General features: G+C 41.5%; 1 protein-coding gene across 1 annotated transcript; it reads left to right on the top strand.

Moving 5' to 3' along the window:
- Window positions 1-32100: 32100 nt before the first annotated feature.
- On the top strand, window positions 32101-71775 carry LOC106588220 (low density lipoprotein receptor-related protein 12). The gene is made up of 10 exons (XM_014176997.3): window positions 32101-33552; window positions 43375-43431; window positions 50593-50728; window positions 58589-58791; window positions 62602-62780; window positions 66366-66596; window positions 66812-67033; window positions 67950-68419; window positions 68769-68901; window positions 69764-71775. Exons 1-10 carry the CDS (start codon window positions 33474-33476, stop codon window positions 70709-70711), a joined length of 2658 nt encoding a protein of 885 aa, XP_014032472.1. The 5' UTR covers window positions 32101-33473; the 3' UTR covers window positions 70712-71775.
- Window positions 71776-72089: the final 314 nt, after the last annotated feature.

Below are 72089 nucleotides of genomic sequence, written 5' to 3'. Positions count from 1 at the left end.
CGTAAAAAAATACCCTAAAGGATTGATTGTAAACATCGTTTGACGTGTTTCTACAAACGGTAATGGAACTTTGAACATTTCGTCTATGGATTTGCGTCCACGCCACATGGCATTGTAAAGTGTTCTGGATGGGTCAACAAAACGGACGTATTTGGACATAAATGATGGACTTTGCAGAACAAATGAACATTTCTTGTGGAAGTGGGTGCCCATCCGAGTGCATTCCGCCGAAGATCAGCAAAGGTAAGTAAATATTTCAAACATATTTTTGAGATTTGTCGACGCTGTGGTTGTAGGCTAACTGTATAGCTTAGCATTGAAGGCTAAGTTCTGTACTCAGAATATTGAACAATGTGCTTTTTCCGTAAAGTTATTTTGAAATCTGACAAAGTGGTTGCATAAAGGAGTAGATTATCTCTAATTCTTTAAATAATTGTTCTACATTTTGTCAACGTTTATGAGTTCTTCTGTAAATTAAATGTGCCTATTCACCGGCGGTTATGGGGAGAAAACATTTTCTGAACGTCACGCGCCAATGTAAAAATTGGGTTATTGGATATAAATATAAACTTGATCGAACAAAAAAATGCATTTATTGTCTAACATGATGTCCTAGGAGTGTCATCTGATGAAGATTGTCAAAGGTTAGTGCTTAATTTTAGCTGTATATCTGGTTTTGTGATGGCTTTCCGTGCTTGGAAAATTGCTTTTTTTTTGCTAAGGTGCTATGCTAAAATAATCTAATGTTTTGCTTTCACCGTAAAGCCTTTTTGAAATCGGACAATGTGATTGGATTAATGAGTAGAGTATCTTTAAAATGCCGTGTAATACTTGAATTTTAATTTAGAGATTATGTTGTTTTGAATTTCGCACCGTGCCATCTCACTGGTTGTTGTCCAACCAATCCCTTTAGCAGGATTTTATCCTCTAGAGGATAACCAGCGCACTTCTGTGTGTTGTAAAAGCGTTACATGGTCGCTGCCCATATCATTGTATCGTGCAGGAAATACGCGAGAGTTCAGGGGCCTTGCTTTAATAACAAAGTTAACCATTTTTCACTGTAGTGTCCAAAACGTCTTTCAAGCTGTCAGGCATTCCCTTGGCAATAAGAGCCCCTCGGTGGATGCTGCACTGTACCCAAGTGGCGTCGGGAGCAACTGCTTGTACACGCGTTACCACTCCACTATGTCTCCCTGTCATGGCTTTTGCGCCATCTGTCCAGATACAGATACCAACATCTTAACCACCAAAGTCCGTTTGATGTCACAAAGCTGTCCAGTACTGAAAAAATATCCTCTCATGTTATCCTGGTTTCCAGAAGAGGGTGGCTTCCTTAATTGACCCCCATAAATGTAATGGACATATACCATATACCATGGACATATACCAACAGATCCGCCACGTCTGTTGACTCATCCAGCTGTAACACATAGAATTTACTGGCTTGTATGCAAAGCAGTAATTGTTTGAAAATATCTCCTGCCATGTCACTGATGTGTCGTAAAACAGTGCAGGTGTAGTACTGCTGGTTGTAGCAGTACTACCAGTAGAGCTGGTATGTGTCTCTATGGACGCGGGCCTTACTTTTTTTTGAACAATTTATACATTTTCTAGCAAATGGAATGACCAGCAGCTATTTTTGGCTACATATGGACCATTAGTGATATTCCCATGAGAGAGTAACAGTTAATGTGATTGGATGTTAATTATTTGACTAGGCTACCTATATTTGACATTGTGTTGTTATTTCACTGAACACTACATGGTTTAATAACATTTTTGACAGGAAAACGAGGCTACTCAGGCGAGAGAAAAAAGCTCACCCAAATGTATAGCCCCATTGGAAAATCTAAATGCACTGTTTGAAAATATGAATCACATTTTTATTTGGCGTACCCCTGACGGCAAGTTTGGGAATAGCCGTCCTGGAGGATGATCCGCAATGATCCGCTTGGTGCTGGAATATGGGAGCATGGCATTTGGATCGGCGGCAGCTACAACCCTGTGGATGTTGGATTTGGTACAGGCATGGGCGCTGAGGTTGTGTTGTGGGGCATTTCGAACTACCCCTATCCCTGTGTTGTTGGTTGTAATGGGGGAGGTTCCGTTGAGGCTGAGACGAGCTAATCTGGCCATTCGCTATGGTATGAAAGTATGGGGAATGACTCAACTCCCCTCACAAAGTGTCTGCTGGGAGAATGGGGAGGTGAGGGAAATGGAGTGAGAAGAGGTAGGCCAAGCTATGTGACCCAAGTGCAGGAATGGTGGGAGGAGTTAAGAATGGGAGGTCTGGAAGTGGGGGTCCCTGTCTGCTGGCCATAAGTTCCTCAGTGGCTGTTTGATGAAGGTTCAGTCTTCTCTGCTGAAATGCTAGCACTAGTGTGGGCGTTGGGATGGGTGGAAGAAATGGGTCCTAAAGGGATTTGTTTTCAGACTTTGCTGCTAGACTGGTCGAAGGGAAGTCAAAGGCATGACCAGACCTGATAAGGTGGGTCAGAAAGGGTGTAAGGTAGCTTTCTGTGGATCCCAACTCATGTTGTGGTAGGGGAAATGAGGCAGCAGATAAGGTAGCGAAGGAAGCTCTGAAGAGGGAGGACGTAGATGTGGTGGTCCCATTAGGGGGGGATGGAATTTCGGAGCATCATAGTAGAGGGGTTGACCCAGGAGTGGTAACATAAGTGAGAGAGAGAGAGGAGCGGTGAAGGCAGTTTCTCTCTATCCAGAATTCTGTGAGGAAGGTCAGTAGGAATCAGGGGCTCGTTTATAAACGTTGCGTACGCACAAAATATGCATGTGCCAGTTTTCACACAAAATTGGGAAATTATAAGAAATGTATTTGACCTGAGAATGTGCTTATCCTCCCGCTGTAATGACGGTCGTCAGGAATGGACCAAGGCGCAGCGGGTTGAGTGCTCATAATTAACTTTTTAATGAAAACACTTATACCAAACAAAACAAAACGATGGACGATGAATACAGACTTAAAGGCAAACAACAGCAATTCAAGTGACAACCTCCCACAAATTACAAACACAAACACACCCTAATATATAGGACTCTCAATCAAAGGCAACTAGACAACACCTGCCTTCAATTGAGAGTCCACACCCCAATTAACTAAACATAGAAAACAGACTAACTAGAAAGAACATAGACTAACAGAGCTGTGACCAAAAACCCCGGAATACATAAATCAACTACCCTCTACATAATACACACACCCTGAACCACATAAACCAAATACCCTCTGCCACGTCCTGACCAGCCTACACTAACAAAATAACCCTCATACTGGTCAGAACGTGACACCCGCAAACTTTAGATCATGCATATGCACAGTGTTTGAAGTATTGCATTGCAAGAGGCAAAAGTAGGCCGTCATTGTAAATAAGAATTTGTTCTTAATAACTGACTTGCCTAGTTAAATAAAATGTCAAAATAAAATAAAAGTAGCCTATTTAGTAGCCTTGTGCAGGAACATTCACATAGCTTAACCTCTCTAGGGTCGGCTCGACGAAATCGTCCCACCTACGTAACAGCCAGTGGGATCCTGTGGCGCGTTATTCAAATACCTTAGAAATGCTATTACTTCAATTTCTCAAACATATGACTATTTTACACCATTTTAAAGACAAGACTCTCGTTAATCTAACCACACCGTCCGATTTCAAAAAGGCTTTACAACGAAAACAAAACATTAGATTATGTCAGCAGAGTACCCAGCCAGAAATAATCAGACACCCATTTTTCAAGCTAGCATAGAATGTCACATAAACCAAAATCACAGCTAAATACAGCACTAACCTTTGATGATCTTCATCAGATGACACACCTAGGACATTATGTTATACAATACATGCATGTTTTGTTCAATCAAGTTCATATTTATATCAAAAAACAGCTTTTTACATTAGCATGTGACGTTCAGAACTAGCATACCCCCCGCAAACTTCCGAGGAATTCGCTAACAATTTACTAAATTACTCACGATAAACGTTCACAAAAAGCATAACAATTATTTTAAGAATTATAGATACAGACCTCCTCTATGCACTCGATATGTCCGATTTTAAAATAGCTTTTTGGTGAAAGCACATTTTGCAATATTCTAAGTACATAGCCCAGGCATCACGGGCTAGCTATTTAGACACCCGGCAAGTTTAGCACTCACCATAATCAGATTTACTATTATAAAAGTTTGATTACCTTTTGTTGTCTTCGTCAGAATGCACTCCCAGGACTGCTACTTCAATAACAAATGTTGGTTTGGTCCAAAATAATCCATCGTTATATCCGAATAGCGGAGTTTTGTTCGTGCGTCCCAGACACTATCTGAAATGGTAAATCAGGGTCGTGCGCATGGTGCAATTCGTGACCAAAAAAATCTAAATATTCCATTACCGTACTTCGAAGCATGTCAACCGCTGTTTAGAATCCATTTTTATGCCATTTTTCTCGTAAAAAAGCGATAATATTCCGACCGGGAATGTCCATTTAGCTAAACAGAGGAAAGAAAACACAGCTTTCGGTCGACGCGGGCACGAGCCTGAGTCTCACAGTACTGTAACCAGCCACTAACCAAACGCGCTACTTTTTTCAGCCAGAGCCTGCAAAGCCACGATTCTGCATTTTGCTGCCTTCTGAGAGCCTATGGCAGCCGTAGGAAGTGTCACGGGGCAGCTAAGATCCTCACTCTTCAATAAACAGAGACAAGAAGAACGACACCTTGTCAGACAGGCCACTTCCTGCATGAAACCTTCTCAGATTTTTGCCTGCCAAATGAGTTCTGTTATACTCACAGACACCATTCAAACAGTTTTAGAAACTTTAGGGTGTTTTCTATCCATATGTAATAAGTATATGCATATTCTAGTTACTGGGTAGGAGTGGTAACCAGATTAAATCGGGTACGTTTTTTATCCGGCGGTGTAAATACTGCCCCCTAGCCCTAACAGGTTAAAATCAATTTTTATGCAATTTTTCTCGTAAAAAAGCGATAATATTCCGACCGGGAATCTGTGTTTAGGTTCAGAGATGAACGAAAATAAAAACATGGGGTCGACTCGTGCACGCGCCTCAGCCCTTTGTCCTCTGATAGAGCACTTGCCAAAAGCGCTAATGTGTTTCAGCCTGGGGCTGGAATTACATCATTCAGCTTTTTCCCGCCTTCTGAGAGCCTATGGGAGCCGTAGGAAGTGTCACGTTACAGCAAAGATCCTCAGTCTTCAATAAACAGAGTCAAGAAGCTCAAGGAATGGTCAGACAGGCCACTTCCTGTAAGGCATCTTCTCAGGTTTTTGCCTGCCATATGAGTTCTGTTATACTCACAGACACCATTCAAACAGTTTTAGAAACTTTAGGGTGTTTTCTATCCAAAGCCCATAATTATATGCATATTCTAGTTTCTGGGCAGGAGTAATAATCAGATTAAATTGGGTACGTTTTTTATCTGGCCGTGAAAATACTGCCCCCTAGCCATAACAGGTTAACTTCTCTAGGGCCAGTGGTACGATTTCGTCCCACCTACGTAACAGCCAGTGGAATCCCGTGGTGCGTTATTCAAATACCTTAGAAATGCTATTACTTCAATTTCTCAAACATATGACTATTTTACACCATTTTAAAGACAAGACTCTCGTTAATCTAACCACACTGTCCGATTTCAAAAAGGCTTTACAACGAAAGCAAAACATTAGATTATGTCAGCAGAGTACCCAGCCAGAAATAATCAGACACCCATTTTTCAAGCTAGCATAGAATGTCACATAAACCCAAATCACAGCTAAATGCAGCACTGACCTTTGATGATCTTCATCAGATGACACACCTAGGATATTATGTTATACAATACATGCATGTTTTGTTCAATCAAGTTCATATTTATATCAAAAACCAGCTTTTTACATTAGCATATGACGTTCAGAACTAGCATACCCACCGCAAACTTCCGGCGAATTCACTAAACATTTACTAAATTACTCATGATAAACGTTCACAAAAAACATAATTCTTTTAAGAATTATAGATACATAACTCCTCTATGCAATCGCAGTGCCCGATTTTCAAACAGTTTTAGAAACTTTAGAGTGTTTTCTATCCAAATCAAACAATTATATGCATATTCTAGTTACTGGGCAGGAGTAGTAACCAGATTAAATCGGGTACATTTTTTATCCGGCCGTGCAAATACTGCCCCCTATCCCCAACAGGTTAATATAATAGCAAGATGCAATCATTTGCTGTTAGTGAGAAGAGTGCATTCTAAAATAATTAGAAATAGGCATCTATTTCCTATTATTTATTTAATTTCCATGATCCTTGCAGAGTAAATGGCTCACCTTTTCAAACTGTGATGGTTTCATATTTGCAAAATAGCCTATAACAAGTTAGGATAGGCTACTATTCGTCCAAGGGAGTCATTTAATTGGACCTACTTCACTGCAGTAAATAGATACCCACACAGACAGTGTGGTGAAGAAGGCACAACAGCACCTCTTCAACCTCAGGAGACTGAAGAAATTTGGCTTGGCCCCTAAGACCCTCACAAACTTTTACAGATGTACAACTCAGAGCATCCTGTCTGGCTGTATCACTGCCTGGTACGGCAACTGTACCGTCCGCAACTGCATTGCTCTCCAGAGGGTTGTGTGGTCTGCACAACATATCACCGGTGGCACACTGTCTACCCTCCAGGACACCTACAGCCCCCGATGTCACAGGAAGGCCAAAAAGATAATCAAGGACATCAACCACCTGAGCCACAGCCTGTTCACCCCGCTATCATCCAGAAGGCAAGGTCAGTAAAGGACCATCAAACCTGTAACAGAAGCTGTTTTTCAACCTCAAGGCCATCAGACTGTTGGATGTAGTCTATTACAGTGCCATCCGTTCTGTCACCAAAGCCCCATTTTTTACCCACCACTGCGACCTCTATTCTCTCGTTGGCTGGACCTCGCTTCATATTCGTCGCCAAACCCACTGGCTCCAGGTCATCTATAAGTCTTTGCTAGGTAATGCTCCGCCTTATCACAGCTCACTGGTAACCATAGCAACACCCACCCGTGGCACGCGGTCCAGCAGGTATATTTCACTGGTCATCCCCAAAGCCAACACCTCTTTGGTCACCTTTCCTTCCAGTTCTCTGCTGCCAATGACTGGAACGAATTGCAAAAATCACTGAAGCTGGAGACTTACCTATATCTCCCTCACTAACTTTAAGTATCAGCTGCCAGAGCAGCTTACTGATCACTGCACCTGTACACAGCCCATCTGTAAATAGCCCACCCAACTACCTGTGTCGTGGAAAATTGCAAGATTATGTTATAATGCTTCTATTGTATTATAATGGTTGTTTTATTCGACAGAATAGAGTATTCTGTTAACTATTGTGTGTGTGTTTTACTGAGGATGGGCCTCTATGAGATAGCACTGACAGAGGAGATTTACAATGTCTTTGGGTGATAAAACCTAAAGAGCATTCCAGAATAACATGAGGTAATGTTTTTGTGCTATGAACTACCAGGAACGAGATTAGAACCTCGTCTTAGGGAACAAACTGAACAATAATTTATAGCGAATGCTATCTGCCTATGGGATACTCCTCTCTCAAGTAGAAGTCTTTCTTTGTGAACTGTTCCTAAGATCTGTGGTTCGTCATGTAGGTTGAGAGGGATGTATCTTGGCTATAAAAGATCTTTGTACTTTTGTGTTGTCACTTTCAATGGTTCATTAGGAATGGCGCATCATTGAAAGTCAGTGCTAATGCAAAGCTCTTATTATTAAAGATGTAGTTTAAGTATAGCTCTGACTGGTGTGTGAAGTTTGTAACTCTCCTCATTTGGTAATGCAGAAATTAGCTACCACATTTGGCGACGGGGATGTGAATCTTTACTTGGTTACCGCTCCCAACGAGCAAATCGTGCACGAGGGATCCCTCAAACTTGGGATCTCAGGGAAACCACACTTCGAGAACTAAGCAGATGGACCCACCTTTGATCTGAGGCAGTGAGCTGAGTGGATACCACATCTCGAACTTAGTTTTTTAAAAGAAAGAGGTGAGCAAACCACACTTGAAGTCGAGTTTTTAGAAAAACCTCTGTTACGTAGGCTCTGAGTGTGTATTCCTTTGTGAGGGGGGCACCTTGGAGGCGTAAGCAGGGCTGAGTCAGAGGAGAGTAATCTGAGAGTTTGCGGACTCAAAGATACTCTGCCACTGGTCGGTTGCGGGCGACCTAGAGCCGTCCTGACACTGAATTGATCACAGTGGGGATTGGTGCGGTCTGTGGGGGTGAGGGGCCAAGGTGACTGTGTTCTGTGTGAAACACGGTACTTGGTAAGCCCTATTGGAAGAAGGACCTCATTCTGAAAGTGTCTATGTGACTGTCTAAGTGACCCTCAGAGGTGGTGAATTCCAATTATTTTAAATGTGCTAGCCAGGTATGCCCTTGGTTACTCTGTGTGAGTATTTTGTTTTGGGACCACTAGGTAATCTTTGTAGGAGCGTTCCGTGTGAGCGGGGTAGGTTGACTCTGTGTGGGTAACCTTTCAATTATGTTCTGATGTTCTGTGTGGACATCTGACCAGTTTTGTGTGAGCATCTGACAAATCCTGTGTGGGTGATTCTTAATGTTCTGTGTGAGTACCTAAGAATTTCTAACGTTTTATATGGATTCTGTGAATATATGAAAATATGATACATTTTATGTGTGTATAAACAATTACTAGAGATTTGATAAAGTAATGCTGAGAATATAATTAGATACAATTTAAACCACCCATTCGTAGAAGTACGTAGGTTTTGAGTTGGTATCTTTAATGGATAATTTGATAAAGATGAGGTTTTAAGCACTATTAAACTGTCTAAAAAAAAATCTGGGCAATTGTGCTCTAGAAACTGATTGGAGTGTGTCCACTTTTGGTTATCTTACCCTAACGATGTAACTATAAATGCTTATTGGATTACCTCCTTCTGGGTACAACAGTTGAAATCAAACTGCCCTTAAGGTCTGAAACTGTTTTATTTTTTCTTCCCAGTATGAGAGGAGTTGCTGGATTTATTGAATAAACCATTTTCCATGAAATTAGAGAGAATTAAGATGGAATCTCAACGTAATTTATAATGTCGTACAAAGCCTAGGGTATCCATCAAACTAATTATCATTGCGTGGTTAATGTGATGTAGTAAAGTAATTGAAATACGTTGCATGAGAAAACATAATCTACTTTTATTAAAAGTCGCAAGATCTGTTTCCTAGTCAATGAATGTCGATTTTACTCTTTGACTGCTAATCTATTCATTTGGCATGTGAGAATTATCACCGGAGTAACGCTTGGACCTTTACATTATGGCTATTTTCTGGGAATTGTCTCAGTAGTACGTGCCTGATTTTACGACTACAGACAATTGTAAATTGGTTTATTTGCGGGGAGTTTTAGTCACTTAAATAGCATTGGTGGTTCAGTGGTAGAATTCTCCCTGCCACGCGGGAGGCCCGGGTTTGTTTCCCGGCCAATGCACTAATTGACTAAAGTCTGGTTTTCTGATTGTAATTCAACTATTGATCTGTTTTGCCTGGAAAGATACGGTCACTAGTGTTTGTTTAAGATAAACTGAACGTTTTAATAGCTTGTCGGGTTCAAATTGAAAGACGAATTCATTCAACTTAAATAGCGAGGTGATTTCGATGTAATACGTTGTCTGTTGCCTAAATGGTCTGCTGGAATAACATTTTGAGAATTGAGGTCGTATTTAAATAACTGAATCAAAGAAGAGACAGTTACCTAAATCTAATGAATTATAATAATAAGCGGATAGGTAATTGCGATAGAGTTGTGCCCACCGAAATGTGTTTCTTTTTCTAAAGGGTTGACTGATGTATTTTATAAATGTCACGGTTGCCGTAGGTTAAAGCGGACCAAGACGCAGCGGGGAAATGTGCACTCATCTTCTTTTTATTTAAACGGACAAGAAGGTGAACCAAAACAAATACGTACATAACAAAAACACAACGACTAATAACAGGCCGGTAAGGCAACAAAGCTATACCTAGCACAATCTCCCACAAAATACTAATACAAACACATACCTATATATAGGACCCTCAATCAGAGGCAACTAGAAAACACCTGCCTCCAATTGAGAGTCCAATCCCCAATTAACTAAACATAGAAATACAAAGATCTAGACTAAACATAGAAATACATTAACATAGACCAGTGCCCAAAACCCGGAATACTAAATCAAACACCCTACTAAACACACAACCACCCCGAACCACATAAAACAAATACCCTCTGCCACGTCCTGACCAAACTATAATAACAAATAACCCCTATTACTGGTCAGGACGTGACAATAAATTTGGCACTTTATATGTTATTTTTAAAGTTTTGGACATTTCATAAGTGTGAAGCCGAAAGAGAAGAGAAAGTTGTAAAGTTTGTTTTTAATCTTACGATAGAGGTAAGGCAGAATGTTGTTTGAGTAGGGGTTATATATTTTCGCCTACTGGTAAGAATAAGTTTCTGATGATTGTTTCTTGGTGAATTTGAGCAGGAAGTTTAATGTATTCTATCATTATAATCTGTTTCCATTATGTGGAACAATGTCCGGTTATTACTGAGTGGAGGGGGAGCCTGGACATTTAGGATCTTGAATACAAGACAGGCGTCAGTGTATTGCACAAGATTTTTTTCCAACGCTGGAGCTTATGCTTTCTATAGCTATTGGGCTTCCTATCAAGCACTTTGAGAGCCTGTTTGCAGACAGACTGAATGGGTTTTAATGTTGTACAGCAAGCTTGGGCCAAACTAGTAAAGTAGTATGTTAAGTGGGGGAGTATCATAGATTTGAAGTATAGTTTTGTTACCTCTGTAGTCAAACAATTTCATATGTTTTGGAAATTAGCTAGGTTGAATTTGGTTATTTAAGTTATCTTTTTCATTTGCTTTTTAAAAGAGAGGTTGGAATCAAGTATGATGCCGTGGTACTTAAAATCAGATACCACCTGGAGCTTTTCCCCTGATACATAGACATCTGTCTCAGGGGCATCAGTTGTTTTCTTTGTGAGGATCATGCAGACTGAGTTCATTTTTTATTTTTATTGAGATGCAAACATGAGTCCCTGAGCAACTTTGTCATCTGAATCATAACAGTAGTGAGTTCTTGTGTAGCTTGTTGTTTGTTTTTTGCATGCATTTATCACTGTATCATCTGCATACATTGGAACTTCAGACCCTGTACAGATAGAAGGAAGATCATTAATGTACGAGCTGTACGGGGTTATGGGTTTGTTTATTGTTTACTGTTTAGTGTTTATTTTGGGTGTTGATTTCACTTAATTAAACATTGTATTATCTGATGTGTTTGAGTAGGATTCTTTCTTTCGGGATGGATGGAAGTCACCTAAAGTATGTATGTTTAAGGAGACATAGAAGAACACGTCTAAATTTTTATTAAATGCCTGGGATTAAATATTGCTGATACCTTACACTGAGAAATTTACTACATTTGCGATAGAGGATAATTGTGTCTAAGGGTAGCGCATGCTAAATTAAGTACATATAAATATTGAGGAAGTTTAAAACTAATGATTAATAATTTGAGGGAGTACAGTGGAATTATCATTATTATTAGATTTTGTTTGTAGTTAACTTTTGGGTTTCTGAATCGGTATAGTATAATGAACGCTAATGAAGTGTTTGTGTTTTTTTCTGGGAAAATTAGTGTTTCATTGTCTCTCTTTGGAATGTTTCCTGGGACTATAATCTTGGGGAGAGTGAGTGAGATTGAGGCCGTAAACTACCAAAATTGAAAAGGCCTGGCAATTTTTTGTTTGTTTTTACATTAGGGTTTGCAAATACACACAACATATTTGTTATAACTATTTGTTGGTGTTTTTAAAATACTATGTTTGATTTGTTTTTCTATTTCCTTTGGGTTTGGTGAGTTTTCCATTTGACTTAGAGCTAAGATATCGTAAAGGGGCATCCACACACATGGAATTTTTATACGTTTTTATTTTCTGAGTTTTAATTAAACACGTGAATTCTTCTGATAAAGAAATGTTCTGGGAACCTGGGATACAACATGTAGGAAATGTTTGACGGTTTTTCTTTAATTTGTCTAATATAGTAAGAAACACCTCTTTGAAGGGGTGGTATGACTTTTGACCTTTGTCAGGGCTTTCCTTTGTGGTCTGATCAGCCTCATTGGAAAGCCATTTGGATAATGAATTTAAGGTAATTTGTTATAGTGATTTCAAGGTAATTCATGAAATTGATAACTATGATGGAGTTTATAGTTCTTAGACATATTTGTAATTTGGACCAATGTGAAGAAGGAGAGGGCATTGCCTTTAACTTAGGGTAGGCTGCTTTAAGTCTATTTTCCTATGACCATATGGGTACAATAATTTTTCTTTGTGGAGTTTTTCAGAGTAGTGATTTTAATTTGATTATGCTATTTGAAATTTTGTTTTATCTTTTGACCAGTAGTAGTGTTGTTTCATACATTACTCTCATGGAGGGTTATGTGTTTAAAAATGGGGGGAGGATTCAGTCCTTTGAGGTTTTGGATTCAGTTCTTTGAGGTTTTGGATTGAAGTTTACACACCTTGAGTGATATGTGAAGGAGTGTATTGTTGTGTTGTTTGTTCTGTTCTATTCCCGATAGGCCTATAGGCCTAACTTCCTGATCTTTTGGCTCTGCGATGGAGTTGACAGTGTGATGGGGAGTATAAGCCAATTTGAAAGAATAGTTTCAATAGAATGTGTTGTTATTCTCTTTAACATATGTTTAGACATTTGTATTAAGAATAATTGGTAAAAGTAATAATTTATCATATAGTTAATGAACTGAACTAAACTGTTGTTCTGATCTGTTCTTTCGAGGTTATCATGAAAAGTGACATCAGACGGTATCTTAATGCATGGAAGAGATAATTGGACCGAACAGTGTGTGTACCTCAAAACCCCCTCTAACTGGCTGAAGAAGAAGACAAAGGCGTTGAATACGGCCCTGTCCGAACCACTTCTACCGAGAGAAAAGAGCCGAGCCAGAAATCGGGGGAGTATCCGATCTAAGCTATCAACTGCTTTTCTCTCATGTTTTTCTCAGGAGTGTGAGAGGAGTCCATGTGGAGTGAGCATGGGGAAAGGTGCTGTTCTAAACTTCCCTTATGTTGCTGGTATACTGGTTGACGAATGGACAAGAAATAATGGGTGGTAAAGGTGATGGTGTCTAAGGTGAAACATTGAAATTGGGACATTATCATGGGAAATCCACTTTGAACTGTAAAGCTATCTAAGGTGAAACATTGAAATTGGGACATTATCATGGGAAATCCACTTTGAACTGTAAAGCTATCTGAAGAAGAACGAAAAGGATGCCAGAAGAATCAGTGCCTGAAGGAGGGGGGGTTGGTCAACTGTGCCCAAAAAATTGTGTTAGACTTTTGGGGTATCAGGTTGATTGTAGAGGTCTACACCAGATAAAATTATAGTAATTTAGATTAAGAATGCATTGAGATACTGATCTGTATTATAATCGTGATAAAAAAGTTAATAGTAGAATTATGGGATAATTATACTGGATGTTAATATAAATGTACATTCTGCCAATGTCGATGTGTGTTAAATTGAGTTTTTTACTTTGAGTGATAGGACCAATTTGAATCACTGAGCAATGTCATTCTAAATTTTGGTTGGATAATTAGTCACACCTGGATTTGTCCAACAAGATATGCTAATTTTAGTTTCTGGGATGGAAATAGTCATTTCCAACATACTATGCTGATCCATTGGAGTGTGATAGATAACTAAAGCTTATTTTATTAAACTCCATTGTTGCATGCACTGCATTATGCATTAAACATGTGCTTTTCACTGTCTATGGAAATTATAGCTTTGAATCTCATAAACTGTATGCATTTTTCGTTTTTCTTCGTGGTTTCGTGCAGGTGACTGTGTATCATAGCCTTCCCAGACAAATTGCTAGAGTGCTTAGAAAATGTGTTGGGGATTGAAATAAGAGACAGTGCTGAGTTTCTTGGGATGAGGCTGAGTTAGTGTTGTGGAAGCTGGTCATGTGCAGGAACCCCATGCAATGAGTTATTGTTTTGTGATTTTTGGTTTATGGAGAATATATGTATTTTCTATGTGAATGAATGTTCTTAAATCTTGTAACTTTCTTTTAAGTTGAAGATTCTCAAAATGGGGGCGATGTCGTGGAAAATTGCAAGATTATGTTATAATGCTTGTATTGTAATGGTTGTTTTATTCGACAGAATAGAGTATTCTGTTAACTATTGTGTGTGTGTTTTACTGAGGATGGGCCTCTATGAGATAGCACTGACAGAGGAGATTTACGATGTCTTTGGGTGATAAAACTTAAAGAGCATTCCAGAATAACATGAGGTAATGTTTTTGTGCTATGAAGTACCAGGAACGAGATTAGAACCTCGTTTTAGGGACCAAACTGAACGATCATTTCTAGCGAATGCTATCTGGCTATGGGATGCTCCTCTCTCAAGTAAAAGTATTTCTTTGTGAACTGTTCCTAAGATCTGTGGTTCGTCATGTAGGTTGAGAGGGGTGTATCTTGGCTATAAAAGATCTTTGTACTTAATGCTAAATTGTAATTATTTCACCTCTATGGCCTATTTATTGCCTTACCTCCCTAATCTTACTACATTTACACACACTGTATATAGATTTTTCTATTGTGTTATTGACTGTACGTTTGTTTATCCCATGTGTAACTCTGTGTTGTTGTTTTTGTCGCACTGCTTTGCTTTATCTTGGCCAGGTTGCAGTTGTAAATGAGAACTTGTTTTCAAATGGCCTACCTGGTTAAATAAAGTTGAAATACATTTTTTTAATAAAAAAAATAGCAAATCAATAGCTGGCTACCACCCGGTTATTCAACCCTGCACCTTAGAGGCTGCTGCCCTATGTACACAGACATGGAATCCCTCGTCACTTTATTAAATGGAACACTTGTCACGCCTGCTCCCGCTTTCCCTCCCTGGCACTCAAGGGCGCCAAGCTGCCCTGCATTACACACTACTGCCACCATCATTACACAGACCTGCTCCCCTCGTGACACGCATCAGCGATTCATTACACTCACCTGGACTCACTCACCTGTGTTTATTTCCTCCCCTATATCTGTCTGTTCCCGAGGTTGTCCCCCACTTCAGCATTGATTGTCATATGTCTATCTCTTACCAGGTTCTGACGCTGTTCCTGGCTCATGTCTGTGTAAATTAAATGTTCACTCTCCGTAACTGCTTCTCATCATCAGCGTCGGTTCTTACAGAATGCTGAAGCCATCAAACGAAGCATTGGGGAGTGCTGACGTTTCGGTTGGTGGTGACGTCGGGTCCGGTGTCCGCCTCCGATGGAACCGGGGGTGCCTTAGCTGGCTCGTCGGGCTTCCACGCCCTAGCCAGCTCGAGAGGTTTCCTTGCCCTGGTTGACTCGGCAGGCGCCCATCCCACGTCAGGCCTCAGCCGGATCGTCAGGTTTTTACGCCTCAGCCGGATCATTAGGCTCTCACGTCTCAGCTGGCTCATCTGGCTCCAATGTCCCAGCGGGATCATCAGGCTGTCACGCCTAGACCGGATCGTCAGGCTCCTACGCCTTTGCCGGTTCGCCAGGCTCCTACGCATCTGCCGGTTCGTCGGGCCTCTACGCCCCCGCCGGCTGGTCCAACGCCCATGCTTCGGTTGGCCCGTCAGGCTCGTCCAGGTGGGACGACAGGTGGGGCCCCTAGAGGGGGGGTATTGTCACACCTGCTCCCGCTCTACCTCCCTGGCGCTTAAGGGGGCAAGGCTGCCCTGCATTACGCACTCATGCCACCATCATTACGCACACCTGCTCCCCTCGTCATGCACATCTGCGATTCATTATACTCACCTGGACTCACTCCCCTGTGTTTATTTCCTCCCCTATATCTGTTTGTTCCTGAGGTTTTCCCCCCGCTTCAGCATTGATTGTTGTATGTCTTTGTCTTAACCTGTTAGGGCTAGGGGGCAGCATTTGCACGTCTGGATAAAAAAAATGTACCCGATTTAATCTGGTTACTAATCCTACCCAGTAACTAGAATATGCATATACTTATTATATATGGATAGAAAACACTCTAAAGTTTCTAAAACTGTTTGAATGGTGTCTGTGAGTATAACAGAACTCATTTGGCAGGCAAAACCCTGAGACATTTTCTGACAGGAAGTGGATACCTGATGTGTTGTATTGACTTTAAACCTATCCCATTGAAAAACACAGGGGCTGAGGAATATTTTGGCACTTCCTATTGCTTCCACTAGATGTCACCAGCCTTTACAAAGTGTTTTGAGTCTTCTGGAGGGAGATCTGACCGAACAAGAGCCATGGAACGATGATGTCCCATTAGACACCTGGCGCGCGAGTTCATGTTGGGTACCCTCGTTCCAATACGTTATAAAAGAGTATGCATTCGTCCACCTTGAATATTATTCATGTTCTGGTTAAAAAAGGCCCTAATGATTTATGCTATACAACGTTTGACATGTTTGAACGAACGTAAATATATTTTTTCCCCTCGTTCATGACGAGAAGTCCGGCTGGCTTAGATCATGTGCTAACAAGACGGAGATTTTTGGACATAAATGATGAGCTTTTTTGAACAAAACTACATTCGTTATGGACCTGTGATACCTGGAAGTGACATCTGATGAAGAGAATCAAAGGTAATGGATTATTTACATAGTATTTTCGATTTTAGATCTCCCCAACATGACGTCTAGTCTGTATCGCAACGCGTATTTTTCTGGGCGCAGTGCTCAGATTATTGCAAAGTGTGATTTCCCAGTAAGGTTATTTTTAAATCTGGCAAGTTGATTGCGTTCAAGAGATGTAAATCTATAATTCTTTAAATGACAATATAATATTTTACCAATGTTTTCTAATTTTAATTATTTAATTTGTGACGCTGACTTGACTGCCGGTTATTGGAGGGAAACGATTTCCTCAACATCAATGCCATAGTAAAACGCTGTTTTTGGATATAAATATGAACTTGATAGAACTAAAAATGCATGCATTGTCTAACATAATGTCCTAGGAGTGTCATCTGATGGAGATTGTAAAAGGTTAGTGCATCATTTTAGCTGGTTTTATGGTTTTGGTGACCCTGTCTTTGACTTGACAAAACATTACACACAACTCTTGTAAATGTACTGTCCTAACATACTCTAAATTTATGCTTTCGCCGTAAAACCTTTTTGAAATCGTAAAACGTGGTTAGATTAAGGAGATGTTTATCTTTCAAATGGTGTAAAATAGTTGTATTTTTGAAAAATTTGAATTTTGACATTTATTTGGATTCAAATTTGCCGCTCTTGAAATGCACCTGCTGTTGATGGAGTGCACCACGGGTGGCACGCTAGCGTCCCACCTAGCCCATAGAGGTTAACCGGTTCTGACGCTGTTCCTGTCCTGTCCTGTCCCTGTCTGTGTAAATTAAATGTTCACTCTCCGTACCTGCTTCTCATCATCAGCGTCGGTTCTTACAACACTAGTCACTTTAATAATGTTTACATACTGTTTTACTCATTTCATATGTATATACTGTATTCTACTGTATTTTAGTCAATGCGACTCAGACGTCACTCATCCTAATATTTATATATTCTTAATTCCATTCTTCTACTGTCACGTTTGCTCCTGCTCCTCCCCTCCGGCGTACGACGTCGCCAGAGTACTAACCACCGGTCCTGGGATTCATCATTACGCACACCTGGCACTCATCATTACGTGCACCTGGTAATCATTATAATTCACACCAGGACTTCATTACCTTAATCATCTACTTTTATATGTCACTCTCCCATGTTCACTCACCAGTTGGTATTATTCTTGTGTATCGGCGTTCTGCCTTATGTTAGTGTCGTGTTCTTGGTTTTGTTGTTTTATTAAAACGTTTCACCTGTTTCCGACTCACCGCCCCATCATTACAGAATACCTACTCAATATGGAAGCAGCAGGACAACCGGACATCTCCCAGACAATCGATGAACAAGGTTAACTTCTTCGTCAACACCATGATCAGCTGGCTCAACTGGGGACGGCCATGAAAGATGTTCTCCGCAGTCTACAATGTCTCAACAGCGGAGGATATTCTAGAGCCCGTCTACCCAATGAGTCAGCACACCAGCCCATCCAGCAAACCGCTCAGGTCAGCGATACCCGTCTACACCTCCCGGAGAAATATGACGGGACACCATCCAAATGTCATGGCTTCCTCATTCAGGGCTCCCTCTATTTCGCACATCAGATGGGAGCCCCCACCACTGACAGGTCTAAGGTTGCCACGGTTATTTCTTTGCCGACTGGGCGGACATTGGAATGGGCTACGGCCATCTGGGAAAGAGGAGAGGAGGAGCTCGAGTCTTATGAGGGGTTCATGGCTCTGTTTAAATGTATTTCCGATCATCCTGCGGAGGGCAGAGAGGGAGGTGAGCATCTGCTTCAGCTCCAGCAGGGGAATCAGACAGATGTTGAGTATACTCTTACCTTCCTGACAGTAGCAGCTTCCAGTGGATGGAATAAGCCGGCGCTCAGCATGTTATTTAGAAGAGGTCTGCGTGTGGAGGTCCTCTGCGTGAGGAGGCCCTGGACGCACTCATTGCGATGGCCATCCATCTGAATATCCTCCTCCGGGAGATTCGGCATCTTCATCGCTTCTCTCCCTCCTTCGGCAAGTGTTCGGGATCAGAGCCTGAACCCATGGAGGTACGGGTCACACACCTCCCCACGGCGGAACGACGCAGATGGATACAGCTGGGGCTCTGTCTGTACTATGGCCAGGGAGGGCAAAAAAGCTAGCGGTGTCCGTTACTTCAGAATCCGGGATCCACTAGAGATGAGAGACGGTACGTGATGTTACATCCCCTGGACAAGGAGTGAGTATTCCATCTACTGCTCTTCCTGTTAGACTCTTTGTCGTACCCATCACTCTGGCTGACTGTCCCTCATGCCCTGTCTACAGCTTTAGTGGATTCCGGCGCCGCGGGGAACTTTATGGATCAAATCAAATCAAATTTATTTTTATATAGCCCTTCGTACATCAGCTGATATCTCAAAGTGCTGTACAGAAACCCAGCCTAAAACCCCAAACAGCAAACAAAGCATGTGAAAGAAGCACGGTGGCTAGGAAAAACTCCCTAGGAAAAACTCCCTAGAAAGGCCAAAAACCTAGGAAGAAACCTAGAGAGGAACCAGGCTATGAGGGGTGGCCAGTCCTCTTCTGGCTGTGCAGGGTGGATATTATAACAGAACATGGTCAAGATGTTAAAATGTTAAAATGTTCATAAATGACCAGCATGGTCAAATAATAATAATCATAGTAGTTGTCGAGGGTGCAACAAGCACGTCCGGTGAACAGGTCAGGGTTCCATAGCCGCAGGCAGAACAGTTGAAACTGGAGCAGCAGCACGGCCAGGTGGACTGGGGACAGCAAGGAGTCATCATACCAGGTAGTCCTGAGGCATGGTCCTAGGGCTCAGGTCCTCCGAGAGAAAGACAGAAAGAGAGAAAGAGAGAATTAGAGAGAGCATATTTAAATTCACACAGGACACCGGATAAGACAGGAGAAATACTCCAGATGTAACAGACTGACCCTAGCCCCCCGACACATAAACTACTGCAGCATAAATACTGGAGGCTGAGACAGGAGGGATCAGAAGACACTGTGGCCCCATCCGATGATACCCCCGGACAGGGCCAAACAGGCAGGATATAACCCCACCCACTTTGCCGAAGCACAGCCCCCACACCACTAGAGGGATGTCTCCAACCACCAACTTACCGTCCTAAGACAAGGCCGAGTATCAGATCCTTGCCTCCTCTCTCAATATTACTACCTACCCACTCTCCTTTTCCGGTGCAAGTTCTTGGCTGTCGGCCTCTAGGATCCGGAACCATCACACACATCACCCAACCACTCACCCTCACTGTGGAGCCTAATCACCAGGAAAACATCCCTTTCTTCATCACCACTACACCAGCTCACAAAATCATCCTCGGCCTACCTTGGCTTCAGCGCCATAACCATACCATCTCATGGTAGAGGATGAGAATCCCTGGCTAGTCACATGAATGCCGGAGGACATGCTTCCCTGTCCCCTGTGGTTCCACGTCGGTTGAGAGTCCCATGGTTTCCCTCCAGCCCAATATCCCGGAGGAATATCAGGATCTAAGGGAGGTATTCTCCAAGACCCGTCTTACCTGTCTCCCTCTTCATCGCCCCTGGGACTGTGCCATTGACCTGTTTTCCGGTGCTACACCTCCGCGCAGATGCAGCTAGTGGCCAACCGACAGAGGGTAGATGGACTACATTCAAGATGCCCTCCAACAGGGTTTCATCCGCAGGTCCACATCCCGTGTTGGCTGGTTTCTTCTTCATGGCCAAGAAGGAGGTAGGATTAAGCCCTTGTTTCGATCAACGTGGAATCAATGACATCAACACAAAGTATCTGTACCCTCTCCTGCTGGTGCCATCAGCCATCGAGCAGCTCCACCGGGCCCGGTTCTTTACCAAACTGGCCCTGCAGAGTGCCTACAATCTCATTCGCATCTGGGAGGGGGATCAAATCAAACTTTATTTGCCACATGTGTCGAATACAACAAGTGTAGACTACAGTGAAATGCTTACTTACAAGGCCTTAACCAACAGTGCAGTTCAAGAAGAAGAAAATATTTACCAAGTAGGCTAAAATAAAAAGTAACACAATTAGAATAACAATAACTAGGCTATATACAGGGGTCACCGGTATCGAGTCAGTGTGCAAGGGTACAGGCTACTTGAGGTAATCTGTACATGTACGTGGGGGTAAAGTGACTATGCATAGGTTACAAACAAACAGCCAATAGCAGCAGTGTACAAGGGAGGAGGGGGGGGGGTCAATGTAACTTGTCCGGTGGCGATTTTTATTAATTGTTCAACATTCTTATGGCTTGGGGATAGAAGCTGTTGAGGAGGCTTTTGGTCCTAGATTTGGCTCTCCAGTACCGCTTGCCATGCGGTAGCAGAGAAAACAATCTATAACTTGTGTCAGGGATTTCTTCGTCGTCAGACGATATGGCGAAATCATCGTCGGAAAATGAGGACCAATATGCAGCAGAGTTGAGATAGTTCATTTTTGAACATTTAATGAACTCAAAAATGAACATACAAAATAACAAAAACGAACTCACGATTTCTAGACAGTCCTGTTAGGCTCACTCACGCTGAACAAGAAACAGATTACCTAGACTAAACATAGAATTACATAAACAAGGAACAGTGCCCAAAAACCCCGGAATACATAAATCAAATGCCCTTTTTAGAAAAACCACCACCCCGAACCACATAAACCAAATACCCTCTGCCACGTCCTGACCAAACTACAATAACAATTAACCTTTATACTGGCCGGGACGTGACAACTTGGGTGACTGGAATCTCTGACAATTTGATTTGCCTTTCCTCTGACACCGCATATTATATACATCTGAAGTCGGAAGTTTACATACACTTATGTTGGAGTCATTAAAACTTGTTTTTCAACCCCTTCCACAAATTTATTTTTAACAAACTATAGTTTTGGAAAGTCGGTTAGGACATCTACTTTGTGTATGACACAAGTCATTTTTCAAACAATTGTTTACAGACAGATTATATTACTTATCATTCACTGTATCACAATTCCAGTGGGTCAGAAGTTTACATACAGTTAGTTGACTGTGCCATTAAACAGCAAGAATTGAACCCTGTGGCACCCCCATAGAGACCGGACAACAGGCCCTCCGATTTGACACACTGAACTCTATCAGAGAAGTAGTTGGTGAACCAGGTGAGGCAATCATTTGAGAAACCAAGACTATTGAGTCTGCCGATGAGGATGTGGTGATTGACAGAGTCGAAAGCCTTGGCCAGGTCAATGAATACGGCTGCACAGTATTGTTTCTTTTCGATGGCGGTTAAGATATCGTTTAGTACCTTGAGCGTGGCTGAGGTGCACACATGACCAGCTCTGAAACCAGATTGCATAGCGGAGAAGTGCGGTGGGATTCGAAATGGTCGGTAATCTGTTTGTTGACTTGGCTTTCGAAGACCTTAGAAAGGCAAGGTAGGATAGATATAGGTCTGTAGCAGTTTGGGTCAAGAGTGTCCCCCGCTTTGAAGAGGGGGATGACTGCAGCTGCTTTCCAATCTTTGGGAATCTCAGACGACACGAAAGAGAGGTTGAACAGGCTAGTAATAGTTGCAACAATTTCGGCAGATAGTTTTAGAAAGAAAGGGTCCAGATTGTCTAGCCCGGCTGATTTGTAGGGGTCCAGATTTTGCAGCTCTTTCAGAACATCAGCTGACTGGATTTGGGAGAAGGAGAAATGGGGAAGGCTGGGCGAGTTGCTGTGGGGGGTGCAGTGCTGTTGACCGAGGTAGGGGTAGCAAGGTGGAAAGCATGGCCAGCCGTAGAGAAATGCTTATTGAAATTCTCAATTACAGTGGATTTATCAGTGGTGACAGAGTTTCCTTTCCTCAGTGCAGTGGGCAGCTGGGAGGAGGTGCTCTTATTCTCCATGGACTTTACAGTGCCCCAGAACTTTTTTGAGTTTGTGTTGCAGGAAGCAAATTTCTGCTTGAAAAAGCTAGCCTTTGCTTTTCTAACTGGCTGTGTATATTGATTTCTAACTTCCCTGAAAAGTTGCATATCACGGGGGCTGTTCGATGCTAATGCAGAACGCCACAGGATGTTTTTGTGTTGGTTAAGGGCAGTCAGGTCTGGAGAGAACCAAGGGCTATATCTGTTCCTGGTTCTACATTTCTTGAATGGGGCATGCTTATTTAAGATGGTGAGGAAGGCATTTAAAAAGAATAACCAGGCATCCTCTACTGATGGGATGAGGTCAATATCCTTCCAGGATACCTGATCGCTGAGATCTTGGTTGAAAACAGCAGAGGTGTATTTAGAGGGCAAGTTGGTTAGGATGATATCTATGAGGGTGCCCGTGTTTACGACTTTGGGGTGGTACCTGGTAGGTTCATTGATAATTTGTGTGAGATTGAGGGCATCAAGCTTAGATTGTAGGATGGCTGGGGTGTTAAACATATCCCAGTTTAAGTCACCTAGCAGCCAAGACCTCAGAAAAAAAATGGTAGACCTCCACAAGTCTGGTTCATCCTTGGGAGCAATTTCCAAATGACTGAAGGTACCATGTTCATCTGTACAAACAATAGAACGCATGTATAAACACCATGGGACCACGCAACCGTCATACCGCTCAGGAAAGAGACGCATTCTGTCTCCGAGAGCTGAACATACTTTGGTGCGAAAAGTGCAAATCAATCCCAGAACAACATCAAAGGAGCTTGTGAAGATGCTGGAGGAAACAGGTACAAAAGTATCTATATCCACAGTAAAACGAGTCCTATATCGACATAACCTGAAAGGCCGCTCAGCGAGGAAGAAGCCACTGCTCCAAAACCGCCATAAAAAAAGCCAGCAACTGCAACTGCAACTGCACATGGGGACAAATATCGTGCTTTTTGGAGAAATGTCCTCTGGTCTGATGAAACTAAAATATAATTGTTTGGCCATAATGTCCATTGTTATGTTTGGAGGATAAAAGGGGAGGCTTGCAAACCTAAGAACACCATCCCAACCGTGAACCACGGGGGTGGCAGCATCATGTTGTGGGACGGACTGCAGCATCATGTTCTGCAGGAGGGACTGCAGGAGGGACTGGTGCACTTCACAAAATAGATGGCATTGTGAGGAATGAAAAGTATGTGAAAATATTGAAGCAACATCTCAAGACATCAGTCAGGAAGTTAAAGCTTGGTCACAAATGGGTCTTCCAAATAGACAACGACCCCAAGCATACTTCCAAAGTTGTGGCAAAATGGCTTAAGGACAACAACGTCAAGGTATTGGAGTGGCCGTCACAAAGCCCTGACCTCAATCCTATAGAAAATGTGTGAGGGTAGCGTGGTTCGTTCTGCATTGTGTGATTTAAGTAGGACACTGCCACAACTGGAGGTCTGCTGGTTGGATTTTTTTATTTGCCATGCACATGAACGAGATGTGCTGGGCTCGACAACAACAGTACTGCCCACAGAGAGTTTTGTCTTTGGGGTTAGGCGGCCCCACACCAGATTCTCACTCATGGGTTGGAGCATTACTGGTCTCTTCAACTAAATAGTGCCCATTTTATCTGGGATGGAGTCTCCTCTCCATCTCTCCAGATTTGATAGGAGACGCAGGAACTGGCTGTCATCACACTGGCCAGAAGGACCTGGCGTACCCACCACCCGCCAGTAGCTGTCATTTGATTTGAACTGCCTAATCAGAGACTTCAACACGTTAGTGCTCACAATGAGTTCATCAACCTGGCCATCTACAATAAGCACTAGGACTAGATATCTGAAGCCATAAAGCTGTATTTTTAAGTCACACGTGCCCACTGGGCTAGTCTACGTCCCACCACAACCCACCAGGATGATGTCTGAAGGAGCTAGAATGTTCCCCTCTACCACTCCTGCCTCCTTCAACCGAGGTACAATATCTGAGCGCAGAGTAGTAGCCATGGACCCACTATCTAGCGTCCCCTTCAGCTCCACTTTATTTCTGACAAGAGCCTTCTCTAACACACTCAAAACTTTCTCTAATGTCCCACCCTCAGATACAGATGGGGCCTGTTCTGGTTCACGGCCAAATCAAGAAAAAGATGACACATTAGGTCTGCTCACAGGATCCACTTCCTCCTGGGGGAGTCAAAGACGGCAGCCATCTGCTGTAAAAGTTGTGTTCTACATGCTTTACGCTCCCTTAACAGTTCATCCAAATGATCCTGTACCTCACTGGCTGTCCAGTCACGAAGGGGTTTGCATTTGAACACTTGGGCCAACTCTTTATCAGGACAGTTGTGTACAAACATGACTGCCAACTCTGAGCACTGATTGGGCAAGGTTCTACCCTCGCTCACAAGGTAATGTTCAGCTGCCTCTGCAGCTTCGTTAAACCTAATCCAGAAATCTAGTGGACCCTCATTAGCATATGGTTTGATTGAGTAGAAATCAGCATACCTGAGCAGACAGTATCCCCAAAGTGTTGCTTGAGAACACTGAACACTGCCTTAACATCTGTGACAACAGGGTTGTTACGCATCCAGACTTTGGTCACATCCCGTGCCCTCCCCATGAGCTTAGACATCACCTCTCCAACATGCTCAGACCCAGTGTAACCCCTTTTCTCTAGATACACTCCCATTATCTCCTCCCACTCCAGGACAGAGTACTTATCTGAGCCATCACCCCTAAAGAAAGGTGGAGCACTAACATCTGACTTCACAACCAGATTCAGCTTGGACGCATCAATAAAAGTTGACCCACACTGCTCAGGCAGGGGAAATTGCTGGGGTTGGTGAGGGTGATAGGCAGGAGAAAGACTTGATGCCCCAGGCTGCAGTAAACTCGCTCTGATAGGAGAATCTATCTCTGAACCAATCTGCTAGGGCGGCATTTTCACGTCCGGATGAAAACCGTGCCCAAAGTAAACTGCCTGCTACTCAGGCCCAGAAGCTAGGATATGCATATAATTGGTAGATTTGGATGGAAAACACTCTAAAGATTCTAAAACTGTTTGAATAATGTCTATGACTATAACAGAACTGATTTGGCAGGCTAAACCCCGAGCACAATCCATCCAGGGAAAAAAAATTTTGAGGTCAATCTGTTCTCCGTATAGTTTTCTATGGCAAGCCCATTTTAATAGAAATATGCTTGCAGTTCCTATAGCTTCCACTAGATGTCAACAGTCTTTAAAAATTGGTTGATGTTTTTCTTTAGAGAAATGAAGAAGTACGGCTTTTCAGAACGAGGGTCCAGCCTAGTGCTATCTACTGTTTTGATGCGTGCTCCAGGTCACGCGCTTCACGTTGTTTATATCCGGTATTGAACACAGTTTTTCCCGTCTTCAATTTTTAGCGATTATTTACGTTTTAAAATACCTAAAGTTGGATTAGGAAAGTTGTTTGAAATGTTTGGACAGCGTTTACAGGTAACTTATTAGATATTTTGTAGTCATGCTGGGTGAGTTGGGACCGGTGTTTTGGTAGTGTTGGAACGCGCCAAATAAATGGACATTTTGGAGATATAACGACGGAATTAATCGAACAAAAGGACCACTTGTGATGTTTATGGGACATCAGAAGAAGTTCTTCAGTGGTAAGGCATGAATTATATCGTTATTTCTGAGTTTTGTGTCACGCCTGGCGGGTTGAAATCTGATTTTCATGTGTTGGTATGCTGGGCGCTGTCCTCAGATAATAGCATGGTTTGCTTTCGCCGTAAAGCCTTTTTGAAATCTGACATGGTGGCTAGATTAACCTGTTATGACTAGGGGGCAGTATTTTCACGGCTGGATAAAAAACGTAGCCGATTTAATCTGAATATTACTCCAGACCAGAAACTAGAATATGCATATAATTATTAGCTTTGGATAGAAAACACTCCAAAGTTTCTAAAACTGTTTGAATGGTGTCTGTGAGTATAACAACTCATTTGGCAGGCCAAAACCTGAGAAGATTCTGTACAGGAAGAACCCTGTCTGACCATTTCTTAGCCTTCTTTGTCATCTCTATCCATTACAAAGGATCTCTGCTGTTACGTGACACTTCCTACGGCTCCAATGGGCTCTCAGAGCCCGGGAAAAAGCTGAATGACGTAATTCAAAGCCCTGGCTGAAACACATTATCGCGTTTGTCAAGTGGCCGATCAGGGGACAGTGGGCTTAGGCGCGTGCACTGGCCAACCCCGTCTTTCTGTTTTTCCCTCTATTTACCGAAAGGCAGATTCCCGGTCGGAATATTATCGCTTTTTTACGAGAAAAATGGCATAAAAATTGATTTTAAACAGCGGTTGACATGCTTCGAAGTACGGTAATGAAATATTTAGAAATCTTTTGTCACGAAATGCGCCATGCGCACGACCCTTATTTACCATTCGGATAGTGTCTAGAACGCACGAACAAAACGCCGCTGTTGGACATAACTATGGATTATTTTGGACCAAACCAACATTTGTTATTGAAGTAGCAGTCCTGGGAGTGCATTCTGACGAAGAACATCAAAGGTAATCAAACTTTTCTAATAGTAAATCTAATTTTGGTCAGGGCTAAACTTGGTCGGTGTCTAAATGGCTAGCCGTGATGGCTGGGCTATCTACTGAGAATATTGTAAAATGTGCCTTCACCGAAAAGCTATTTTAAAATCGGACATATCGAGTGCATAGAGGAGTTCTGTATCTATAATTCTTAAAATAATTGTTATGGTTTTTGTGAACGTTTATCGTGAGTAATTTAGTAAATTCACCGGAGGTTTGCGGGGGGTATGCTAGTTCTGAACGTCACATGCTAATGTAAAAAAGCTGGGTTTTGATATAAATATGAACTTGATTGAACAAAACATGCATGCATTGTATAACATAATGTCCTAGGGTTGTCATCTAATGAAGATCATCAAAGGTTAGTGCTGCATTTAGCTGTGGTTTTGTTTTTTGTGACATTATATGCTAGCTTGAAAAATGGGTAGTCTGATTATTTCTGGCTGGGTACTCTGCTGACATAATCTAATGTTTTGCTTTCGTTGTAAAGCCTTTTTGAAATCGGACAGTGTGGTTAGATAAAGGAGAGTCTTATCTTTAAAATGCTGTGAAATAGTCATATGTTTGAAAAATGGAAGTTTTGGGATTTTAGAGGAATTTGTATTTCGCGCCACGCCCATCATTGGATATTGGAGCAGGTGTTCCGCTAGCGGAACGTCTAGATGTAAGATTAACAAGAAGTTAAGCTTTAATTTGGTGTATTGCACTTGTGAATGTATGAAAGTTAAATATTTCTAATAATTTCTTTTTAATTTTGCGCTCTGCATTTTCACCGGATGATGTCAAATCGATCCCGTTAACGGGATTTGATCCATAAGAAGTTTTAATATGGTCACTAAGCTCACTCGGAGGTGTCCCATTACTACTGAGAACTGGGGATGATGGTACACCAAAAGACAGGTGGGATACCCTGGTCAGGTGGAGTAAACAGCCTACCCCTCCCAGTGCTTGTAAACTCAGGACTAGCAAACACTAAAGAGAACTCTACTCCCAGGAGCTGACTGTACAATTGGTGTAAATGCAAGGACACCCCTCCCTCTACCCACACCAAAATCCCCAGCATAACTCATTTTATGGAATTGAGAGTCTTCCATGGCTCAATATAGCACTAAAATACAACGTAATTTACTTCATTCAAATACAACCAAAAAAATTACAATAAACAAATTCCTTCAAAACATGCAAATAAACACAAATACCCTTATCTAGTGAATATGCTACATTCACCTTAACTATTTACAGTATATATTCACTTACAGCAAACTATCAACAAGTGCGCATGCGCAGATCTCGCACCTCATCCCCATGCACAGTTCCGGTGGTCGGCTTGAGCTGACCAGTCGTTGTGGCACCAGTTTGTAGTGTGGTCGTGGCACCAGTTTGTAGTGTGGTTCGTTCTGCATTGTGTGATTTAAGTAGGACACTGCAACAACTGGAGGTCTGCTGGTTAGATTTTTTTATTTGCCCTGCACACGAAGAAACAACACACAATATTTTAGCCCTTGGCACAGTCACAGCTCTCAGGAACCTGCGCGAGCACATGGAAACTCACTCAAACACTGTCCCAAGTACTCACAAGTTAACATAGGTACCCTAGTTAGCGAGCTCGGGTAAAACTTGTTAACATCAATCTTTACATTGTCCACATTGTAACAAAACTTATTGTTGCATAACAGCACATTGTGTAACATTACCACGGTTTTATATTGAACAATTGCTGAGCCAAGGACAACATACCTCGCTAGCCGAAGGTCAGGCAAAAGAGAACAATAAGCAGGTACGGAAATACAGATAACCCGCGATGGACCAAACCAAAATATACAAAACTTTTACAATCACGTGTATGTACAATATAGATATGAAAGTGTTTGTATACCAAAAATAACATTAGCTATGCAGCTGTAAATACATTTTCAAAAACACACTGAATTATTATTATCAAATTATTAACATGCCCTCTTGACCTGGCCTATTTGAATTGGTCCTTGTGTGCAATTTGGTGCATAATCTAGGGGAACAACATCACACTGCTACATTCACCCCCACTGTTTAACACTAGATTATAGGCACAAAACAAAACACATTACCTCGAAGGTAACAAAGCAAAGAGAAAAAAAAACATTTCACACCCACAGTACGACAGAGTAACCCAGTGTAGTCCCTTAATTCTAGACCCACAAATGGTTGATCAGGTGAAAAGCTATCCTGTGAAGGATTAGGAAAAATAAGGGGTAGCTAATCCCTTATTCCGTATTGTAACGGCTGTCTTGAGAGAGAGTGGACCAAAACGCAGCGGAGTTAGTGTTCATCTTATTTAATTCTTAAAGACGGAACACTCTACAATTACAAAACAAGAAACTGACAGCCAAACAGTCCTGTCAGGTGAAACAAAATGACAGAAACAATTACCCACAAAACCCCAACGGAAAAACATGCACTTTATGTGTGACTCCCAATCAACAACAACGAACTTCAGCTGTGCCTGATTGGGAGCCACACACGGCCCAAAACAAAGAAATACAAAAACATAGAAAAAGAACATAGAACGCCCGCCCAATGTAACACCCTGGCCTAACCAAAATAAAGAACAAAGAACCCCTCTCTATGGCCAGGGCGTTACACGTATATGAAAAATGCCATATACATTTTATGCCGGTGGACTACACACAAAGTTACATGAATTGTCAAATATAGACAAATCCACAAATCATTCTAAGACACGCTTAGATTACTACATATATATATATATATATATATATATATAATATATAAAGGTAGGCAATATCCTACCGTCACTGAGAAACCAAGAACTGTTTCATTTCCTGTGTAGACATAGTTTGGATTAGCCTATTCACTGGCTTAATAAATCTACCTAGTCTAGTTCGAACACCCTCACCCAAAAACCTAGCAGGAATGTCACAGACAGCACTAACCGTGCTCAGAGGTCTAACCTCAGGATGGGGAGTACTACAGATCGCAATGCTACATGTGCAGAACTGAAAAAGCGTGTGAGAGCACGGAGGCCTAAAAACCTGACTCAGTTACACCAGCTCTGTCAGGAAGAATGGGCCAAAGTTCATCCAACGCATTGTGGGAAGCTTGTGGAAGGCTACCCAAAACATGTGACCCAAGTTAAACAATTTGTAACAGCGTTCGTCAGAAGAATGGGACCAAAGCGCAGCGTGGTAAGTGCTCATGATTTTATTTAACTATGAAAACACTCGAACAAAATGAAAAGCCGAACAGTTCCGTCAGGTACACTATGCAAAACAGAAAACAACTACCCACAAACACAGGTGAGAAAAAGGCTGCCTAAGTATGATTCCCAATCAGAGACAATGATAGACAGCTGCCTCTGATTGGAAACCATACTCGGCCAAAACAAAGAAATAGAATGCCCACCCCACACCCTGACCTAACCAAATAGAGAAAAAACACGGCTCTAAGGTCAGGGCGTGACACAATTTAAAGTCAATTCTACCAAATACTAATTGAGTGTATGTAAACTTCTGACCCACTGGGAATGTGATGAAAGAAATAAAAGCTGAAATAAGTAATTTTCTCTACTATTATTCCGACATTTCACATTCTTAAAATAAAGTGGTGATCCTAATTGACCTAAGACAGGGAATTTTTACTAGGATTAAATGTCAGGAATTGTGAAAAACTGAGTTTAAATGTATTTGGCGAAGGTGTATGTAAACTTCCGACTTCAACTGTATGTGACAAATAAGATTTGATTTAGATATTTCAAGTATTTTGCACTGTTTGATCCGATCCAAAGCGCAGTTTACTGGTTGAACAGACGGTTTACCTTTTCCATTGACGTTTGTAAGCTACTGCGGCCGAATACTGTAATGTCAAATTTCTCGAATAGACATTATTTCATATATAAACATAATACGTACACTATTATAACCATTGCAGAATAAATTCCTCACCTTTTCTGGCCATTTTTAATTAATATTCTTGTAGCAGCCATACAACAAATTACCATGCGTATCTATCATTGTGCTCTTTAGATATTATAATTTCAATGTTGTTTTTTTTAAGCGAATAAACAGTTTAAGTGGGTAGGCTACCACTGTAAGTAGGCCTAAGTAGGCCTACTGTAAGTCAGTTTTCTGAGTGGAAAATATTTCAGAATTTACAGGCAGTGCGGCATATTGTAACGACCCTGGGTTTATAAACGCGGATATCGACTCTTCCGCACGAGCATGCTTTTGCGGCGCTGGACTAGAAAGTCGAGGGTTCGAGACCTGCTCCCTCCCTGTTTCATTACAATATTTATGTTCGGAAAAAGTAAAAATAAAACACAAATATAAAACATCTGTTTACTGGTCCACAACAATGTGCAATTGTTTTTGTCTTTCAGATACAGCAAGTGTCACTTAAAAAAAATTAAAAAACATTCTGCCAACCCCTCCAAAGACATTTGACCAAGTTCGCCATGCATTGCGATTTCCTTAGATACAATCTTGGCCTAATTCCAATACTTCCAAGGTATACCGAGTGTTATGGTCAGCATGAAAGGCTCGTTCGCGAGCGCACTGTTTCACGACAGATCTGATTATAATGGGAAACATGCGTATGTATGGCGTGCACCAAGTTTACAAATCTCAATATTTGTGTACATGCGCAATCTTTTCAGAAATGACGCATGCAGATATTTTGTGTTACATTTACGCAATGGTTATAAATGACGCTCATGGGGAGTGAAAGGAGGGGTGGGGTTCTGTCCACGAGGTTGAGGTTGGGTCATTGGGAAGTGGGTTATTAGTGGGGAAACACCAGATGGGAAATGTGAGGATTATGGGGAGGTAGAGACTGTGAAGCATGTCCTGTTATATTGCAGGTGGCATGCTGAGCATAGGAAGACATTTTTCTGTGAGCTGGCTGAGTCGGGTGTAACCACATTTAAACTTGTAACAATTGTGGACTCAAAACGACAGGCAGAGAAAAATGGCAAGGAAGCTTTTGTCGTTTCCCTATTCTACCGGCCTGCACCTACGGGTGACGTTTTTTAGACATTTAAATGTGTAATTCGCACTCCGACCTGAGAAAGGCAGCAATACAGCGTCTAGTCTGCCGGAAACGCACAAGAAGAAGCAGAAGGGGATGATGATAATGATGATACTGATACCACCGATACCCCGGCTGTAACAACATTCGGCCGATTCATAGCTAGTTGTGGCTACGACGGGGTGTACTGTTACATACAGGTTAGGGCCCGGAGTTTTAGGGGGCTTATGCTTTATAACATTTTCAATGATGATGAAACTCTAAATAAACATTTTAGACACCACTAGAAGAAGACAGTGAAGTGACATTTCAAGGATACCTCATGAATATTTTTGTTCCGTTCTGCCATTGCTTTGGAAGCTAGCTTACGTTAGCAGGCTAGCTTGTAGCTAGCATTTGGGAGGTTGTGGAGGCGTAAAACGAGAAGAGGGATTGCAACGCTCTTTTGTTTTTTAGTTCACAGTTATCTTTCGGTTATATTGTATTTATTTTTCTAGTTTACATTCAGTGACATTTATGTGCGATTTCAATGTTGGTAATGAAACGTCATTGTGCTAACCCAGCTAGCTATCTTTGTTAAACGATAGCTAACGTTTGCGTTGATCACTAACGTTAGCTAGCTAACACAAAGGGGAGTTCTAGTAGCTAACGTTAGCTAGTTAACGTTGGAGTTGACTGTGTTGCTAGCAATGCCTTTGTATTTTCCTCTGTTCTGGAACAATGCATAACACAAAGGTTAATATCATACTAGGAGATGGGGTGTCACATATATCTACACATGTAATGTGACGATGGATTAATATTGGCTAGGAATAGATAGATAGCTTACATAAGAGTAATCGTTAGCTAGCAGTTTGATTAGCTAAAATTCAATGTCGCTATTTTGTTGTTATACTAGCTAACTAACTAACCAGCCAGTTACAACGCACTGTCGTGTTTAACGGTTTGATTGCAGTATTTTGTCAAGACGGCTATAGTATATTGTTTCTTCATTGTCATCTAGCTAGCAAGATAACTGTATAAGATCTGTATTGGCTGTATAATTGATTGTAAATCACTGTCAGTTGTCTGGCCAGAAAGGAATTGGCAAACGTTAGTTGAAATAACTTTAAATCCGTAGCAATCTCATTGGTTGCTTTTGTTTTTGTCACTGCCTAAATGTTTTTGGGACACCAAAGAGAGGTTGCTTAGTTAAATTTTTGGGAACATTGTAACAAGTAACAACATAGCAACAAATATAATTAGGCCTAGTTCATTAGCTATAATGGCCTACTACACTTTGAGCTCAAATGGGATTTCATCTTCTTCATGGATATCTCTACACATGGTCCTCATATTCACTGGTAAGTATTTAATAACTAAATATTTGTTACAACTCTCATACAATCTATACCACAGCAACTCAAACACACTGAAGCACACAACAGGATATGGTCATTTCCATCTAAAAGGACCCATGCACACCGAGTTAGTCCTGTGTAGCTCAGTTGGTAGAGCATGTCGCTAGATAAGCCAGGGTTGTGGGTTTCGATTCCCACAGTGGACCAGTATGAAAATGTATGCTCTAAGTTGCGTCTGCTAAATGACTGAAATGTAACTTGAAGTTTATAGGCGCATATAACATTTGGTGTCAAATGAAAGCTAAGTGTATATTTTGGGAGATTCTCACAATGCTATATGTATTGCGATTCGATACTGGGATTTTCTTGTGATTTGATGTTCCAATCATATTGCTCACTACAGTGCATTCGGGAAAGTATTCAGACCCCTTGACTTTTTCCACAATTTGTTACTTTACAGCCATATTCTAAAATTGATTAAATATTTTTTCCCGTCACCAATCTTCACAGAATGACAAAGCAAAAACAGGTTTTTAGACATTTTCAGAAATGTATTAAAATTAATAACAGAAATGTTGTATTTGCATAAGTATTCAGACCCTTTGCTATGAGACTCGTAATTGAGCTCAGGTGCATCATGTTTCCATTGATCATCCTTGAGATGTTTATACAACTTGGAGTCCCCCTGTGGTAAATTAAATGTATTGGACATGATTTGGAAAGGCACACATCTCTCTATATACGGTCCCACAGTTGTCAGAGCAAAAACCAAGCCATGGGGTCGAAGGAATTGTCCGTAGAGCTCAGAGACAGAATTGTATCGATGCACAAATCTGGGGAAGGGTACCAAAACATGTCTGCAGCATTGAAGGTCCCCAAGAACACAGTGGCCTCCATCATTCTTGAATGGAAGAAGTTTGGAACCACCAAGACTCCCCCTAGAGCTGGCTGCCTGGCAAAACTGAGCAATCGGTGGAGAAGGGCCTTGGTCAGGGAGGTGACCAAGAACCAGATAGTCACTCTGACAGAGCTCCAGCATTCCTCTGTGGAGATGGGAGAACCTTCCAGAAGGTCAACCATCTCTGCAGCACTCCACCAATCAGGCCTTTATGGTAGAGTGGCCAGAGAGAAGCCACTCCTCAGTAAAAGGCACATGACAGCCCGCTTGGAGTTTGCCGAAAGGCACCTAAAGGACTCAGACCGTGAGAAACAAGATTCTCTGTTCTGATGAAACCAAGATTGAACTTTTTGACATGAATGCTAATCGTCACGTCTGGAAGAAACCTGGCACCATCCCTACGGTGAAGCATGGTGGAGGCAGCATCATGCTGTGGAGATGTCTTTCAGCGGCAGGGACTGAGAGACTAGTCAGGATCAAGGGAAAGATGAACGTAGCACAGTACAGAGAGATCCTTGATGAAAACCTGCTCCAGAGCGCTCAGGACCTCAGACTGGGGCAAAGGTTCACCTTCCAACAGGACAACAACCCTAAGAACACAGCCAAGACAACGCAGGTGTGGCTTCAGGACAAGTCTCTGAATGTCCTTGAGTGGCTCAACCAGAGCCTGGACTTGAACCTGATCGAACATCTCTGGAGAGACCTGAAAATAGCTGTGCAGCGATGCTCCCCATCCAACCTGACAGAGAATCTGCAGAGAAAAATGGGAGAAACTACCCAAATACAGGTGTGCCAAACTTGTAGCGTCATATCCAAGAAGACTCAAGGCTGTAATCGCTGCCAAAGGTGTTTCAACAAAGTACTGAGTAAAGGGTCTGAATACTTATGTAAATGTGATATTTCAGTTTTTTATTTTTAATAGATTTGCAAAAATATCTAAACCTGTTTTTGCTTTGTCATTATGGGGTTTTGTGTGGAGATTGATGGAAAAAATTACATTTAATACATTTTAGAATAAGGCTGTAACGTAACAAATGTGGAAAAGTCAAGGGGTCTGAATACTTTCCGAATGCACTGTATATGTCTGCTGCAGGGACATGAGAAAATTACATTTACATTTAAGTCATTTAGCAGACGCTCTTATCCAGAGCGACTTACAAAATGGTGCATTCACCTTATGATATCCAGTGGAACAACCACTTTACAATAGTGCATCTAAATCTTTTAAGGGGGGGGGGGGTTAGAAGGATTACTTTATCCTATCCTAGGTATTCCTTAAAGAGGTGGGGTTTCAGGTGTCTCCGGAAGGTGGTGATTGACTCCGCTGTCCTGGCGTCGTGAGGGAGCTTGTTCCACCATTGGGGTGCCAGAATGAGTTTTGATCAGTCATGGAAATAAAAGTGCTGAAAACATGTTGGCTCACTATTTAAAAAGCTGTAGAACAAGTTATAGGATGAAAAATACCAGAGTTTTTGCACAGGTACAGCCAACTAGTGCTCGCTAACGCTGCCTGGCATTTTATTATTTTACAAATCGATACTTTGAGTCTTGGTATTGACATATTGTCCAAAATTATATTGCAGTTTGTAACTGCCGATTTCCCCCCCCCCCCCCCCCCATCACTTTCCAATTACCCACATATCTTTATGATATTTTCTTATTTCTCTCCCGCATGAGGGAGAATTATGAAAGTTCACAGAAGTAATAAGTATAGGTAGACATACCGCTTAGTGTTTTTACTGATAACAATTTTGTTTATGAATCGGTAACAGTGACTGAAAAATCTGGAACAAACTGACTGCAATTGAATTGGCCACAATGGGGAAATCCTAGTAATCCCAAACCACAGTTGCAGTAGAGTATGGTACAGTAGAGCACAAATGAGTAGGATACAGTATAATGTAATATACAGAACTGTACTCTTTACTGTACTCTACTGTACCAGGGGTCGCATTAACACAGAATTCTGAGAATTAAAAATTAAAGCTAAAAATAAAACACTAAATAAATATCTTGCTGTATTTTGTAAGCACAAATCTAAAATGTTATTGTAATATCTGCTCGGCTTCAGAAAAATGTTGTGCTTCAGTTGCACTTTTCCGCTCGGATGTCGTCAGACTAAGCAAATTCACGTATTCACAAACGGGCATTCTATCAGCAGACAGCGCTATGATGTGCTAATTTTCTCGGTGTACTTTTATCCGGTAAAATGCAAGATTAACTTCAAGCAAAACATTAGGAAATGTAGATGGTTACAATCATTCTATGATAAACATTAGAAATGTGATGTACATGCTTCGTTTTGCAAAAAAGACCTTGCTTTTTCATTGTAAGCTAATTTATTTGTGTAGCTGCTAGCCAAATAGCATTACACTTCTATTGTCAACTGATGAAAATGAAGCTATTTACTGCCAAATGTTTGGCATTAATTTATTTTGTGTGATGAAAAACCTTAGTTGCATGCTCATGATCGCTGTTGACTTTTAATATAAAACACAGATTTTTTTCATGGTCTGCTGTACTGAACTATACTCTGCTGTGCTGTACTCTAGTCTGCTGTACTCTACTGTGCTATACTGTGATGTCCAAACTTCTTGAACATAGTCATGTCTAAGATTGGTAGATATTAGGTCCATTCTGGACCAACCAAATTTGATCTTGTTTGGGGGCCGACTTCATTAGAATAATAGCTAGTGTGTAGAATAATACCCAAACATGGAGGATATTACATTTTTCTGCCTTATAAATAAATAATAGGGCCAATGTGTCACATTGGAATCAACGTTTTAAATGGGTTGGGGGGGGGGGGAGTGTTTCATGCAGTTCCACATGTGTAGTTAGAGGAATAAAAGTGAATATATGCAAATTTGCCCATAACACCACCTATACAACAACATAGGCCTAGGACTATACATCCTTTAAAGAGGGTTCATACAGACATTGGCAAGTCAAATCCAAGGGATTTCAATGTTATACAATGGTATAATTCATATAATTGTACATATAGGGCCTAATATAGAACCCCCCCACCTCTCCCAGCATTCAAAAAGTAGCCATTACCAGAATAATGCATTTTTTAGGCCTTGCGAATGCATTGATAGACAGGTCGACGCAGGGACACATAATAAAGTCATGAATAGCAGTAGCATTAAGCTCACCATTGCTGTTTTTATGATGAGAAAGTTACCAAAAAACAGGTTCCTTTTTTAAATGGAAGGATGTGTATGGAAATCCAAGTTGAAGGCAACAGATATTTTTGTCCTCTTAATAACTGCATTTGGTTTTACCGCAACAATGTAGCGCAACACCCTTCAATTGAAGCTTGTGAAACAAAGAAAATGGTCACATCTCACAAAAAACTGATCAAAAATGAAATCACAGATAATTCTAAGGGAGTAGGAGAACTTAAAATTGGCTAAAATAATTACAAGGACTTTTCAAGAACTAAATTGAGGAAATGTCAGGTTTTCAAGATCGGCCTATTCAAGTAACGAATGAGACACCAAAATATTCTTGACATTTCTTGCAAATGCCTTTTTTTCCAGTACTTAGTGCCTGCGATGCAACAACAGCCCATCACAACAGCTGTTCGTCACTTGAGTGTCATTCTGAAAATTCCTTCCTGGATCAGATGTCACGGTGTAACTATTTTGCATAATTAAGAAAGAACCACGTTAATGAAAATATCGATTTAAGTTTTAAATATCAAGGTAAGGTGACTCGGTTAGAAGCATTCAATTTTGCAATCTCATACATCATTTGGAATTTGTGTGCCCATGCAAAAAAAAATCACCCTGTATCAACACAAGGAGACACAAAATGTTACATAGTTACACTGCATTTCTGAGATCTCTATACAAAAAAACTGTCCAACAGCTGTATCCAGGATTCTTACAGGGTTCAACTTCAATGTCAAAATTAACTGCTTAAAATGTATGACAACAATTTACACTGTCATAAATGCAAGGACAGAAAAGTAATATTTTATGTCACACGATTTTGGACAATCCGTCAAGACAACCATGATAAAGGGTTAAACAGGTTTTAAATCAACTCTTGAATTTTATTGAATATAGCTATGTAATTACATGGGGGAAAAAATGGCACATTGTCATTGACTTGTCAACAGCTGCAACAAGTTGTCCAGTGTAGGAAATCCTCACTGGTACCCTGGTTTATAGAAAGGCCCTCATAATTATGCATTTCTGTATAGTACAGATCAAGGACCCATGATGTCATTATTTTACCGTAAGTATGTTACCAGGTGTTGATCCACTTCACTTTACTGAAGTTCAATAGCCAAAAATGTCCTGAACAAAATATAAACGCAACATGAAACAATTTCAAAGATTTTACTGAGTAACCGTTCATATAAAGAAATCATTCAATTGAAATAAATTAATTAGGCCTTAATCTATGTATTTCACATAACTGGGAATACAAATATGCATCTTTTGGTCACAGATGTATATAAAAAAAAAAAGTAGGGTCATGATGTTAAAAAAAATAAATATATATGGTGTGACCACCATTTGCCTAATGCAGCGCGACACATCTCCTTCGCATAGAGTTGATCAGGCTGTTGATTGAGGCCTGTGGAATGTTGTCCCACTCCTCTTGAATGGCTCTGTGAAGTTGCTGGATATTGTCGGGAACTGGAACACAACTGTTGTACACGTCAATCCAGAGCATCCCAAACATGCTCAGTGGGTGACGTCTGCAGAGTATGCAGGCCATAATAGAACTGGGAAATGTTCAGCTTCCAGAAATAGTATACAACATGGGGCTGTACATTATCGTACTGAAACAAGAGTTGATGGCAGTGGATAAATGGCACGACAATGGGCCTAAGGATCTCGTGTTCGTTGTCCGTAGCTTATGCTTGCCTGCCCATACCATAACCAAACAGCCACCACGGGGCTCTCTGTTCACAACGTTGGCATCAGCAAACCGCTCACCCACACAACGCCATACACGTGGTCTGCAGTTGTGAGGCCGGTTGGACGTACTGCCAAATTCTCTAAAATGACGTTGGATGCGGCTTACGGTAAATAAATTAACATTACATTCTCTGGCAACAGCTCTGGTGGACTTTCCTGTAGTCAACTTGCCAATTGCACGCTTCCTCAACTTGAGACATCTGTTGCATAATGTTGTGTGACATTAAAAAAAACACTGCATCGTTTGGAAAGGTCCCTAAGCAAGCATTTCACGGTAAAGTCTGCACACATTGTATTTGGCGCATGTGACATAACATTTGATTTGATTGTCATAGGATGGGTTACCTTTAAATATTGATCAGCAGTACCAGGTCTCTATGGGGTTTGTCAGCTTTCTAATTCTCTTATTTCAGCCCATGTGAAAGGCAGCTATTTAAATCCACATTTGTTAACTGGGTCGTTCCATGTCATTTCAGCAAGCCATAACACGTATCATCTCAGATTGTTCTGGAATAATTTCTGTATTTAGAAACATAAGATAAGCATTCCAGAAACATTATTTTTTAGAAATATAATTTGATCTCTGCGAAATTAAGCTGATTGATGGCACCCAAATTGGCCATTTTAATTTATAAGATTGATATAATATTCAATAATTATACTAGCAAACATCCAATTTGGACCAAACTTTTTTTCTAACAATGAGTTAGACATGAGGAATCCAAAGAAGGGTTCAAAAGCCATCCACGGACCCCCGAGATCCCACACCAGCAACAAGTGTATATGGTATCAGTTCTCTATAGTTGAAAAGTAGTATGAAGCTATGGCTCGGAATATTGCTTCTTCATCCTATGAAATGTAATGCTTTTTCCCCCCTGTTCAGAAAAATTAGTAATTGTAGTTGTTGGGTTTCTGCCCCATTTTAAAGAATCTCCCCCATTGTTAAAGGGATAGTTCACCCAAATTACATAGCATGTGCTGCTGTCATACCTGGTCAATGGACTGTTTACAGGGTAAGAAAACCAATATGTAATTTGGGTGAATTATCACTTTTGACAAAAGGGGGGTGGGTTCTTTAAAGAATCACCTAATAGGAGGAACAGCACCATTATAGTGGTCAGAACCTGGTAATCACAGGATGTAGGATGGGACATAAACCCAACATCTTAACTTACTAATTTCTCTGAACTGGGGGGAAAACAACATCACCAAATTTACTGAGAACACATTACATAGGATGAAGAAAGAATACTCAGAGCCGCAGCTCCATACTACTTGTCAAATACTGTATACTCGTTGTTGGGGTGGGGATTGGTGTGGAGGGTCCGTGGGTGGCTTTTGACCATTCAAATCAGATGTTAGGTACTCTTATAGATGAATCCTATAAAATGGCCAAATTGGGTGCAATCAATTAGCTTAATTTCTCGGAGCCAAAATTATATTTCAACAAAATGATGTTGCAGGAACTCTAATCTTAACGGTTTCTAACAACAGAAGCGATTTCATAACAATCTGAGATGGTGGGTGTCAACCCTCTTTCTTGTGCTTTTTGAGGTGGAACGACTAAATGAATGCAAAATGCCTACTGAGGTGTTTTTTTCCCCACTACCATCCATAATGGGCATGTAGGCCTAGCAGCTAGCCTTAGTTGATTGAGGCATGAGCGATGACGTTTTCAGAATAGCATGTCATAGGTTAACCTCTCTAGGGTAGGTGGGACGAAATCGTCCCGCACTATTCAACAGCCAGTGACGCATCAGAGCGCCAAATTTAAAACCACAAAATGTCATAATTCAAAGTTCTCAAACATAGGACTATTTTACACCATTTGAAAGATAAGACTCTCGTTAATCTAACCACATTGTCCGATTTCAAAAAGGCTTTACAGCGAAAGCAAAACATTAGATTATGTTAGGAGAGTACATAGCCAGAAATAACCACACAGCCATTTTTCAAGCAATCATATATATACGTCACAAAAACCAAAAACACAGCTAAATGCAGCACTAACCTTTTGATGATCTTCATCAGATGACACTCCTAGGACATTATGTTATACAATACATGCATGTTTTGTTCAATCAAGTTCATATTTATATCAAAAACCAGCTTTTTACATTAGCATGTGATGTTCAGAACTAGCAACTAGCATACACACTGCAAACTTCCGGTGAATTTACTTTATTACTCAGCATAAAACGTTCACAAAATACATAACAATTATTTTAAGAATTATATATACAGAACTCCTTTATGCAATCGCGGTGTCAGATTTTAAAATAACTTTTCGGCGAAAGCACATTTTGCAATATTCTCAGTAGATAGCCCAGCCATCACGGCTAGCTAATTTGATACCCACCAACTTTGGCCCTCACCAAACTCAGATTTACTATAAGAAAAATGGGATTACCTTTGCTGTTCTTCGTCAGAATGCACTCCCAGGACTTCTACTTCAACAACAAATGTTGTTTTGGTTCGAAATAATCCATAGTTATATTCAAATAGCTCCATTTTGTTCGTGCGTTCAGGTCACAATCCGAAGGGTGACGCGCGAGCGCATTTCGTGACAAAATATTTCAAAACAGTCCATTACCGTACTTCGAAGCATGTCAAACACTGTTTAAAATCTATTTTATGCAATTTTTCTCGTAAAATAGCGATAATATTCCAACCGGGCGATGTTGTATTCATTCAAAGACTGAAAGAACAAAATGGAGAATTCACATGAATGCGCATCTCCAGTGTCACTGTCCCCAGGCAGGCCAGTAACAAACTCTGCTGCTGTTCTTTGCCCAGAGACTGCAGACATCTCATTACACTTTCTGGCGCCTTCTGAGAGCCAATGGAAGCCTTAGAAAATGTCACGTTACAGCAGAGATGCTGTATTTTCGATAGAGAGGCTACAGAAGGACAATCAATTGTCAGACAGGGCACTTCTTGTATGGAATCTTCTCAGGTTTTTTGCCTGCCATATGAGTTCTGTTATACTCACAGACACCATTCAAACAGTTTTAGAAACTTTAGTGTTTTCTATCCAAATCTACTAATTATATGCATATTCTCGTTTCTGGGCAAGAGTAGTAACCAGTTTAAATCGGGTACGTTTTTTTATCCGGCCATGCAAATACTGCCCCCTAGCCCCAACAGGTTAATACTGCTAAGTAGTTTGTCTAGTCAAATGATTCAGTCCTTCAAAAGCCTTGTCTTATTTGCCTTTAGTCAGTTCCTAGGCTACCCCAGGGAAGGAGCAGTGGTTCTGTAGTCAAACTAGTCGTTTAACAACATTGTTTCCTTTGTTGGGACATGTCGGAGGGTTTGTCTGAAGATTATTGATGCTCTGTTCTAATGCTCACTCACAGCACCACACACCCGACATTGCCTAAATGCCCTCAGCTCACAGCTTGGCTAATAACAAGGCATAAGCCTAGGGCCAGGCAGCCAAGTACTTCAAGTCTTCCATTAGCCTAGCCTGTTCAGTCGTATATATTTCAATTGGCATGTAGAATCCATTCTTTCAGTCATATATTTTTTCTTCATTTTCTATGATACTCATAACCTGCAAGAATGTTAAGCCTAGTTAGTTTTCCACTTTCCAATATTTTCCACTCAGTTGTTGACCAATGTTTACGTGTGACACTTTAAGCAAGTGTAATCGTCCTCTCTAACTGTCAGTTGTTCCCATACACATTAGCCTACACACTGTCTCAAAGCTTCTCAAATTCTCCTGCTGCAAGACTACAGATGTAATTTCAGTTGCCTGTTAATCGACGTGTTGTTTGTAGCCTATGTCTAAAGGCAGTCTTGGGTTTCATTTATTCAATAGGTCAACATCTGCATTTGCCCTAGAACCAGTGGACTTGCCTCAGAAGGGCCAGAGTTATGAATTATCCCCGTTTACACAAAAGATGAGTCCAAAGCTCCATCTCGTGATCACACAGTCATTCATTAGAAAATAACCTTTTTTTTTGTTTGTTTTATCTTTTCTAGGAAATGCAGTTTGCTCCCAGCACAACGAGAACGTTTACGTATCGGGGTTTTCTAATGGTAAGTTGATTTAGCCTAGATCACATGATTTATGATTATCTCTGAGCTTGTAGGCAGTAGGCATTAACTTACAACTCAGCCTTTGTTTTTGTCTGCAAAGAACCAAACACTACAATTGTTGCCCACAGCAGACTTTCAGAATAGCCTTTTTGCATGAACAGAACAGAACAACCAGAGTTTGACTGCAGATTGAAGGAAAAGCTGCCAACAAGTCAAGTGCTCAGCATATGTGGGAATTCCTTCAAGACTTGGAAAAGCATTCCTCGTGAAGCTGGTTGAGAGAATGCCAAGAGTGTGCAAAGCGCTCAAGGCAAAGGGTGGCTACTTTGAAGAATCTAAAATATATTTTGATTTAACACTTTTTTTGGTTACTTTATGATTCTATATGTGTTATTTCATAGTTTTGATGTGTTCACTATTATTATATTATGTAGAAAATAGTAAAAATAAAGAAAAACCCTTGAGTAGGTGTGTCCAAACTTTTGACTTGTACTGTATAGGCCCTCAGGAGCAAACTGTTTTTTCACTCTCTATAAATAAGAACATTGTGGCCTACTTTCCTGATTCCATAGTGACATTTTGGTCTTGACAAACTCACAACGGGTGATGGTAGTCCACAGTATGGCTAATCTATATTCTATTGGCTACATGACTTGCAGGCTATTTGATGCAGACATAAGAATAACATTTCCATTGTACAAAATGACATTCACTTACTAGCTCGAGGAAGTTTTGCCCTGGCTTGGAAACATCTCTTGCAATAATTTTTTGAAATTATGATAAAACTTAAAAGTTAGGACTTTTTTTTCGTAGCCCAACAAAATTATATTACCCAACAAAAAATGTAACAGTGATCATAAATTGTATTTCCATAGCTGCACGCATCAATATCTATTTGGAATAGGGAAATTATTTTGATGGTGAAAAGATTTTTTTGCCCTGTCAGAAGCTCTCTGGCAGTTGAAGCATCTAGCCTAATGAAAAACGAGGTTAATACATTTTTTGAATAAATCATTTATTTTAGCTTATACAGTGCCTTTCAAAAGTATTCACACCCCTTTATTTTTTCAACATTATGTTGTTACAGCCTGAATTTAAAATGAATTAAATTAAATTGAGATTTTGTGTCACACAATACCCTGTAACATCAAAGTCGAATTTTGTTTCTAGAAATTACAAAAAAAAATTACAACTGAAATGTTTTGAGTCCAAGTATTCAACCTCTTTTGTTATGGCAAGCTTAAGTTCAGGATTATAACTATGCTTAACAAATCACAGAAGTTGCAAACTCATTCTGTGTTCAATAATATGTGGTTAATATGATTTTTGAATTACTATCCATCACACTACCCCACACATACAATTATCTATAAGGTCCCTCAATCGAGTAGTGAATTTCAAGCACAGGTTCAACCACAAAGACCAGGGAGGTTTTTCAATACCTCGCAAAGAAGGACACCGATTGGTAGATGTGTAACAACAAAAAAAGCAAACACTGATTATCCTTTTGTGCATGGTGAAGTTATGAAATAGGCTTTGGATGACATATCAATACATCCAGTCACTACAAAGAAGCATGCGTCCTTCTTAACTCAGTTGCCGGAGTGGAAGGAAACTGCTCAGGGATTTCACCATGAGGCCAATGGTGATTTCAACACTTACAGAGTTCGGGCTCCCGAGTGGCGCAGCGGTCTAAGGCAGTGCCGCCATTGTAAATAAGAATTTGTTCTTAACTGACTTGACTAGTTAAATAAAGGTTTAATTTAAATAAAATCTCATTTAAAAAAAATGGTTGTGATATGAGAGAACTGAGGATGGATCAACAACATTGTTGTTACGACGCATACCAACCTAAATGACAGTGTGAAAAGGAAGCCTGTACAGAATACAAAATATTCCAAAACCTGCATCATGTTTGCAAAAAGGCACTAAGTAATACTGCAAAGAAATTAACTTTCTGTCCTTAAAGATTTGGGGCAAATCCAACACAACACATCACTGAGTACCACTTCATAATTTCAAGCATAGTGGTGGCTGCATCATGTTATGGGTATGCTTGTCATCGGCAAGGACTAGGGAGTCCTTGAAAGACACGGAATACAGCAAAGCACAGGCATAATCCTCGAGGAATACCTGGTTGTCTTTCCAACAGACACTGGGAGATGAATGCACCTTTCAGCAGTACAATAACCTAAAACACATGGCCAAATATACACTGAACATCTGCATCCCCTTTTTGCTCTCAGAACAGCCTCATTTCGCCGAAGCATGGACTCTACAAGGTGTCGAAAGCGGTCCACAGGGATGGTGGCCCATGTTGACTCCAATGCTTCCCAAAGTTGTGTCAAGTTGGCTCGATCTCCTTTGGGTGGTGGACCATTCTTGATACACATGGAAAACTGCTGAGTGTGAAAAATCCAGCAATGTTGCAGTTCTTGACACACTCAAACCGGTGCGCCTGGCACCTACTACCGTACCCTGTTCAAAGGCTCTCTGCTTCCATACGGCAAGCGGTACCGGTGCATCAAGTTGACACAACAGTAGCTAAGATGGGAAGAAGTCTGTCCATAATAAAGCGTTGCTCTACCTTGTTAACAGCACTATCAACAAGGCAGGTCCTACAGGCCCTGGTTTTGTTGCATCTGAACTACTGTTCAGTAGTGTGGTCAGGTGCCACAAAGAGGGACTTGGGAAAGTTACAGTTGGCTGAGAACAGGGCAGCACGGCTGGCCCTTAAAAGTACACGGAGAGCTAACAATAATGACATGCATGTCAATCTTCGTAAGAGGTACAGAGCTGTCTGTTTAAAATACTAGCTCACAGCTCGGACACCCATGCATACCCCACAAGACATGCCACCAGAGGTCTCTTCACGGTCCCCAAGTCCAGAACAGACTATGGGAGGTGCACACTACTACATAGAGCCATGACTACATGGAACTCTATTCCACATCAGGTAACTGATGAAAGCAGTAGAATCAGATTTAAAAAGCAGGTAAAAATACACCTTATGGAACAGCGGGGACTGTGAAGTAACACACACATGATAACATACGCACTATACACACACATGGATTTTGTGTTGTGGAGTATGCGCCTGAGGGCACACACTTAGTGTGTTGTGAATTCTGTAATGTTTTTAAATGTGTATAACTGCCTTAATTCTGCCGGACCCCAAAAAGAGTAGCTCTGCCTTTACATGAGCTAATGGGGATCCATAGTAAATACAAATACAAATCACTCGGAGTTCCAATGTGGCAATTGTTTGCTTGCCGAGGATTATAGGATTGAAGTGGCTTCCTTGATCAAGGAATTTGCCAGCCTACGTAAGAAACTGGGGGAAACGCAGATTGGAATGTTTACCTTTTCTACGCCGGTAGCTGGACGGTGTTCGCACTTGTTGGATGCATCTCTGCCTTGCCGTTTGTTGTTGTCCGACTGGCCGGTGTTGCCCAGAGTTCGCTCTCCAGGGGAGCCATCTTCTTCCTCTCCTCCCCTATCTGATAGTGGAGTCGAAGGAGCACAGCAAGAGGAGCATGCAAATCCAATGATGGTCGCATGTTACGAGCCATGGAAGCTGAAGACAGCGGCCTGCCGCAAAGCAGGCTACACTCCCTACGACAGGCCCGGTCAGATACAAACAACTAATAGTTTCGCCGCCCTGGAGCCTGATCTTCCTGCACCTTCATTACTGGTGGTACCTGTGTCTCTCGGCCGCCGTGCCTACTCATTCCCCAACGATTTCAATGTCGGCGTCGGCAACCTTCCGTCCCTGCTCTGGATCGAGCGGGCCTGCACCAGGCACCGGGAGCAACTGACTCAAGTTATCCTGCGTCTCGCCCATCCTTAAAGGATTCGCCGAATCCTGTGAAGCGTTGGAGTGGGCGAATTTCCTCGTCCTTCTCGCCAGCTGTGATTTTGGCAGCTCCATGATAAGAAATGTGACTGTTTTTGCACCAGAAACAATGTCTTCTCCCGAAGATCGAGTAAATGACATTACTAAGCTGCTCCCGAATGTACTACGTCAGGACATGGACATCGATTCTATCGTAGTCCTTGTGGGTTTTAATGACATTATGAAGTCAGCTCTGAACAGTTGAAACTGGATTTTAAAGAGCTGACTGATTCTCTGCTAGACAATAATAAAATACCCATCATATCTGGCCCTGTGCCCTCTTTGAATCGTGTCATTGAATGCTTTAGCCGGATTCTTTCTCTTCACAACTGGCTATGTGATTATTGCAGCTCAATGGGTGTAACTTTTGTTGACAATTTCAATACCTTTTTGGTAAACAAAACACGTTTTATAAGGAGGATGGATAATAGATCATACCTTTTGATACAGTGGTAGCAATACATTTTACATTTTAGTAATTTAGCAGATGCTCTTATCCAGAGCCACTTACAGGAGTGAGTTCATGCATTTTCTCGTACTGGTCCCCCGTGGGAATCAAACGCCAAGCTCTACCAACTGAGCCACATGGTTATAGCATCAACAGAAAAGACAGAAATCCCAATAGTGGTGGTGTTGCTGTTTATATTCAGAACTACATTCCTGTAAAGCTCAGAGGATCTCATGTTAAATTATGTTGGAAGTAATATGGCTACAGGTTCATCTGCCTCACCTGAAGCCCATTCTTGTGGGAAGCTGCCATAGACCACCAAGTGCTAACAGTCAGTATCTGGATAACGTGTGAAGTGCTTGATAAATGTATGTAATATCAACAGAGAGGTATGTTTTCTGTGTGATTTGTAATAATGACTGGCTTTCATCAAGCTGCCCACTCAAGAAAAGCTTCAAACTGTAACTAGTGCCTGCAACCTGGTTCAGGTTGTCAGTCAACCTACCAGGGTATTAACAAACAGCATAGGAATGAAATCATCAACGTGTATTAATCACATCTTTACTAATGCTACAGACATTTGCTTGACAGCTGTATCCAAATCCTTTGGATGTAGTGATCACAATGTAGTAATAATATCTAGGAAAACCAAAGTCACACGAGGTCATACAATAAGTTTTGTAGTGATTCCTATGTTGATATAAACAATATTTGTATGCCTGTGGTGTGTAATGAGGAGCTACCACACGCTGCACTTGACACATTTTTGAAATTGCTTATTCCAGTTACTAATAAGCATGCACCCATTTAAGAAAATGACTGTAAAAACTGTTAAATCCTGGTGGATTGATGAAGAATATAAAAATTGTATGGTTGAGAGAGCTGAGGCAAATAAGTCTGCCTGCACAACTGATTGGCAATGTACTGCAAATTGAGAAATCGTGACTAAACTAAATAAGAAGAAGAAATTATACTATGAAACAAAGATGAATAATAGTAAAAAACTCTTGGCTTTGTACAATTTGGCTCAGAACAGGGCAGCACATCTAGGCCTTGAATCTACACAGAGAGCTAAAATTAATAATATGCATGTCAATCTCTCCTGGCTCAAAGTGGAGGAGAAATTGACATCACTACTTGTTTTTGTAAGAAGTGTTGACATGCTGAATGCATCGAGCTGTCTGTTTAAACTACTAGCACACAGCTCAGACACCCAATTCCACATCAGGTAACAGATGCAAGCATTAGAATCAGATTTATTTATTTTTTACGATAAAAATACACCTTATGGAACAGCGTGGACTGTGAAGAGAACATCTGTAATTTTAGTCCCATTCAAATCTGCCATGTCAGTCATTTTTACTTGGCAGGAAGGTTATTATCCCAGCCCTAAAAACCTACAGTTTTTCAGCAAACTCCCAGATCTTCAGATAATAATTATCCTGTGCGAATCGTCACGCCTCTGTTTTGAGGGATATTACAAAGTTGAACAGGTGCTGCACCCAGTTTGGGTAAGAACATCTGGACAATTTGATACATAAAACAAAGTACTATGCATATAGCCTTCAGATTAACTGTTTTGTCATATATCAACTTTCCTAGTGCGATACTTCTCTTTTAAAAGATGAAGTGGACGATATTGTGCCAATGAATTGCAAAATTGCCGTACACGTCAGGTAATTAAATGTTTGGATAGGTTACAGTTCATGGTTCTTGATGATATACATTATTGTATGTAGGCTAATATTAGGCTATCCTTAGATATTTGAAATATCTTCACGCCAGGAAGAGCCCACTTTGAATGAGGAAAAAAAAGAATTGCAGCGGCAGTTTTGTAAAACCAATTCCGTCCGAATCGTCCACTGAAAAAATGGACATGCTGGGGTAATAATTACATAACTGACATTCTATAGTAGTATTAGTCCCATGCGAATAGGGCTTAAATCATGGAAAGGAAAGAGCAGGTGTTCCTAATGTTTTGTACATTCAGTGTAGAAAATCTATGGCAAGACTTGAAAATGGCTGTCTAGCAATTATCAACAACCAACTTGACTTGCAGAACAAAAAAATTAAATAATGGGCAAATATTGTACAATCCAGGTGTGAAAATATCTTAGGTGTTTCTAACATTACTTATCTACTAATCAAGATATATTTGTTTTTTCTGTGTTTTCTGTAGATTGTTGACCGAAAATGAAATACATTTTATACCCACTTTTTAACACAACAAAATTTGGAGGAAGTCAAGGGGTGTGAATACTTTCTGAAGGTCCTCAGATTTTATTATATTTTGCCATAGTCTTTTCCGACCATCCAACAAAGGGTGATAGAAAATCAGTAGCTTACAACAACCTAGCATGATGGACAATGTTTATTGACAGGTGGAATCATGCCCAATTAGGTTGCAAGGTAAAAATGGTAGGCGGGATCTGGTCAGCCCAGTATTGTCCAATGAGGTTGCATGGTGGATCCAAGCACATCTGTTTAATTTACTCTCTTTGTGCACAGTGCAGGGTTCGAGAACAGTGACGTGATACACATACAGTTGAAGTCGGAAGTTTACATACACCTTAGCCAAATAGGTTTTTCACAATTCCTTAATCCAAGTAAAAATTCCCTGTCTTAGGTCAGTTAGGATCATCACTTTATTTTAAGAATGTGAAATGTCAGAATAATAGTAGAGAGAGTGATTTATTTCAGCTTTTATTTCATTCATCACATTCCCAGTGGGTCAGAAGTTTACATACACTCAATTAGTATTTGGTAGCATTGCCTTTACATTGTTTAACTTGGGTCAAATGTGTGTGTGTGTGTCCAGCATGTGGAGATGTGGCAGAGCAGATCAGGGCGTCCAGTGGAGTGATCACCAGCCCTGGCTGGCCCTTCCAGTACCCCTCCAGGATCAACTGCAGCTGGAACATCAGGGCTAACCCTGGGGAAATCATCACCATCAGGTACAGCTCTGCACCATCTCCTCTCCACAATGTATACCACTTTGAAACATCTCTTCCTCTCCTCCATTCCTCATCTCCTCCCTCAGTATCTCCCTCCCTCAGTCTGTACCCTCCTCAGCCTAGCTGGATGCATGCATTGCCCATGCGATAAGAGGGCCTGATTAATGCAGGGGCTGATTCCTCCTGGCCCAAGCCTGTAGGGGGCACTTGAGGTGGGAAAAATGCAGAGTTTCTTTTTTTTTTTTTTACTGCAACTGTCAACTACAGAAGCCTGCACTCAATAAGTGTTAATCAGCAGATGGGGAAGAGAGGAGGTAGGGGGCCCTATATGGGGGTTGGGTAACTGGGGGCCCTAAGCAAGGCAAAACACTTTAGTCAACCCACTCAACCCGCCCCTACCATCCATTCTATTAGCCAACGTGCAGTCACTGGATAATAAACTGGATGAGGTCATTTCGAGACTGTACTACCAACGGGACATTAAAAACGGTAGTATCTTATGTTTCACCGAGTCCTGGCTAATCGACGACACAGATAATATACAGTTGCCTGGGTTTTCCGTGCATCGGCAGGACAGAACAGCTACGTCCGGTAAGACAAGGGGGGGGGGGGGGTGTCTTTGTCAATAACAGCTGGTGCGCAATGTCTAATATTAATGTAATCTTGAGGTATTGCTCACCTGAGGTAGAGTACCTTATGATCAGCTGTAGACCACACTATCTACCAAGAGAGTTTTCATCTATATTTTTCGTAGCCGTTTATTTACCACACAACAAATGACGCTGGCACTAAGACCACACTCAACGAGCTGTATAAGGCCATAAGCAAAAAAGAAAATCCTCATCCAGAAGCGGCCCACCTAGAGGCCAGGGACATTTATGCAGGCAAACTTAACTTAAATCAGTTTTACCACATTTCTACCAGCATGTCACATGTGCAACCAGAGGGGGAAAAAACTCTAGACCACCTTTACTTCACACACAGAGATGCGTAGAAAGCTGTCCCTCGCCCTCCATTTGGAAAATCTGACCATAATTCTATCCTCCTGCTTACAAGCAAAAATTAAAGCAGGAAGTACCAGTGACTCGCTTAATACGGAAGTGGTCAGATGACGTGGATGCTACGCTACAGGACTGTTTTGTTAACACAGACTGGAATATGTTCTGTGATTCATCCAATGGCATTGAGGAGTTTACCACCTCAGTCACCGGATTCATCAATACAGTTGTGGCCAAAAATATTGGCACCCTTGCACTTTTTTCAAGTAACTCACTAATTGTATTTGGTCTCCACAATTCTTTATTTCACTGTTAATATTACAGAACCTTTATTTTTGATTCAGAATGTAATATATCCATTTAAATCAGAAAATAAACAGAAATGGCATTGACAAAATTATTGACACCCTAGACTGCAATCAAGCGCTTCCTATAACCATCAATGAGCTTCCTGCACCTCTGTACAGTCAGTTTGGCCCACTCCTCTTGTGCAAACTGCTCCAGTTCTACCAGATTAGAAGGGTGCCTTCTCCTAACTGCTGTTTTCAGATCTCTCTACAAGTTTTCAATGGGATTTAGATCTGGACTCATTGATGACCACTTCAGAACAGTCCAACGTTTTGTCTTGAATCATTCCTGGGTGCTTTTTGAAGTGTGTTTGGGGTCATTGTCCTGCTGGAAGAACCATGACCTGGGTCTGACATTGCGCTCCAAAATACCTTGGTATTCACCTGACTTCATGATGCCATGCACACGTTCCAGGCACAACCCCAAAACATCACTCAACCTCCATGTTTGACTGTAGGGAAGGTGTTATTTTCTTTGAAAGCTTCATTATGTTTTCCGTAAACATAGAGATGGTGTGCTTTACCAAAAACCTCTAATTTGGTCTCATCTGTCCACAGAAAATTCTCCCAGAAGGATTTTGGCATGTTCAGATGTGTTTTGGCAATTGCAGTCGGGCTTTCTTATGTCTTTCTCTCAGCAGTGGGTCCTCCTGGGTCTCCTACCATATAATTTAGTAAATTATTCTGATTTTTTTGTTTTGTTCAACTGCACACCGAAGACATGCATATATGGATACCAAAATATGTTTTAATTTCAACAGTTTTCTGGAAGAAATGGTGCATTATTTGAAAAAATTACAAGGGTGCCAATATCTTTGTCCGCGACTGGTCGTGCATCGATGACGTCATCCCCACAGTGACCATAGGTATATATATCCTAACCAGAAGCCATGGATTACAGGCAACATCCGCACCCAGCTAAAGCTGCCGATTTCAAGGACTTGGGACACTAATCCAGACGCTTATAAGAAATCCTGCTATTCCCTCAGACGAACCATCAAACAGGCAAAGCATCAATACATGACTAAGATTGAATCTTACTACACTGGCTCTGTCGCTCGTCGGATGTGCCAGGGCTTGCAAACTATTATGGACTACAAAGGGAAACCCAGCCGCGACCTGCTCAGTGACGTGAGCTGACCCAACTGGCTAAATAACTTTTATGCTCGCTTCGAGGCAAGCAATGCTTTTTCAGTTCTGCCCACAAATGTTCTATAGGATTGAGGTCAGGGGTCCAATACCTTGACTTTGTTGCGCTTAAGCCATTTTGCCACAACTTTGGAAGTATGCTTGGGGTCATTATCCATTTGGAAGACCCATTTGTGACCAAGCTTTAACTTCCTGACTGATGTCTTGAGATGTTGCTTCAATATATCCACGTAATTTCCCGCCTCATGATGCCATCTATTTTGTGAAGTGCACCAGTCCCTCCTGCAGCAAAGCACCCCCACAACATGATGCTGCCACCCCCGTGCTTCACGGTTGGGATGGTGTTCTTCGGCTTGCAAGCCTCCACCTTTTTCCTCCAAACATAACGATGGTCATTATGGCCGAACAGTTCTATTTTTGTTTCATCAGACCAGAGGACATTTCTCCAAAAAGTACATTCTTTAAAACCATGTGCAGTTGCAAACCGTAGTCTGGCTTTTTTATGGCGGTTTTGGAGCAGTGGCTTCTTCCTTGCTGAGCGGCCTTTCAGGTTATGTCGATATAGGACTTGTTTTACTGTGAATATAGATACTTTTTTACCTGTTTCCTCCAGCATCATCACAAGGTCCTTTGCTGTTGTTCTGGGATTGATTTGCACTTTTCGCAAAGTACGTTCATCTCTAGGAGACAGAATGCGTCTCCTTCCTGAGCGGTATGACAGCTGCATGGTCCCATGGTGTTTATACTTGCGTACTATTGTTTGTACAGATGAACGTGGTACCTTCAGGCGTTTGGAAATTGCTCCTAAGGATAAATCAGACTTGTGGAGGTCTGAGGTCTTGGCTGATTTCATTTGATTTTTCCATGATGTCAAGTAAAGAGGCTCTGAGTTTGAAGGTAAGCCTTGAAATATATCCACAGGTGCACCTCCAATTGACTCAAATTATGTCAATCAGAAGCTTCTAAAGCCATGACATAATTTTCTGCAATTTTCCAAGCTGTTTAAAGGCACAGTCGACTTAGTGTATGTAAACCTCTGACCCACTGGAATTGTGATACAGTGAAATAATCTGTCTGTCTAAACAATTGTTGGAAAACTTTGTGTCATGCACAAAGTAGATGTCCTAACCTACTAGCCAAAACGATTGTTTGTTAACCTCTCTAGGGTAGGTGGCACCAAATCGTCCCACCTACGCAACAGCCAGTCTAATCCCGTGGCGCGATATTCAAATACCTTAAAAATGCAATTACTTCAATTTCTCAAACATATAACTATTTTACACCATTTTAAAGACAAGACTCTCCTTTATCTAACCACACTGTCCGATTTCAAAAAGGCTTTACAACGAAAGCAAAACATTAGATTATGTCAGCAGAGTACCCAGCCAGAAATAATCAGACACCCATTTTTCAAGCTAGCATATAATGTCACATAAACCCAAACCACAGCTAAATGCAGCACTAACCTTTGATGATCTTCATCAGATGACAACCCTAGGACATTAGGTTATACAATACATGCATGTTTTGTTCAATCAAGTTCATATTTATATCAAAAACCAGCTTTTTACATTAGCATGTGACGTTCAGAACTAGCATACCCCCCCGCAAACTTCCGGGGAATTTACTAACAATTTACTAAATTACTCACGATAAACGTTCACAAAAAGCATAACAATTATTTTAAGAATTATAGATACAGAACTCCTCTATGCACTCGATATGTCCGATTTTAAAATAGCTTTTTGGTGAAAGCACATTTTGCAATATTCTAAGTACATAGCCCAGCCATCACGGGCTAGCTATTTAGACACCCAGCAAGTTTAGCCTTCACCAAAATCAGATTTACTATAACAAAAATGTTATTACCTTTGCTGTTCTTCGTCAGAATGCACTCCCAGGACTTCTACTTCAATAACAAATGTTGGTTTGGTCCCAAATAATCCATCGTTATATCCAAACAGCGGCGTTTTGTTCGTGCGTTCTAGACACTATCCGAAATGGTAAATCAGGGTTACGAGCATGGCGCATTTCGTGACAAAAAAATTCTAAATATTCCATTACCGTACTTCGAAGCATGTCAACCGCTGTTTAAAATCAATTTTTATGCAATTTATCTCGTAAAAAAGCGATAATATTCCGACCGGGAATCTGCGTTTCGGTAAATAGAGGGAAAAAAAGAAGACGGGGGCGACCAGTGCACGCGCCTAAGCCCACTGTCCCCTGATCGGCCACTTGACAAAGGCGATAATGTGTTTCAGCCTGGGGCTGGAATGACGACATTAAGCTTTTTCCCGGGCTCTGAGAGCCGTGGGAAGTGTCACGTTACCGCAGAGATCCTTTGTTATGGAAAGAGATGTCAAAGAAAGCCAATAAATGGTCAGACAGGCCACTTCCTGTAAAGGAATCTCTCAGGTTTTTGCCTGCCATATGAGTTCTGTTATACTCACAGACACCATTCAAACAGTTTTATAAACTTTAGGGTGTTTTCTATCCATATCTAATACGTATATGCATATTCTAGTTACTGGGTAGGAGTAGTAACCAGATTAAATCGGGTACGTTTTTTATCCGGCGGTGTAAATACTGCCCCCTAGCCCTAAGAGGTTAAGGACAGACCGCCTCACCAATATCCAATGGTAGAGCGTGGCGCGAAATACAAATACCTCAAAAATGCTATAACTTCAATTTCTCAAACATATGACTATTTTACACCATTTTAAAGACAAGACTCTCGTTAATCTAACCACATTGTCCGATTTCAAAAAGGCTTTACAGCGAAAGCAAAACATTAGATTATGTCAGGAGAGTACCCTGCCAAAAATAATCACACAGCCATTTTCAAAGCAAGCATATATGTCACAAAAACCAAAACCACAGCTAAATGCAGCACTAACCTTTGATGATCTTCATCAGATGACACTCCTAGGACATTGTTATACAATACATGCATGTTTTGTTCAATCAAGTTCATATTTATATCAAAAACCAGCTTTTTACATTAGCATGTGATGTTCAGAACTAACATACCCACCGCAAAGATCCGGTGAATTTACTAAATTACTCATGATAAACGTTCACAAAATACATAACAATTATTTTAAGAATTATAGATACAGAACTCCTTTATGCAATCGCGGTGTCAGATTTTAAAATAGCTTTTCGGCGAAAGCTCATTTTGTAATATTCTGAGTAGATAGCCCGGCCATCACGGCTAGCTATTTTGACACCCACCAAGTTTGGGACAACCTAAACTCAGAATTACTATTAGAAAAATTGGATTACCTTTGCTGTTCTTCGTCAGAATGCACTCCCAGCACTTCTACTTCAACAATAAATGCTGTTTTGGTTCCAAATAATCCATAGTTATATTGAAATAGCTCTGTTTTGTTTGTGCGTTCAGGTCACTATCCGAAGGGTGACGCGCGAGCGCATTTCGTGACAAAAAAATTAAAAATATTCCATTACCGTACTTCGAAGCATGTCAAACGCTGTTTAAAATCAATTTTTTTGCAATTTTTCTCGTAAAATAGCAATAATATTCCAACCGGGCGACATTGTATTCATTCAAAGGCTGAAAGAAAAAAATTGAGTAGTCTTGTGACCGCGCATCTCCAGTGTCACTGTCCCCAGGCTGACCACTCACAAATTCTCCTGTTCTTCGCCCAGAGACAGCAGACACCCCATTCCACTTTCTGGCGCCTTCTGAGAGCCAATGGAAGCCTTAGAAAATGTCACATATTTTTGATAGAGATGCAACAGAAGGAGAACAAAGTGTCAGACAGGGCACTTCCTGTATGGAATCTTCTCAGGTTTTGGCCTGCCATATGAGTTTGGTTATACTCACAGACACCGTTCAAACAGTTTTAGAAACTTTTGTGTTTTCTATCCAAATCTACTAATTATATGCATATTCTAGTTTCTGGGCAGGAGTAGTAACCAGATTAAATCGGGTATGTTTTTTGTCCGGCTGTGAAAATACTGCCCCCTATCCCAAACAGGTTAACAAGAATTTTGTGGAGTGGTTGAAAAACAAGTTTTAATGACTCCAACTTAAGTGTATGTAAACGTCCGACTTCAACTGTATGTACAGTCACTGTGGGGACAACAACATCGATGCACTTATTGATGAAGCCAGTGACTGTTGTGGTGTACTCCTCAATGGTATCGGAAGAGTCCTGGAACATATTCCAGTCTGTGCTAGCAAAACAGTCCTGTAGCTTAGTATCTGCGTCACCTGACCACTTCCGTATTGAGCGAGTCACTGATACTTCCTGCTTTAGTATTTGCTTGTAAGCAGGAATCAGGACGATAGCGTTATGGTCAGATTTGCCAAATGGAGGGCGAGGGAGATCTTTGTACGTATCTTTGTGTGTGTGACGTAAAGGTTGTCTAGAGTTTTTTTCCCTCTGGTTGCACATGTTACATGCTGGTATAAATGAGATCAAACGGATTTAAATTTCCCTGCGTTGAAGTCCCTGGCCAAAAGGAACGCCGCCTATGGATGAGCACCGACCAGAGTGCTGACAGCAACTTGCCTTTTCTTTTTGGCAGTGCTGTGTCCATGGTTACCAGCACAGAAATAGACCCTGTTTAGTGGTTAAGAACAAACAGAAAATGCAATCTATCAATGACCATTAATGGGCAACAGGGCTTGCATGCAAAAACAACACTTGATAAATTCACTAAATTAGCGAATGTGTTAGTAGTGTTTATACGCAAGTCGTGGTTCTACACATTAGTAATGTAAGTGGTTTTACTCTCTTTATTTTTTTTAATAAAAGCAGTTCAGTATTGGTTATGTCTCATCCAATGTATTCTAACCCTGGAGGAAAGTCAACTAGTCATATCAGGGAAATACATTGATTATCTTTATTGTTGGGAAACTTCTTTCAACTGTTTGCTTTTTTCCAGCATGTACCCTATGAAAGTCGCTCATATCGAGGACATCCAATTTACAGACTTCGACGAGATATGTGGTTTTCTTACCTACTTCAGATGAATGCACTTATTGTAGTTCGCTCTGGATAAGAGTGTCTATAAAGCTAGAATCCTTAATTAGTGAAACTGCCATGTCCTTTTGGGATATTTCAACAAGTTACTGCAAACAACGAACACTCGAACATCAATGCACGCGCATTAGAACAGCAGAATATGTACTGCACATTTTATTTTACCACGCTGCTAGACACTCCTCTCCATTGTTTCATCAACAAAACAATAACAAAGACGCTGGGGCGAACAGTGGTGCTGTTTCCCAAAATGCGGATTCGATCTTTAACATACTAAATTGTGAAATGTACAGTACATGAATGGTTTTTACTGTCGGGAAACCTCTTTTAACCCTTTGCCATTTCTCCCCCCAGTTTCCAGGACTTTGAGATCCAGAGCTCTCACCGTTGCGGCCTGGACTGGATCTCCATTAGCACCTACAAGAACCTGGACAGCTACCGGGCATGTGGCTCATCCATCCCAGCCCCTTACATTTCCTCCCAGGACCACGTGTGGATCAAGTTCCACTCGGACGACATCATGACCGGCAAGGGCTTCAGGCTGTCTTATATAACAGGTAGCACCGCTCGCAGAGTCATGCTATTTATATCTGTAGCAAGGGCTACTGTACAGTCAGATCAGAGATGACATGTGGACAGATGTCTACTGGTGGTGAGGATGTTACTACCCCCAAGAGAAAAGAGAGAAAGCAGCTTTTATTTTTTTTGTCCTCTTTCTATGCTTTTCTCTCTGTTGTCTCCAAGCATTGGATTTTCAAACGTGTAAAAAGACAGAGGATCAGAGGCTCACGGATTGTGTACGTCGATAAATGAACATATAAAGAAATTGATTCTGCTGATATAATGTTGATCAACTTGATCAGCTTGATCAATAGGCACTATCATTGTACATCATTTAACTAAATGATCCCACAATTTTTGCTTGATTGTCACTAATGGTAAAACATTTTTAAATGGTCACAAAGTGCATTAACCTCTATGGGCTAGGTGGGACGCTAGCGTGCCACCCGTGGTGCACTCCATCAACAGCAGGTGCATTTCAAGAGCGGCAAATTTGAATCCAAATAAATGTCAAAATTCACATTTTTCAAACATACAACTATTTTACACCCTTTGAAAGATAAACATCTCCTTAATCTAACCACGTTTTACGATTTCAAAAAGGTTTTACGGCGAAAGCATAAATTTAGAGTATGTTAGGACAGTACATTTACAAGAGTTGTGTGTAATGTTTTGTCAATTCAAAGACAGGGTAACCAAAACCATAAAACCAGCTAAAATGATGCACTAACCTTTTACAATCTCCATCAGATGACACTCCTAGGACATTATGTTAGACAATGCATGCATTTTTAGTTCTATCAAGTTCATATTTATATCCAAAAACAGCGTTTTACTATGGCATTGATGTTGAGGAAATCGTTTCCCTCCAATAACCGGCAGTCAAGTCAGCGTCACAAATTAAATAATTAAAATTAGAAAACATTGGTAAAATATTATATTGTCATTTAAAGAATTATAGATGTACATCTCTTGAACGCAATCAACTTGCCAGATTTAAAAATAACCTTACTGGGAAATCACACTTTGCAATAATCTGAGCACTGCGCCCAGAAAAATACGCGTTGCGATACAGACTAGACGTCATGTTGGGGAGATCTAAAATCGAAAATACTATGTAAATAATCCATTACCTTTGATTCTCTTCATCAGATATCACTTCCAGGTATCACAGGTCCATAACGAATGTAGTTTTGTTCAAAAAAGCTCATCATTTATGTCCAAAAATCTCCGTCTTGTTAGCACATGATCTAAGCCAGCCGGACTTCTCGTCATGAACGAGGGGAATAAATATATTTACGTTCGTTCAAACATGTCAAACGTTGTATAGCATAAATCATTAGGGCCTTTTTTAACCAGAACATGAATAATATTCAAGGTGGACGAATGCATACTCTTTTATAACCTATTGGAACGAGGGTACCCAACATGAACTCGCGCGCCAGGTGTCTAATGGGACATCATCGTTCCATGGCTCTTGTTCGGTCAGATCTCCCTCCAGAAGACTCAAAACACTTTGTAAAGGCTGGTGACATCTAGTGGAAGCAATAGGAAGTGCCAAAATATTCCTCAGCCCCTGTGTTTTTCAATGGGATAGGTTTAAAGGTAATACAACACATCAGGTATCCACTTCCTGTCAGAAAATGTCTCAGGGTTTTGCCTGCCAAATGAGTTCTGTTATACTCACAGACACCATTCAAACAGTTTTAGAAACTTTAGAGTGTTTTCTATCCATATATAATAAGTATATGCATATTCTAGTTACTGGGTAGGATTAGTAACCAGATTAAATCGGGTACATTTTTTTTATCCAGACGTGCAAATGCTGCCCCCTAGCCCTATCAGGTTAAATGGTGGCATTTCCCCTAGGGCTGTTGCGGTGACCGTATTACCGCCACACCGGCGGTCACGAGTCATGAAGGCAGTCAAATTACACGTGACCATTTAGTCACGGTAATTAGGCTTCTCCCAGCTCTGATGCTGCTGCTGGTCATATAGTAGCCTACCAAACTTGCTAACTGCCTGGTACTCAGCACTTTATTGGCCCTCTATTTACTCTGACATCAATGCAAATGCAATCGAAAATCTAATCAAACACTTCATTAGAGCCCATGAGCTCATGTTGCGCAACATTTCTATACGCTATGCAATTGCGTGAGAAAACAGAGTGATGGCCTCTATTAAAAAGAGGAGGATCCCATCACCTTTCTATAGACTAGGCCTACTATATTTATTTCTCAACTTTCCTAATATTAAGCACATTATTTATCTTTACAACAGGAGTATAGCCTACCTGGCTGGCATGAAAATAAACCACAGGGAAAAGCGTTCTCCATTCACTATTTAAGTGCATGTATTTTTTCCCGCTGACCCTGTTTCGATACAGGTGCATGATAATGGTCCATTCTTAATCCAAAACAAATTTCACACATATATTATTTAGTATATGTAAAGACGAGATTAAATCAAGAATAGTCTGATGGGTGACAATATTAGCCTATCACTTGTGAAAATATATCACTTGTGAATGATGCCCAGCATAAGAAACTGCATTTTTTTGTGACTTTTTCAAATCATAATTGCACACCTCGTGTTGCCTAGCCCAAAGCCCTATATGTTTTGATAAGGTTTGGATCAACTAAAGTGGCCAAATAACTTCTTAAAATTAAGTATATTAATCCGCTGTACAAGGGATGTAGAGCCTAACTGGCAGACCCAAGCAGTGTGTGAGTTTCAAGTTTGGGGAAGACACTTTTATAATAATGGTGCATTTTTATGGTGAAAATTATTACATGCATAATTGCATTTGTGATCACTTCTGATAATGGTGTTTTCCCGCTTATGATAATGGTGTTGTGCGCTAATGGAACATTTGCGCTTATAGTGTGCATTGCTGCGCTTATTATGTGAAGAAATAGCCTAATAGTTTATCAACAGTTTAAGCTAAACGTTCTGATCTGTTGCGTCAGCCACATTGCGTAAAAAGGTATTTTGATGTTAGTGGTTGTATTAATTTAGGATCTATCGCATCCCACAACTGTCCCAGACTATGTTTGGAATATTTATTGCCACCTTGAAATTCTAAGCATTATCAAGTGCTTGTCAAATTGTGAATGAGTGACTGATGTAGTGTGTACACCCTACTCAAGAAACAAAGCACAGCTCATGCCTTTCAAGCTACTTTTTTCAAATCATCATTAGAGTCGCATCATGCAGCCTTACAATGTATTAAACATCAAAACATATATCCCAACGTTTGTAGAACTGAAATTACACTAATAACTCTAAATGAAGCATATAGGAATAGGTATTTCTTTGTTAACCGCTCAACACAGAATAGCCGCACGTGCGCACCCCCTCAATTGTTTGGAAAAAATGTCCTTTCTATTTTATTCAGCTTTGTTCAATTGTATTCTTCATACACTATAAAATAATGCCACAGAATTCTAAGCAAATCTTGTCTGCTAAATGAACTAGTGTAGCCCACAGCCATTTGGCATAGCCAGATCAGGACCTAACATTAGGACAACATTTCTTCATATCATGGTTCTTTAGACCCGTTTTTAAAATAAATAATGGATTTATTGTGACGATGTAGGCCATATTATATGGCTTTATTAGACTTTTTAAAATATATATGTTCCAAAGGTCTGCATCAGTGGCAGGGATGTGTGGAAGCCAGGAGATGAGAAAATGTGTTTATGTTGATTAACGGTCAATTACCGTGAGACCGACAGATATTTGCTTGACAATCACCGGCTGACGAACTTTCATGACCGCCACAGCCCTAATATTCCTAATTTCAGGAAAATCGGAGATGATCAGCTGCGACTTGGACCAGTTCCACTGCTCCAACGGAAAGTGCATCCCGGAGTCATGGAAGTGCAACACCATGGACGAGTGTGGTGACAACTCTGACGAGGAGCTGTGCGTCCAGCCCAACCCCTCGGCAGCATTCTCCTTCCAGCCCTGTGCCTTCAACCAGGTATCTCATTTACATACAGTACCAGTCAAAAGTTTGGACACCTACTCATTCAAGGGTTTTTCTTTAAATCTATTATTTGCTACATTGTAGAATAATAGTGAAGACATCAACTGTGAAATAACACATATGGAATCATTTAGTAACCAAAAAAGTGTTAAACAAATCAAAATATATTTTAGATTTTAGATTCTTCAAAGTGGTAACCTTTTGCCTTGATGAAAGCTTTGCACACTCTTGGCATTCTCTCAACCAGCTTCATGAGGAATACTTTTCCAACAGTCTTGAAGGAGTTCCCACATATGCTGAGCACGTGTTGGCCGCTTTTCCTTCACTCTGCGGTCCAACTCATCCCAAACCATCTCAATTGGGTTGAGGTTTGGTGATTGTGGAGGCCAGGTCATCTGATGCAGCGCTCCATCACTCTCCTTGGTCAAATAGCCCTTACACAGCCTGGAGGTGTGTTGGGTCATTGTCCTGTTGAAAAACAAATGATAGTCCCACTAAGCACAAACCAGATGGGATGGCGTATCGCTGCAGAATGCTGTGGTTGCCATGCTTTTTAAGTGTGCCTTGGATTCTAAATAAATCACAGACAGTGTCACCAGCAAGCACCATCACACCTCCTCCTCTGTGCTTCACGGTGGGAACCACACATGCAGAGATCATTCGTTCACCTACTAGACACTGCGGTTGGAACCAAAACTCTCAAATTTGGACTCATCAGTCCAAAGGACAGATTTCCACCCGTCTAATGTCCGTTGCTCGTGTTTCTTGGCTCAAGCAAGTCTCTTCTTCTTATTGGTGTTCTGTAGTAGTGGTTTCTTTGTAGCAATTTGACCATGAAGGCCTGATTCATGCAGTGTCTGAACAGTTGATGTTGAGATGTGTCTGTTACTTGAACTCTGAAGCATATATTTCAGCTGCAATTTCTGAGGCTGGTAACTCTAATGAACTTATCCTCTGCAGCAGAGGTAAATCTGGGTCTTCCTTTCCTGTGGCGGTCCTCATGAGAGCCAGTTTCATCATAACGCTTGATGGCTTTTGCGACTGCACTTGAAGAAACTCCGGATTGACTGACCTTCATGTCTTAAAGTAATGATGGGGGGTCGTTTCTCTTTGCTTATTTGAGCTGTTCTTGCTATAATATGGATTTGGTATTTCACTAAATAGGGCTATCTTCTGTATACCACCACTGCCTTGTTACAACATAACTGATTGGCTCAAATGCATTAAGAAGGAAAGAAATTCCACAAATGAACTTTAACAAGCCACACCTGTTAATTGAAATGCAATCCAGGTGACTACCTCATGAAGGGAATGCCAAGAGAGTGCAAAGCTTTCATCAAGGCAGAAGGTGACCACTTTGAAGAATCTAAAATTTCAAATATATTTTGATTTGTTTAACCCTTTTTTGGTTACTACATGATTCCATATGTGTTATTTCACAGCTGATGTCGTCACTATTATTCTACAATGTAGAAAATAGTCAAAATAAAGAAAAACCCTGGAATGAGTAGGTGTGTCCAAACATTTGACTGCTACTGTAAGTATTCACACCCCTGAGTCAATACATGTTAGAATCATCTTCGGCTGCGATTACAGCTGTGACTCTTTCTGGGTAAGTCTCTAAGAGCTTTGCACACCTGGATTGTATAATTTTTGCATATTATGAATTTTTCAAATTCTTCAAGCTCTGTCAAATTGGTTATTGGTCATTGCTAGACAGCCATTTTCCAGTCTTTAATTATTTATTTTTTGCCCTTTTTCTCCCCAATTTTCGTGGTATCTAATTGGTAGTCTTGTCTCATCGCTGCAACTCTCGAATGGACTCGGGAGAGGCGAAGGTCGAGAGCCGTGCATCCTCCGAAACACAACCCTGCCAAGCCGCACTGCTTCATGACAAAATGCTCACTTAACCCGGAAGCCAGCCGTACCAATGTGTCGGAGGAAACTCCGTACACCTGGCGACCGTGTCAGTGTGCACTGCGCCCGGCCCACCACAGGAGTTGCTAGAGAGACATGGACAACCCAGCCGGCCAAACCCTCCCCTAATCCGGACGACTCTGGGCCAATTGTGCGCCGCCTCATGGGTCTCCCGGTCGCGGCCGGCTGCAACACAGCCTAGGATCGAACCAGGATCTGTAGTGACGTAGCCAGCACTTCAATGCAGTGCCTTAGACCGCTGCGCCATGCGGGAGGCCCTCAATGTTTTACTCTTGACATAGATTTTCAAGCCAATTTTAAAACTGTAATTAGGCCACTTTGAAACGTTCAATGTAATTTTGGTAAGCAACTCGTGTATATTTGGCTCCCAGTATCTGTTGGAAAGCAGACTGAACCAGGTTTTCCTATAGGATTTTGCCTGTGCTTAACTCTATTCCATTTTTATCCCCCCAAAAACTCCCTAGTCCTTGCCGATGACAAGCATATCCGTAACATGATGCAGCCACCACCATCCTCAAAAATATGAAGAGTTGTACTCAGTGATGTGTTGTGCTGGATTTGCCCCGAACATAACACTTTGTATTCAGGACAGAAAGTTAATTTCTTTCACACATTTTTTGCATTTTTATTTTAATGCCTTATTGCAAACATGCATGTCATGGAATATTTTTATTTGGTATAGGCTTCCTTCTTTTCACTCTGTCATTTAGGTTAGTATTGTGGAGTAACTAAATTTGACATTTTTGTCATTTAGCAGATGCTTTTCTCAAGATCAACTTACAGTAGTGAGTGCATACATTTTTCATACTATTTCGTACTGTTCCCCTATGGGAATCGAACCCATAACACTGGCATTGCAAGTGCCATGCTCTATGAACTGAGCCACATGGGACCTACAACTACAATATTGTTGATCCATTCTCAGATTTTTCCTATCACTGCCATTGAGCTCTGTAACCATGGCCTCATGGTGAAATCCCTGAGTTTCTGAAGAGGTAGGAAACCTCAGTTAGGAAGGACGCCTCTACCTTTGTAGTGACTGGGTGTATTTAAAGGGTAATTAATAACTTCACCATGCTCAAAATGATATTCAATGTCAGTATTTTTACTCATCTACCAATAGGTGATCTCCATGCAACTTATGTAATTTGTTAAGCAAGTTTGTACTCCTGAACTTATTTAGGCTTGCTATAACAGCAGAGTTGAATACTAATTGACTCAAGCATTTTCAGCTTTTCATTTTAAATTAGTTCTTAGAAAATGTTTTTCACATAATTCCACATTATGGGATATTGTGTGTGTTCAGACCAGTGACACAAAATCTATTTTAAATTAAGGCTGTAACACAACAAAATGTGGAAAAAGTCAAGGGGTGTGAATACTTTCTGTATGTATTTTCTAATTTAATTGAATATAAAGTGCTTTTGGGGTGTCTAATGTACAGCCAATCTTGCACAAGCTGTCCATTATTTTGCCCACTTGATAAAAACAAGGACCACAATTGAAAATACGTTTGTAGACCTTGTTTTCAATTCTCTACGATTTTTTTGTACTCCCATGGCCGAGGAAACTATATGTATTTTAAATTTGTAAAATAAAATTATAATATTAATATTATTAATTAATACAATTATCATTCAGTTTCCCTGCCTGTCCCGCTACACCCGTGTCTACACCTGCCTGCACGAGTCGCTCAAATGTGACGGCAGCATCGACTGCCAGGACCTTGGTGACGAGATCGACTGTGACGTGCCCACCTGTGGCGAGTGGCTGCGGAACTTCTACGGCACCTTCAGCTCGCCCAACTACCCTGACTTCTACCCACCAGGCAGCAACTGCACCTGGCTTATCGACACAGGCGACCACCGCAAGGTTGGATGTAGCTAGGACTGTTGATTTTTTTTAAATCCTCAATGATTTTTTGTATGTGTGTATTGTTGTACGGTATTCACATGGCTGAGACAACTATGGGTTTGTCTGAAATGACACGATATCCCTATATGGTAAACTATTTTTGACAAAGGCTCACCAGACGTAGACTATGTATTTAAAAATCATTAATTCATTCTTTAATGGATTGATTTCAGGTGATCCTGCGTTTCATGGACTTCAAGCTGGACGGGACGGGCTATGGGGACTACGTCAAGGTGTACGACGGCTTGGAAGAGAACCCTCGCCGTCTACTCCGCGTCCTCACAGCCTTTGACTCCCGTGCCCCCATGGCCGTGGTCTCGTCCTCGGGCCAGCTGCGCGTTCACTTCTACGCTGACAAGATCAATGCGGCAAGGGGCTTCAATGTCACCTACCAGGTAGGCGCATGAGTTCAACCCAAGTTTCTCCATATCGATTAGTTGCTATTGGTTTGGTTGCTAGGGCCGATTGATTCAATTAATAGTTTTCCAGGCAAAATATAGTAAGAGGTACCCACATCGTTGCATACTAGCTTCTTATTTATTGCACGGGAGAAAAGCTTATTTTTTTTTATCAAAACCAACAAGCTTGTTTATTTAAAGGGACATTTAGCCTTATCTCTGCCACTGTATATAGAATATTAACAACGTTACGTTTTTTTCATAAACATAAAAAACCAACAATCGTGTTTATTTAAAGGGACATTTAGCCTTATCTCTGCCACTGTATATAGAATATTAACAACGTTACGTTTTTTCATAAACAACCAACAAGCTTGTTTTCATTTCACTGGCAGAATTAGGAAGTTTCGACTTCCTGTCTATTCCTCTGCTCACAGTGTACCACAAGATCCAGCATTCATACCGAATGCACGACGGACCAGAGCAGGAAGCACTGCCCCACACAGAGCTGTAGTATTTCTGATGTGTCATCGTGTGTATATATAGGAATGAATCCGCTGAAAGACATCCAATGGCTCTATCGAAGAAGTACAACAATATCTACACGCACACAAATATATAGTGCCATTGGTATATCAGAGGCTTTGCGAAATGCCACAAAGCAGGACTTACTTCAATTTTCTGATCTCGTCCGTATTTTTGTCATTGGGTGTATTGTGTATCGTTAGATGCATGAAACCCAGACCCACTTTCTTTGAGGCCAAATATGTGTAAAACACATCTCACTGACCTAGAAGTGCTTCTGATATTTCCCTTTAAACTCTCCCTTGAAAAGTCTTGATTTCTTTATTTTGGAATCATTACGGATGCCCTCGAATCAACTAATCAATTAATCTACCTCATCTCCTGCCAGGTGGACGGTTTCTGTCTGCCCTGGGAGATCCCGTGTGGGGGCAACTGGGGCTGCTACACGGAGCAGCAACGCTGCGACGGTTACTGGCACTGCCCCAATGGCCGCGATGAGGTCAACTGCAGCACCTGCCAGGAGGATGAGTTTCCCTGCTCCAGAAATGGCGCCTGTTACCCGCGCTCGGACCGCTGCAACTACCAGAACCGCTGCCCCAACGGCTCGGACGAGAAGAACTGCTTCTTCTGCCAGCCTGGCAACTTCCACTGTAAGAACAACCGCTGTGTGTTCGAGAGCTGGGTGTGTGATGCGCAGGACGACTGTGGCGACGGAAGCGATGAGGAGAGTTGTCCGGTCATCGTGCCCACACGGGTCATCACGGCGGCGGTTATAGGAAGTCTCATCTGTGGCCTGCTGCTGGTCATCGCTCTGGGCTGCACCTGCAAACTCTACTCCCTCCGGATGTTTGAGCGCAGGTAATAAACTCAGACCCCATGCTATTACTCTTGTTATTACACAGTGGTTAAACAGTTATACAGTGCCCACATAAGTCATAAGACTTTGTTTCTGTCTGTGTGGTTTGCTATGACAGCTTTAGTATGTTTCACACCTACTACGAGAGATGATTGATAATCCAGACTAGTCTTTAGCCTTTTATAAATGCTGTCTTTGGATTCATATAGCTAGTTAGCTCTCTGATTTCTGTCTTTGATCTCCATCAAAGGACACTGAATGAACTTTGAAATGCTTTTTTTTTGTACATCTAACTGATCTGGTTGTGTTTGTTGCTTCAATTCCTTTGAATCCCTCTAACTGTTTCCCCAGGTCATTTGAGACCCAGCTGTCCAGGGTTGAGGCTGAGCTCCTGAGGAGGGAGGCTCCCCCGTCGTATGGCCAGCTGATCGCCCAGGGCCTTATACCCCCTGTGGAGGACTTCCCTGTCTGCTCCGGCAACCAGGTAAGTCTACATCTAGATCACACTGCCCTCTCTTGTTCTCCTCAGAAGATGTGATCCTCTTGTCCATACACGACTTAAGCTTAAGTCTGTGTTAAGAGTGCACATTTCAAGTCCGGACGTGAATGCCTATCTTTGTCATAGGATTGGAGACACCAAGAATCAACTCTGTAATGTCTAACAACCTGACTTCAGTAACAAAAGTTGAAGCGGTTTAACTGTGATTGATTACGTGGAAGTTGACTGGGATTGTTTAGTTAAACAACTGCTTCATGGAGAACATTATGGCTGTTTTTATATAGTAAGGTTTATTTGAGCTTGTACACATTCACAGCTGAAAGCTGAATTACAGTGTACAGACAAAAAGGGAAAGAAAAGATATGCGGGTGAAATGAAATAATGGATTTAAAGCAGATTGGAACTGGAGTGGAGGGAGGATCACGGTAGCAGCCAGGAGGGTCACAGTTAGTCAGCCAAACACGGACAGGTCCGGAGCCTCAGCCACGAATCAAGCTGTCCTGCCTGCTTCTCTGTATAGCCACTTGTATAGCCACTCCTCCAACAAGTTTGTTCAGCACCAACTTTTCTCTCCTCATAAAGCCTTTGTCATGGAAATCCAAACAAACATTCCGGTTTGCCGCCAGCTTACAACTATGTGGGATAAACTGTCTTTCCTGGTTTCTGTTGGGAGACACATTTCCCAATGACCTTCAGATTCACATCTCAGGAGTTTGATGTTAATTGTCATCTATAATAGATTGGATTACTTACTGTAAAGGACTGTGTAAACTGTTGATTTAAAAAGGGCTTTATTATTTGATTGATGATACTAACAGTCTTGCTGTTCTCCCTGTGTGTTGTCCAGGCGTCTGTGTTGGAGAACCTGAGGTTGGCTGTTCGCTCCCAGCTGGGTTTCACCTCCATCCACCTGCCCACCTCCGGTCGCCACAGCAACATCTGGCAACGTCTCTTCAACTTCACACGCTCACGGCGCTCCGGCTCACTGGCCCTGGTGTCTGCTGACGGCGAGGACAACAGCACCAGCAGCAGTAACGGTGGCTGCTCGGCCCACGAACCCGACAGGGCTGGACCGCACCGGGGGTTGCTGCCCCTCGACTCGGACGACACTGATACAGAGAGCGAGCGCCGGGATGTCCGTGGGGCCGTGGGGGGGCTTGTAGCCCCCCTCCCCGTAAAGACCCCTCCGGCAACTGCAGTGGAGGCCATCGTCTCGGTGTCGACAAACTCCACCACTTCCGCCCCTCTGCCCAGCTGTAGGGACAGCCACCGGGCTAGGGCCAGCCCAGCAGTGGTGGAGACACACACCATAGAGACCCCAGGGGGAGAGGCAGCAGAGCCTCAGTGTTCTGCGACCGGGAGGAGTCAGCTGAGCAGTGCCCTGAGCCGGGTCACCCGCAGCCTGCGCTGGGTACGTTTCTCCCTGGGCCGCTCCGGAGGCTCCTCGGGTGGGGGAACCCAGAACCACAGCCCTCTGAGGCACCTAGAGCATGGAGCAGGGACCAGGGAGGACGAAGACGACGTGGAGCTGCTTATCCCTGTTTCAGATGCTGCCTCGGACACTGACTCCACCAGCGAGACCTCCAGGCTCCTCAGCCTGGAGGTAGGTCTAGATCAGGCTGCCCCACGCCTATCATCCCCAGCCTCTCTCAGGTCAGGCCGGGTGTCCCTGGGCCGGAACGGGCCCTGTGAACACTGTAGCATGGTTCACACCGCACAGATCCCAGACGCCTGTCTGGAGGCCACAGGCAAGACGGAGACCAATAGTGATGACGAGTTACTTCTGCTCTGCTAATAGCTCTAACCTAAATGACGTTACAGTATGGCTCAACTGACTGTCAAAATGGACCGTCCCTGTCAAACTTTGCCATTTATTTTCTCTGGAAGAGGGCGGGGGGGTAAATGTCATTTTTATGCCCCGTTTTTGAAAAGTCTGTAGTTCGTACTGTATTGCAGTTTTCTTGGTGTATTCATCAGATGGTACCATCTCTGCCCTCCTCCCCCTCTTCCCCTCCAAGTTCCAGTTCCAGACCTTTCCCTTGGGAGTTCCAACTCAGCCTGGGAACTGGGGAGTAGAACTACTGAACCTTGACTTTGTCTAGCCGAGCAAAAGTTGAATTTCCTCCATAGCAACAAGACCCGTGCACCTGTGAGTGTGAGTTAGGCTTAACTCAAGGCAAGCAGAGTGGGACTGAGGTGTATAACAACGCAGCCACAGCACCTCTTCTTCTAACACTAATTTGGGATGAAGCAGAATAAATAAGCTGTCTTTTTATGTTCAAGAATAATGGTACGAGAGAGACCAAGTGTAGAGTACGTACAATTAACAAACTAAAGCCTATGAAAAGCTTGACGAGATTTAAAAATAGCTGTCAGCTTTATTTGATGTCAGTTGTTTCTTCTCCTTCAGTATAGGGAATGTGAGGGTGAGGGCTCTGAGTATCTGTGGCTTACCGTGTGATGGTATGTTTGTTTCATTTCAGTTCATGGGAGGCTGTGTAACTCCTTTCCTATTGAAAGGTACTGATGTGTTCTCATGCGTAATCTTAGCAAGAGCAGTTTATTTATGAAAAGTAAATTGCAGAGAACCTCTTTCTGAAGACGAAACTTGTATAACATCCACAGATGTTTGTTGTATTTATTGTTTTGTTACTGTTTTGGTAACCTCAGTGTTTTGGTACTGAGAATACTTGTGCCACTGTGTATATTTATTTCATTTTCAGTAGTTATTACTTGAGAAGATGCATGTCAAATTGTCTTGTGCTATTTTTTTGTTAAAGTGATACATTGAAAAACAAGTATATAAACATAACTGTTTTCTGCATGTAGAAAATCAGAATAAAGCATTCATCCTGCTAACTTGTTTGTTTCTTTGTTGGGATATGAGGTGAAATTTGTAATGCTCAAAGTCATTAGTAAATTCAGCACTAATGTTCGTACCTGTATTGCTGTCAATATTAGTTTTCTTTACTGAATCACCTGATGATGGTCGACAATATCACTTGACAACTAGCCTGCAGCTAGTCAAAAATGCGGCAGGTAGCCTAGTGGTTAGAGCGTTGGGCCAGTAACCGAAAGGTTCCTAGATCGAATCTCCGATCTGACAAGGTAAAAATCTGTCATTCTGCCCCTGAACAAGGCACTGTTCCTAGGCTGTCATTGTAAGAATTTGT

Source organism: Salmo salar, chromosome 27 (assembly GCF_965601325.2).
Source record: "Salmo salar chromosome 27, fSalSal1, whole genome shotgun sequence".
NCBI classification, from domain to species: Eukaryota; Metazoa; Chordata; class Actinopteri; order Salmoniformes; family Salmonidae; genus Salmo; species Salmo salar.
This window is presented reverse-complemented; position numbering and strand designations above follow the sequence as displayed.

Coding starts and splice junctions, on each gene's coding strand:
- LOC106588220 (XM_014176997.3), top strand. CDS start 33,474: ATGGCCTACTACACTTTGAGCTCAAATGGGATTTCATCTTCTTCATGG. Junction 62,781..66,365: donor AGCCCTGTGCCTTCAACCAG/GTATCTCATTTA, acceptor ATTATCATTCAG/TTTCCCTGCCTGTCCCGCTA. Junction 66,597..66,811: donor ACACAGGCGACCACCGCAAG/GTTGGATGTAGC, acceptor GATTGATTTCAG/GTGATCCTGCGTTTCATGGA.